The sequence below is a fragment of the Prosopis cineraria genome, unplaced genomic scaffold (genome assembly GCF_029017545.1).
Source record: "Prosopis cineraria cultivar Desert tree isolate PC_DT_omini unplaced genomic scaffold, ASM2901754v1 PC1, whole genome shotgun sequence".
NCBI lineage: Eukaryota > Viridiplantae > Streptophyta > Magnoliopsida > Fabales > Fabaceae > Prosopis > Prosopis cineraria.
This window is the reverse complement of record NW_026555332.1, coordinates 33,889,765-33,961,853: the sequence shown is the minus strand read 5'-3', so window position 1 is coordinate 33,961,853 and position 72,089 is coordinate 33,889,765. Positions and strand designations below refer to the sequence as shown.

General features: G+C 31.4%; 3 protein-coding genes and 2 pseudogenes across 3 annotated transcripts; 2 read left to right on the top strand and 3 right to left on the bottom strand.

The window, feature by feature from the left end:
• Nucleotides 1-21,996: 21,996 nt before the first annotated feature.
• Nucleotides 21,997-23,693, bottom strand: LOC129289256 (putative clathrin assembly protein At1g33340). Its single transcript, XM_054926045.1, has one exon. The coding sequence runs from the start codon at nucleotides 23,629-23,631 to the stop codon at nucleotides 22,294-22,296; it is 1,338 nt and encodes a 445-aa protein (XP_054782020.1). The 5' UTR covers nucleotides 23,632-23,693; the 3' UTR covers nucleotides 21,997-22,293.
• Nucleotides 23,694-44,414: 20,721 nt separating this feature from the next.
• LOC129320480 (probable aspartic proteinase GIP2) lies at nucleotides 44,415-46,314 on the bottom strand (annotated as a pseudogene).
• Nucleotides 46,315-48,507: 2,193 nt separating this feature from the next.
• Nucleotides 48,508-50,080, top strand: LOC129320485 (probable aspartic proteinase GIP2). Its single transcript, XM_054965973.1, has one exon. It carries the CDS (start codon nucleotides 48,682-48,684, stop codon nucleotides 49,942-49,944), a length of 1,263 nt encoding a protein of 420 aa, XP_054821948.1. The 5' UTR covers nucleotides 48,508-48,681; the 3' UTR covers nucleotides 49,945-50,080.
• A 6,261-nt stretch (nucleotides 50,081-56,341) lies between these two features.
• On the top strand, nucleotides 56,342-57,896 carry LOC129304536 (cytochrome P450 89A2-like; annotated as a pseudogene).
• Nucleotides 57,897-61,339: 3,443 nt separating this feature from the next.
• Nucleotides 61,340-63,023, bottom strand: LOC129315543 (cytochrome P450 89A2-like). The gene has a single exon (XM_054959365.1). The coding sequence runs from the start codon at nucleotides 63,021-63,023 to the stop codon at nucleotides 61,464-61,466; it is 1,560 nt and encodes a 519-aa protein (XP_054815340.1). The 3' UTR covers nucleotides 61,340-61,463.
• Between the last annotated feature and the right edge of the window lie 9,066 nt (nucleotides 63,024-72,089).

Below are 72,089 nucleotides of genomic sequence, written 5' to 3'. Positions count from 1 at the left end.
AGAGAGAATGATTTAAGTAAGAAAGCTTACCTTTGGTGTTTATGAGCTTTAAATTACTCCTATAAGTTGATTTCTTCAAGCCTTAGCTTAGCTCCTTCATTCTCTTCATTTTTCTCTTCCTTTTCTCTATTTTCTCGTGCAAATACAAAACTGATATATCAGAATTTTGGCTGTGCACCGTGGCACATGACATAAAGGAGCCCATTGAATTCAAATTTGCCTTTGTGTGCCATGGTGGACTAACCATGCACTGCGACATGTAGCACAGAGAGCAAATCTTTACTTTTTCTTCCTCTTCCCTTATCTAGGTGGCCCGCCATTAATCCGGACTCACTTTTAGGACTGAAATTACAACAATTATACTAAGTTAAGCGCCTCTAACCACATACCTCATTAATATACTTAATTAATCTATTTAAGCTTAAATAAATTGATTTAAAATCTAGGATGTTACACTATGTATCAACATCAACAAATTAATTAAAAAAGCTCAACAAACAAGATTTTTAATAGTAAAAAAATTTTAAAAATATGAATAAAGTATACTTTGAGAACATATGACTTCCAGTGTCTTAGGCTTTTTACCATCATCATTCATGGGCCAACAGTGCATAATTATGTTCAAAATATATTTAATTAATTTCTTAGTCCATTATATTCTTTGTGAAAATACATTTAAAAAGTGAACATTCATTAAGATTATGAAACAAGTGTAACTTCATCTTTCAATTTCTCTCTACTCATTATATTCTTAGCCATATTTAAGTTTCTTATTTAATGAAAGTTCTAGAATTGAACAACAACCTTATAAGCATATACTTTGTAGATGTGAAAAATATGAGTTTGATCTCATTAGTGGTATTTTTATTCACATTCTAACATTAAAAGCTTATTTTGTCCCAAAAAAAAAACATTAAAAGCTTATCATGAATCACCTTCTATTAGAACTTCATGTTGGACTCATTCACATAGATATTCAAGAAATTCCTCATAAATCAAAAGCAGAGGTTGATTTGGATGATCAACTCTAGCTTCCTTGTTATTCATTCACAATTCATCTAGTAGAAAGGCCTCCTTACAAAAAATCTACTCCTCTGTTTTACCAAGTAATTAATGTAATCTTTCCTTTGCCTTATTATAATATATATGTGTGTGTGCGCGCGCGCATGTGTGTGTTCTTTCTCTTATAGTTTGTACAATATATGTAGCTTTAATATAAAAAGTTCAAATAAGTTGGATTCTGATATTTCACCAGGGCCAAGGCATGTATCTAAACTCAAAAAGCATTGACAAAAGAATTTACAAATAGGCTGCTGTCAATAAAGTCTTCATATTGATAGTGAAATTTGAATTTGCAATCCAATGGATTATGAGTCAAACTTTTAATGGCTTTTTCAAATTTCTTTTAACATGTTTGGAAGGAGAAGGAAAAGTTATTGTTTATGGCTTCTGTTTAATATACATGGCTTACTATAAAATGTTATATTAGATATTGATATTATAGATCAATGATTATGTCAATTTTTATACCATTCAAGTTGAATTGGAACAATTTGATTTACAGGATATTTGTAAGTTAGATTTTTTTTTATCACGCTTTTGTTTTGTTGGATATATAATAATGCCTAAATCTAAATGAATGTTATATAAGACTTTTGGAAATCATCTCAAGGCTAATTAATAATTAATAATTTAACAAAATCATAAATAAATTATATACTTAATTGCTTCATTACCAAAAGTCTAATATCTCGCACACCCTAATTAAATTAAATTTCAAGGGAACTACTATTAACAATCTATACCAATAGCCCATATTGATTATTCTTGGTAGATTACAAAATGGGGCACAAGTAAAAGTAAAATATAATAAATATAATGTAACAATTAATAATCAAATTATTTAGAAGCTTATTAAAGAAGAAAAGATGCAAGAAATTTGAGTTGGGGACTTTCTGTTTATTAGCATTGTTCTCTATATAAATAATAATTTAAAGTAGTGTTTGGATTGATGAATTTTAATTTTAGATTTAAAAATATGGTTTATAATTTCACATTTAAAATTCATGTATTTAAATCACATATTTTGATAGTGTGAAGTATTTTAAAGATGAAAAAGAGATGGGTTCAGATTCAAAGCAGAAACAAAAAAGTTTAGAACAACAAGCTTATCTTTATTTTTTTGGAATACAAGGCCACAGAAATTCCATATAAGGAAATACAAACACTAGTACAAAAATAACTTTTTTACAGTAGTTAAAAATAACTTTTTATAGTGGTTAAAGAGGCGATGTTGTTCCAAGAGGTGTAGAAAGTTTCATCTTTCTACATCGATTATAAACCCCATGTAAAAAATATAGAGTTTTAACATTGGTTGGGCCAACTAATGTTAAAACTAGACTTTTTACATCAGCTAGCAGTCCAACCAATGTTAAAACTTCAAATAATTTTTTTTATTTTCTTGTATATAATTTTCAACATCAGTTATAAACTCAATGTAAAAATAAAAAATTATTTACTTGAAGTTTTAACATTGGTTGGACTACCAAGTGATGTAAAAAGTCTAGTTTTAACATTGGTTGGTAGTCTAACCGATGTTAAAACTCTATATTTTACATCGGTTATTACCATAACCGATGTAAAAAATGTTATATTCTACAACAGTTATGGTAATAACTAGTGTAAAAAGTATTTAATTTTTTATACTGTATTTATTTTATCGATTTTACCCATTCTTGTGCATAAAAATTGCCAAAGCCAAATCAGATAGCTCAATTGATTTACAATTGTTTATCAAGTATTTATCAACTATACAAAACTATTTAACTATTAAAAAAACTAACAATTGTCTAAATTATGTTAACTTTCAAAATTAAAACTTGTCTAAAACTAACAAAAAATCTTACAAGTTCTCCACAAAATAGGTTGCCCAATGTATACGGATGTCTTCAATTTTAGTTTCAGGAAATGCATCCGACTTGTTGAACATCTAAAATTTGATTCACAAAATAGACATATTAATCAATCTCAAATAACATAATAAAATAAAACTTTTAAAAATATATTTACCTCTTTTGTAAATTTAGTCATGCCTAGTGTGATGATATTGAGCATGTGTCTCATGACACATAGACCGCATAAGTTTATCCTCACCGGTTGTCTATGACTTTGTATAAGAACAATCATAAGAAATTAATAAGAAATATTAATAATTGAACATATTAATAAAGTATAGCATCACCTTTAGCTCGATCCACATGGGATCCTTGAGCTCATGTCTATGCTTTTGTAAGACTATATTTTGATATGTTCTCATTACCCTATGATCAAGATCACCAAATTAGTAAATAATATATTCAAAAAAATTAAATTAAATAGTTTAGTAAAAATATTCTTACAAGTCTATCGTCTTCTTTATTTCTTTTCCAAGTTTGTAATAGAGGGAGTATAAAAAGATGACAGTGTTGCTCTTCATTGAAAGAACAAATAACTGCCAATGGTCCCTACTAAATATGATACAAGTTAAATTAAATCTATATTGAAAAAAAACTATTAATTATAAATTGATCCTTACGAGTGCACATATGGAGCCATAAAAACATCCTTTTTGACTTTACATATTCTCTATTAAAGATACTCGGCCATTAACTATGGAGTATTACCTTTCTCTATCATGTGATGAGGGAAAAGGAATCTAAACTTATTACATTTGCCCGATGTAATGCATAAATGATGAAGGTACCTATAACAATGCAATTATATTAGTTTACTAAATTTGATGATTAAGTTTACTTACAATAATGTAATTATATAAAAAAACAAACTTACATCATAAATAGTTTAATATGTAGTGTGGTAAGTTGATTATTCAATAGAAGTCGAACCAAATCTTCTCGTTCAATTGTCACTATCATGTCTTTCTTACCCACAAGCTCCGGATCCATTTCTAAATTCTTGAATTTAAATGATGAATCATATGCCATTAAGATTATTTGCTGATGCAAAGTCAATGAGGGTTGTGGAAGTTTTAGGAGATTTGGCAGGGAAAGCTTCTACATAATAAAAAGGCAAGAAGTAGTTAATAAAAAACATATATTAGGAAGCTGCTACATAATAAAAATTCATAAAATTTCATACCACAGCTTAAATTAGATTCACAAGTCTCTTGAGTCATAAGATAAAATTGCCAATAGCTTTAACCACAGTCTTCACCTCATCATTAAGGAATGGAACCAAAACATTTGGCACTTTTAGATCTGCAACCACCACTCTCACTTGATCATCTTGAATTTGCTTGTGGTGGATGGTTGACCCTAAATTGAAGATGCTACCAAGAGCAACCAAGCGTCTATCAGGATCTTCTAGAAATATTTCACACAATTCACTAATGTTGTCACCAAAAAGACCCTTTAACACATGCTCAAGAACATTACTCCCTTTTGTACTGTATAATCTAGGAGACGCATGAATTGGTTCAGTAGTTGTCTCCTGTCATGAGCTCATCATGCTCATTGTCTCCTCCTTCATTTGCTCTTTCATTTGTAAAAGCCAAGCTGTAAATGAAGCTTTAAACTCATCCTTAGTCTGCTGCTTTACAGTGGATATCAATGTATCAAACTCTTCTCTTGTCACTACATCTCCTAAATTGGGATGTGCATGTACTTTAAAGTAGTCCTTAATGCCCATACCATATCCAATGCTCCTCACACAACCCGGATGCTCTGGTTTGCCTGTAGCAACTACTAAGGTATCATTTTTGCCTCTGGAATGAAGCTTCCTTGGGCTTGTTGCTCCTTAAGAGCATCCTGTAACATAAAAATAATAATATTAATTAATAATATATACAATTGTATAGAAATTTAAAGGGATAAGGAATAATAATTTTACTTACAATCCTCTCAACAATCTCATGTGCTGTCTTACTAGTATAGCCTCTTTTTTTATACTGATATCCATTTCTCCTCTTGATAGACAGGTAATGGTGGAGAAAGGAGTATGGAAGGAACAGACTTATCTTCTTCTTCTCTCTTCTTATGTTTCTGTACCATCAATATATCATCAGTTCTAACATAACCTCCATGAGACAGGGTGTGAGAGTATTGATTTTGCCGAGTAATTTCTCACCCTTTAGCTCATTTTTCTTGTTAATAAATTGAATTTTATATTTTATAGTTGAAGTAAATCTAAATAAAAATTAAATCAATTAAAAATCAACAGACCAAAGCTTTTTCAAAAGTTCGAATCCTGACAAATTCTTTCAAAGTATCTTCATCAAGGAACTGGTATGTATCAAGAGGATTGGGACGAGCCTGACCCTCTGGCACCTCGACAAAGATATATCTTCTAGCAAGATCAATCTTAAAATTTCTCCAATGTGTTCTACAGTAAGAAATCAACTTGTGTCGACAATCTTGATTAGATGAAATATCGTATGTGAGCTACAATAAAGACATAAGATAATAATCAGTAATTGCCCAACAATACATAACCATAAAAAAATTTTAATTATTTACCTGATTTCCCAAATTTGTTCCTTCACATGTTCTGACACATCAAGCTAGTCCTCAAACACAATAAAAGGCTTGGTACATGATAAGAGGCCAAGAAAACTAACAAACTTAGCTTTATGTGGCCCTATCGGATTCCATCTCCGATCAAATTGAATTGGTAACCTATGCCCAGCACTCTTACTTAAAGTCAGATCTCTTAATCGTGTGCCACATCTCCCCCTCATCATAGATTGGCTCTGACTTAGCTCCTCACTAGGGCTGTCCTGACTTGGCTCCTCACTAAGAGCAACATCACCAATTGATTGGCTTGTAGTAGGCTGGATCTGAGTGTCATCACTTTAATTCTTCATATTCCTATTAATTTAAATAAATGAAATTAATTAAAAAATAATCAAAGATAAGATAATTAAGAAAAACAATCCCACAATATAAATTTAATTAAACTAAATCAACATACTTTAATTTCAAAACTAAACTCATATGGGGATATTCTTCCATATCCCTTCATGGTGATCACTTCTTGTAGTATGTTCATCATATATTCCATCTAACACATCTAAAATTGGTAACCCACTTGAGAAATTAGGAGTTTCAAAAATATCAAAAATTTAATTCATGATTGTCATCACTATCAATCACCCTTTTTCCTTTAAGTGCTATTGACCAATTTTTATTCGCTGGATCCGTGACATAAAAAACTTGTTTAGCTTGGTCTGCCAAAATAAATGGCTCATCTTTAAAAGTTAGTTTTTTAAGATCAACGATTGTAAATCTTAACTTATTATCACGAATACTGTTGATGTCAATCTACTTGCATTTGAAAACAGAAACTCTAAATTTTGTATAATCAACCTCCCAAATCTCTTCAATAACTCCAAAATAAGTCCTGGATGCTAGTTTAGGTTTCTTATCTTTTGAACTAGAGAAGTGTACAGCTTCAGCCATTATCATAACTCCACTATTTTGTACCGTACTCTTCTCATCCAAAGACTTTGTATAAAAAGAATACCTATTAATATCATAGGCACTCCAACATATAACATCAAAGTTAGCACTTCCAGCTAACCATTTAACTGCATCAGAAACACCACTTAAATTTAAAATTTTCTACTTGAACTAGCCTACAAAAGTCCTATTGTGCTCTTTCAACAAATTTTTGTTCAGGCATCACCCGATATAAAAAATCCACTTTCTATATCAGGTGGGCCTCTGCCCGATGTAGAAAGTGGATTTTCTACACTGAGTGATGCCACTCGATGTAGAAAGTCAGTTTTCTACATCAGGTGGACCTCCACCCAATGTAGAAAGTTGATTTTCTCCATTGGATGGGGGCCTACCCGATGTAAAAATTATCAAATACTTTAATATAATTATAAAAATATCACTACCTTAACTTTTTACACCGTTTGCCTTCCAATCGATGTAAAAAATATCTAGTAAATTTTATATTTTGCACTAGTGAAACTTATCTCTAATTTTTAAATTAGTACGGGATAAGGAGAAGAGATGAAAGGAGAGGTGAGAGTAACAAATACACCATTGTGAAAATATGAACAAAAGATCAAAGTAGCAAAAATTCCAAATAATTGAGATCTAGAGAGAATTTAAAATTATCAAAAAATTATAACATAATAAAACATAGATTTATATTTGAATTTCATCCAAATCTATAGACTATTATGTATTCAAATAAAAAATTTAGTTCCAATCCAAAGCCTCGCAAGGTTTTTGAAATTCATGAACTTTAATTTGCTGAAATATTTTTGCACGATCCAATCTTAATGTGTGAAGAAAAGTTGATAGAATGAAAAGTCGCATGAAATCCCAAAGCAACCACACTATTCATCACTATTTGTGATTTGTTTTATAAATTTTATGTTATCTTGATATTTTGAAAAAAAAATTTTATATATAATACGCAGTGGTAGCTAGAAGTTACAGAAATTCCAATCTTGACTGGAGGAGGGACATCTAAAAAAAAACTAAAAATAAAAATGCTCTATACAATTCTCATAGTTTTTTTTAATCCAATTTTTTACTTTAATTATTAGATAAGGCTAATGTCTCTTTTCAAAAATACAAACTAAACCCTTTGGTATATTCTTTCGAGTTTCAATTAAGGACCAAGTTGGAGAAAAATTACTCCATTCGGTCCTTTTTAATATATGAGAGAATTTGGGGAGTTTTTTTTTTAATCCTTTTATAAGAAACAAACACCCTTTATATGATGCATTTATTAATTTTTTTATACCCTAACTAATAAATGAACAACTAATCAATTAATAAGCCACCAGTCAATTTTCTAAAGGTCAATATAGTCAATTAATATACCCTAACATTCTACTCTGCTTCCCAAGGCGAACTCCTGACAATATAATCATGCCGTGATTCATACTTTCACAAATAGCATGTTATAAATCACATCAATATGTCTAGATAACATTTAGCACAAAATATGCCATAATCCGTTAAATGTCATCTTGAAGACGACACATTTCCAAAGGGCACGTAAGAGAGTGTGTGTTCACAACATCATCACATTAACAGATACCGCATAATCTCCCAAGTACTCACACTCATAACTAATTCTATCACATTATCACATTCTTTCTTCTCTTCATATACCTCATGCCATGGCACGTACAAGAATGCTTCACACATATTCACAACAATGCACTATACATCAAACCATGTTTGCATTTACAATTGCATAACATACATCATATCAATAGCACTTATTTAATTAGCTTCACATGCTCTATTTTCATTACTAAAAACTTTACAATCAATTAACAACTACTACATAAAAATATATTTTTCTTGATACCTCAAATATTTGAGGTTAAAGATTTATCTCTCAAGCATAACACGCTTCCAAGCCTATTCACAAGACCAATTGATGCATAAAATGATTAATCAATAATTAATCATATTTAAAACTATTAAAATCATCATAAATGTGCTTCCCAATTTCGACACTTATAACCTAACTTCACAACTAACCCCAAATACTCACACCCATTAGATGTATTAACTTCTAACAACTCAAACCAATCTCATTAAACTCATTTAGAACCATTAAGGGCTACCATAACTCCCAACAATCTCATTTATGTATTCCCAACCACCAAATTCATCCATAATTATGAGCCCAAGCTCATGGACACTCAAAATCATCAAATTTTGATTTAGACAACTTAAACAATTTTCATTAACTCTATTTAAATTAATGTGTTTGGACCCAGTGCCCTATTGTTCTAAAAACTCATCCCCAACTACAAACCTTGGCTTAAAAATAAGTCCCCATTAGGGGAAAAAAGTCTCATTTTTATTTTTAATAACAATCAATTTTTTATTAATAACTCCAAAAAAAATTAACTTAGTGGTGGAAAGGAACAAGTGTTGTGCTTTGGTGAGTAAGTCCTCATTCAAGGAAAAAAAAAAGTATCATTTTTATTTTAATAACAATCAATTCCCTTGTTGGCAACTTTAAAAAATTAACTTAGTGGTGTGATTTGGTAAACAAATCTCCATTCAAGAAAAAATAAGTCTCATTTTTATTTTAATAACAATTAATTGTTTCATTAACAAATCCAAAATATTAACTTGGTAGTAGGAAGGAATTGTTCTAATCTAGTGGACAAGTCTCCATTTGAGGAAAAAACAAGTCTCGTTTTCATTTAATAACAATAAATTTCTCCATCACAATAAATAATTATATATATATATATATAACAGATAGTTTTGCTTTTCACAACAATATTACATTTACGTTCTTTGATCCTACATAGTAATATCAAAATTATTTGATTCTGCAGAGGAATCAGTTGTGTCCAATGGTCCTTGATTGTGATTTTCCCATGCCAATATGCGAGTAAATTTTTTTTTTTAAACAAAGCATATATTTGAGCCCTTGCCTTTGCTTGGGAAGCAATCTGGTGCTCACAGAAAACCACGATGGATAACGCAAGTGTTGCCTTCACCGTCTATTCATCGGAGGTTTGTCATAAGTGTTATCTAAGGATGAGGCTCAAGAAACATGTTGTCTAATGAAGTTTAATGGATAAAAATTTCCATTTTTGTCTGTTTTCATCATAAATGTTACAATAAATTTTTATTGTGTCTAAATTGATTGATTTAAATTTGAATTTTAGATGAAAAATATCATATTCAAAACATATGTATTTAAAATTCTTTGTTTGCCTAGCTATATTTATAGTAGTGAATGTTGGTTCTAAAAGAACAAGAGTATAAAGTTAAAGTAGAAAAAATGAAAATATTAAGATGGATGTGTAAGTATATATGAAAAGATAAGACTCTAATTTGTAGTGAGTTATATATGGGAAAAAGTAGACATAACATCTATTAAAAATATACTAAAAGTGGTATGGATGTGTACAAAAATAAAAATTGTGAGAAACTCAGGCATGGACGAAGATTGTGTGAAAAATAGACTTTTGCCAGTTAGTAACGCAATTAGGTATCCTTAATTTTTAAGATTTTTTTAAAATGCATTATTAGTCTCAAGATGATTTTCCAAAAGTCTTATAATTAATAAAGTCCAACTGACCAACTCAAGTTAGAGTGAATGCCTGAGTAATGAGAACTATCGTTATTTATTTAAGTAAAGGGTTAAAAGTTCAAATCTCAATTATATTATGTATGTAGTAATTTAATTGAAAGGAATATATACTCTGTTCTTTGTACTCAAAATCTTTAAAAAAAAATCTACAATCTATTATAATTGCCATCATATATACAGTACCCATATGACTTTTATTTAAGGGTTAAATATCACTTTGGTCCTCAAACTTTTACGTAGAATCTATGGATGTTTTGAATTTGATGTTGGGTCTTTTTTAGACCATTTGAGAAGATTAACTGAGCTGGAAATGGCAGTAACAATAGCAAAATAAAGAAGGAATAAGAAGAAAGTGATGAAAGAAGAGAAAATTGATATGAACATGTCATCAACACTATTCTCATGGACAGTACTAGATACTAAAATAATTGTGAAAATGGGGGGAAATTTAATACATCAAAGAAATTGTTGAAAGGATAAAAGAATTATTTTGCCTTCAATCTAAATTCTTGTCTAAATAAATTTATAAGGAATTTGCAATGTGGGTAATTCATGTACTACTCTAATCTAATATAAAAGAGTTAAGGGTCAAAAATATCCCTGAAATACACACGGAGAGTCACAAATGATCCTATACTCAACTATAGATCTTTTATATCTCTCAACCTTAAAAAAATTCTTATTCTGTTACCCAGCAGTTTTATCTGTTTATTTTTCTATTAGTGGGATTCACAATTGAATTTTTTAATACTTTCCTTCCCTCCTTTCTATCTCTCCTCCCTTACTCTCACCCTCCCTCTCCTCTGATTTCTCGACCCCTTCCTTCCTTCCTTCACTCACTTCTACCCAACTTCATCGTCATGCATGTCCACAGTGCGTCCTCATCTCTACTCACACTCTCATTTCCACCATGATAACTTCAAGACTCAAGGTTGTTGATCTATGTGAAATATGGCCGCCATGCCTACCACATGTCACACGTGGATAGAAGTTTTTTGCACCCATAAACTACTCACTATTTATATAAGGAAACTGCATGTACGCGAATGGAAGAGAGAGAGGAAATGAAGGAGAGAGAAGGAATGGAGAAACCTATATCGGGTTCAATGAGGATGAGGGAGATGGCATACACTTCCTCTCTCGTCCACTCCTCACTGAACCAGTTCTCTCTCTCTCTCTCTCTCTCTCTCTCTCTCTCTCTCGTTCGCGGTCATACTCCTTCTTCAGGCACATATTCCCTATTCATGCACACTTTATGCACGGGGCAAACGTGATGCTGCATGGGGTGGCAATGGAGATGCTGGTGGCGAGGTACAGGAGGTTCAGGTTAATAAGGCCACGAGGGAGAGAGAGGAAGAAGAGGGGAGAGAGATAAAGAGTGTGAGAAATGCAGTGCATGCTTGATGTTGAAACGATGATGCTTGACTTTGGTCCTGTTCTCCCTTGTTTTAAATGTCAAAAACAAAGATGGTTCTTCCCACCATCATAAAATTCGGCAATTCACAAACCCACCTACATGCATGCATGCATGAGGTTGAGGATGGAGTAAAATAAGAACCCACTTGCATGCATGAGGTCGAGAATACACCATCATTCATAAGTCTATGTACTACCTAATGATCTATTTCATATTTTACATACTAAATACTTAGTTTTTAGCATTAAATTGTACATATTAGGGTTTATTTTTTGGTTTTTAGTTGTCTTTTACATATTGACTTTATAGATCCTAATAATACTATTTGATGATTGTTTGACACTTTCAAATACTAATTGAGATTTTGGACTTTAATTCTCTTGTTTTTCTTTTTAACTGTCTTTTTAAAATTTATGTAGTTTTGTATCTTTTATTTTCATATTTTTAAGGAAGTAAATTTTGAACCAAGGAACAAAGACTAAGTCAACACCATTGGAGAATTCAAGAGCAAGCTAATTGAGGCTTATGTGGCATCACTTTCTAGAATTAGTTAAAGCTGAGTTGGCATGGATTTTCAGAAATTAATTAGAGAGATTAATTAAATAAAAAGCCAAGGAAGCATAGGATGACATCATCATAAGAAAAGCAAGGAGCATTCGTGCGTGAATTAAATCTGATCCAACAGAAGCTTAGAATGACGTCATCATGAGGCAAAAGAGAAGCATTTGTGCGTGATCATATCTGAATCTAATGCAATCGTATGTGGCAGCTAGTTAAACAGCCAAATGAAGGCACGTTTCTCACACTTAGATCACATTTTCCGTGCTCTTTGATCAGATCCCATACGGTGCCTATTTTCTCTCATTTTCTAGATTTAATTTGTTCATTTTAATCCACATTTCGAGCTGGAAATTAGCCTCTTCGAATCTAAACTTTGATTTCATCACCATTTAGCTTTGGTTTTATCACCTTCACTCACATTGATCACACATACTTAAACTTCTATTTTCAGTTTTTGAGCTCGTTCTTCACACTTCACTTTCTCTTCAGCCATATTTTCTCTCAAATTCTCTCTTCATCTTCATCATTCACGTGTTCTTGTTCTTCATTCCAGATTCCATGTTCTGTTCCATTCATTTTGCAGATCCACGTGCCTTCATCTTCATTTCAGATCAAGCCTCATGTCTAGCTTCATTCCATTTCCAGATCCAGCAATTCATTTCCAGCCTTCAAAATTCACGCCAGCTCTTCATTTTTTTCCACTGTCCAGATCTGATTCTACATCTCTTATCCCTCATTCTCCCTTGCGTCTTCAACTTCTCCTTGATTCAGCACTAATTTCATTTCTTATTCTTCCATTCCGGTCCTGAATTCACGCCACTCCAGCCATATAATTTCATATTCAAGATGTTTTCTAAAGTTCAAGATCTGATTCAGTTGAAGAAGAAGAGCATGAGAGGCTAAGCACTTAGAGCTCCAAGAAATATGACTTGACATTATGAGATTTCCATATTTGTAATCTTCATCTATTTTCTTGATTTCATGTTCTTTTCTTGATTCTTTGAGGAATTCAAATTTTGCACCTAATTTAGTTAGGGATTTTGTAATTCTAATTCATATTAGATAAGGATATGGATGTTGGATTTAGATTTTAGTGCTATTTCCAGATCTAGAATTCATGATTCAACTTGATGTTCTAGGGTTTATTTATTAGTTCTTGCTAATTCTTGTTTAAGTTCATGTTTGAACTTGAGTTAGATCCATATTAGTTATGTAAATTTGACTCTTAAGTTATTTTTCTTCCACTTATTTTAGTCTGAATTTTGTGTAAAACAAGGCTAAACATAGTGTTAATTCTATATTTAATTGACCTAGATTCATAAGTGTCCATTAAGTTTAATGATGCACTATACTTAGAGACTTCCAAGTGTCTTTTTTTAGGTTAATTTGGAAAGTTTGTGTTTATATAATTCTGAAATTCAATGATTAATGTTAAGAAATCTGACTTGGGCACTTCATAATCATCATTCATTTCATAACATTTCAAACAGAAATTTACAAACATTTATTGTTGCATTATAGACTTAGTGTGGTGACTTAAAAATCCAACTTAACTTATGGCCCTTGAACAATGTTTTTTATGCTTTGTTCTCTAGGAAAATGACCTAGGATATTCACTTCTACATTCTAGTTAAACTTGGTGACCCAAAGCAACTTAGGGTTTCATCACATTGCTTTCAGTATTATTGTGTGTGCGTGTGTGTGTGATTGTCGGTCTAAGTTTGGATATAGAAAAAACAAGTATAAAAGACCATGCCTGTAAGCTCATAAATAAGACGAAATAAGCTATGAAATTCAATTACAAAAAAGACACATATGATAAAAGATGCAAAACAAACTGAACGAAGCCAAACAAGATGAGGCAGCAAAAGTTGCAGCGCTGTCTTCTGGACCTTTATGATGTTGCTGCACGCAAAGGTCCATGGTTAAATCATCCGAGTAGATGGAGTTTTTTTGGTAGAAAACTCCGTGAAAACTAGTTTGCAACAAGTGCTTTGTTTTGACATCATAGAATAGAGGATATTTGCACTTGCATGCATGATGAGGTCGAGACAAAGCAATGATTGGTCTAGATGAACTTGCTACAAATCCAAGGTTAGAAAAAGAATAATGATCTTGTAGGACTGATGCGGGAGAATGAACAGTATGATGCTTGCATATGTAAGACGCAAAGCTATTCGCAATTACATACGTTGCTTTCGTGAGGTTGAGAATGGTGAGAACAGGTGGAACTCTAAAAAGAGAAAAGTTTTAAAGTTATTAAAAAATATTGGTGGGACCCACAAAAAATATTTTATAATAAATAAATATTAAAAAAATTTAAGTGTGGCCCAGCTAATTGAAAATTTTGACAGTAGAAATGGTAGGGTGATGGATTGAAAAATTGAAGTGGTTAAGAAATATAAATGATCCATGGTTGAATTTAGAATTATTTGTGACACTTTATTTCAAGAACATTTTTAACCCTTAATCTAATATAAAATTACTGTTAACCATACATGTTCAATAATTAGTCGCCTGCTTGAAACTGAATAGGAAGGAAATTAAACATGCATTAGTAAATATAGGGGGAAAATAAAGTTTATAGTATAAAAATTAACATTTGCATATGCTTCATGATCATCCACACAATTCATAGGGTCACATTAAAAAGCCGCTACAGCATTTAGTTATACTTTTGCCATTTTTTAGCAGGTAACTTCAATGGAGAGTACAAGAGTCATGATCACCTTTACTTGATGAGTCATGCCTTAAGCTCTCTCTCTCTCTCTCTATATATATATATATCAAGAAATTAGCAAAATATCAACAAATACGTTGTCTAATGTAACATCTCAAATTTTATTTATATAAATTAAAGGTTAAAAACTATTATTAGAAATCCAATTGATGGGATTTTTTGCCAGCAAGAAGATAATTTGGTTTTCACATAAATTACATATTTGACTTTGGAAAGAAAGTCATTGCAAAAACATCCTGCGAAATCCAAAATTTAGACCTCACCTGAGAAATGTTTTGCAAGTTAGTCTCTTAGTGCCTTTAAAAAAAAACTGAAATCATTTTATGTTCTACATTTGCTCGAACTTCAGCCACTCTTCTCTTAGGGTTTGGCTGAAATTGAAGAGAGAGGGGTTCAAGAAGGTCCAAGACTCATTTTAAGAGGGATTTGAGCAACTTTTATCAAGGTATATGATTTTTTTTATCCATCTTGTCCTTTGAGATTTATGGTTTGGATTGTGAGTTGGGGAAGTGTTTTGTCTTGAATCTAACTTTTTTGGAGTTATAATAGAACTAGTAACTCGGACAGACTGGGCTTATTCAGGTCTGGTTCAATTTAGGCTAGGCTTATTTGGATTGAGTTTTAAATATCCTACCCTCTTAAAAAAGCCCATATACCTAAGCCTAGCCCAAACTATTTTTAGACGAGTTCAAGTTGACCTATCGAGCTTGGCCAAAATTACCAATTCTATATATATATAAAGCCAAAAATTCTAGTAATCGAGCTTATTTAAGCTGAACTTATTCAGATCAAACTTAAAATATCCTATTCTCTTAAAAAGCCCATATAGCCAATTCTGGCCCTAACTTTTTTAAGCGAATTTGAGCTAGCCCGAATTACTAGCTCTAAGTTATAAGATGTTTGAATGATGTTTATAGAGTAGAATAAAGGTTGTTCATGAAGTTTATGTAGATTTAATATGTAGAGTTATTAGATATTTGAAATTTAGCTTTAAACCTTAGAGAAAATGTTGAATTATGACTTTTGAAAGCTAATTCTTACTTTGAAATTTCATTTTCTTGCTATGGGTAGTCCTCAAATACCTCTTGAAACAAGAATATGTGATTAGATTGGAAGTTTTAGCAGTTTTTGAATCATGGACGAATTTTGAGAGAGTTTCATAGGTATTTTTGGTTTGAGCAATATAGACCTGAGTTGCACAAATTTCTTTTTATCGTTTGCTTCTTTGGTTGATGGTTGAATAGAATATGAACTTTCATGACAGTTGGAATTGTTTACGAGTACTTTAAGTTTACTCAAAATTCTTGTGTTGCTAAGGCTTAAACTTATCTTGGGTTCCTTAAAGATCTCTAACAAATGTTAACTATTTTTGGACATCTTGAATGCTAATTGGGCCCTATGACGTTGTGTAGTTATCAAATTAGATTGTGAATTCAAACTCATTGACAGTATTAGGCTTGGCTTGTTAGGTTGGAGGTTGAGGTAACCTAAGGGATTTCATATACTTGCATGCTTTGAATTACTCTGAATTGAAAAAGAATTTGGAGATTTATAATTTATACAATGTGATGAGAATATATACACATACATGCATATACATACATGCATATATAGTATAACTTGGGATGAGTGGCAAGAAATATCATTACCAGTACATCAGTGAATGTTAGATGTAATGAGAAATAAAGTGAATTCTCTATATATCATGTGATATATAATTTCCTTCACCCAACTACACTCGGCCAAGTATAGTAGTATTGAGGAATTCATCCTCCCACCAATTAAGACTGTGATCGTGCTTGATGGACCGTGATTGTGCCTCTTGAGAACAATAGCCATGAGCATGCTATAAATGGTGGTTATGGGTTGTGATTGTACCCAATATCAATATTACTTAGGGGATTCATGATCATGTCAACCTAAGCATGATTCCTTTATGCATGCATATTTAAATTTGTTCATATTATGACATGGCATTATGAGAAAGACTAATGATAATAGGTTGAGTATATTATGAAAGCATAAGTTATTAAGATTATTATCTTACCCATTTCTTTCAACAATTATAGGTGAAGAAGTGGGCTCAAGCAGGGGAAAGTAGTTGGAGAAGTATTTCTCCATTGTCAGTCCTGTCAGTTTAAGACCTAACTCTATTTTGAGTCATTTGTCATTGGATCATGCCAAGGGTAACTTGATGACTTTGTTATCTTTGTAATGCTTGTTCTATGGATGCTTCTATGGATCATGCCAAGTGTAATTGGTGGTTCTTGGTTTTATGCTTGAATCTTAACTTTTCTATATACATTCAAATTTTCTTATAATTCAAATGGGTTGGCTTTGAAATTTGTATGGTTTTAGTTGTGACTTTTGGATTGATAATGCAATTGAGCTGGTTGTTTAAAAGTTGTAAAAAAAAAATTGTAGCAATGTTTATTTGGGCATGTGTCCAATTTTGGGCCAAACACTTTTAAAGGAAATCAGGCCTATAAATTGTCATTATCATGATTGATACTTGATTATCATGTTAATGGTATACTTAGTAAAGTATTATTACATCTAATAGTGAAAAAATTGAAAAAAATGCAAATAAAGAAAATTTTGGTAATACCATAACTTTTAGTTTCTTGTGCTTATCATCATCATTTGCACAATCCATATGAGCTTGCAATGAGAGTAATTATATACAAAATATATTTAATTAATTTCTTGGGTCGTTATATTATTCTTGAAAATCCATTTAAGGGGAGAACAGTCATTAAGACATGAAAAAGGTGTAGCTTTACCTACTAGTTTCTCTCAACCTGTGCCAAAGCTTTTCTTCTCAGCCATATCCGAGTTTCTTGATTAAAGAAAGCTCTAAAGTTGAACAACACCTTTATAACCATAAACTTATGTGTAGATGTGAAGAATATGAGTTTGGTGATCTTACTAATGGTATTTTTACTCACATTCTAAACATTAAAAGCCTATCATGGATCACCACCTGCATGTTGGAGTCATCCACATGATTTGGGTCATCAACTATGGCTTCCTTAGCATCCATTCAAGATTCATCCCATCATTAGAGGGGCCTCCTTACCAAAAATCCACTCCTCCATCTTCTCAAGTAATTAATATAATCTTTCCTTTACCTTATCATTGTGTGTGTGTGTGTTTCTTTTTCTCTTATAATTCATCCAATCCGTGTAGGTTGCAATATAAAAAGTTTTGGTAAGTTGGATTGTAGGAGCTTACCAGTGCCAAACCATGTATCTAAAGTCAAAAGGCACTGACAAAAGTATTTATAAATAGCCTACCAATTATAAGGTCATCATATCTACAATGTTTTTTTAATACAAGGCCACGAAAGACCTGTGTAAAAGATGAATAAAAATCACATCATGTCAAATTCCATGGGGGATCTGTATCCTAAAGGGGGATGATTAAAAATAATAAGGTCTAAATTTTCTTGAGAGGCCTAATCAGCAAGCATGTTAGCACATCTGTTTGGTTTCATGAATGTGTGATCGAAGGTAATGATCTAATCTTTCATGACAAACTCTTTGACTTTACTAATAATTCTAAAGAGAGAATGGTTGTCAGAGAGATTATGCTCGAGAAGCGAGAGAGCTTCCACTGAATCAAAATGTATGTTGATTTTAGTGAATCATGCATTCCAACAAAACTAAAGTCCTTCTAAAATACCCAAGAGTTTTGCCATGGTGCTGGATTGGTAGCCAACTTTTTTTTTTAGAAAATCCCTTAATCCAATTACCTTTGTCATCTTATATAATTCCACCATAAACACAGCTCCATTGGAATTGATAGTCCCATCAATGTCAAGACGGATCTAACCTACTTCAAGAGGTTTCCATCATGCCTCTAATATTTTACCATCGCAACTAAGGAAATTGAATGGAGCCTCATGTCATTGGAAACTTGATGGGTGCTAGAAAAGGCAATGTCGATGTTCTAGATTATTTCCTCCAAATAGATCTTTTTGCAACACGCCTTTCAAATGTTCCAATAAACTTAAGCAAAAAGCCTCTATCAAGGAATCTTTCTTGTGTTTAGGTTGGTGGCCTTAGCTTTCATGTTTCAAATTATCCAATCCAATCCTACAATGATAGGATTTGAACATACAATGTAATATGTTATGGGTCAAATTTTTACTTAGTGATCCAACCTTTGTTGATTTTTTTCAAATCTCTTTTAACATGTTGTTTGGAATGTGAGAGAGAAGTTATCGTTTATGGGTTTTGATTAATATATATATGGCTTACTATAAAAATTTATATTAGATAATGATCTTATATATCAATGACTATGTCAATTTTTTATGCCATTCAAATTGAATTGGAACAATTTGATTTACAGGATATATGTATATTAGATTTTTTATGAAACTTTCATTGGATATATGATAATGCCCAAATCTAAATGAATGTCATGTAAAACTTTTAGAAATCATCTTGAGGCTAATTAATAATTTGTATTTTAACAAAATCTTAAAAAGTATACATACTTAATTGCTTCATTGCCAAAAGCTTAACGTCTAGCATGCCCTAATTAAATTAAATTCAAAGGGAACTACTGCTAACGATCTTTACTAATCGCCAACATTATTCTCAGTAGATTACAAAAATATATGGGACACAAGTGAAGGTAAAAACTAAGACATGTGTCAATTAAAAATCAAAGTGTCATTATCAAAAAAAAATCAAAATGTTTGTAGGGAAATAGACAAATAAATCCCATCAAAATAGGTAAATAATAAGTAAGTACCAAGAAAATGTCATAATCAGTAGTGAAATGTCTCTAGGGATTTGTCTGATATAATTGTTTTTGCAAAATTGCAATTTTGAACATGAACAAAATAATAAAAAGCATGGTTCTTAAAACATAAATTGAAGTTGTTAATGTCAAAGGTAAAGTTATTATTAATATATAAAGCATAGTTATTAGTTTAATTATGTATTAATTAACAAAAAAATACGTACGTTTCCTATATCAGATTTGCTTTTGCTTGTTTGAAGTTAATTTGCATTAAGTTCTATCCAAAAAAACGGCTCATGAAAGAGGTTGCCTATTGAATAATTGTGAAAATGGGGAAAAATTTTAATGCATCAAAGGAATTGTTGACAGGATAGAAAATTCCCAATTATTTGCTTTCACCATAATTAATTGATTTGCATTGAGAGTAATTATATTCAAAATTTATTTAAATAATTTCTTGGCCCGTTATATTATTCATGAAAATCTATGTAAAGGATGAACATTCATCAAGACATGAAAGATGTGTAACTTCATCTATCAGTTTCTCCCAATTCGTGCCAAAGCTTTTCTTCTTAGGCATATCTAATTTTTTCGTTTAAAGAAAGCTCCAGAGTTGAACAATACCTTTATAACTATAAACTTGTGTACAAATGTGAAGAATGTGAGTTTGATGATCTCCTTAATGATATCTCTAGATGCTTAATTGACGTAAATTTCTTTGCAAAATTACGTTTATAACCCTTAGCAAAAAATAAAAACATATTATATAAACTAAATTTATTATTAAAAGTAATTTGTTTGAGATATTATTAAATACTAAATGTGAATACTTCAATCCCATTAATAAACTTTGAAGAGTTCAATGCACAGCTTTTTTTTTCCCCCAATTACTCACAAGTATCTGATCGACACCGTCAAGTATTGAATGTGGGTATTTTTCCTAACAAAGATTTAAACATTAATTCACTATATTGTAAGGATTAGATTTTTTTCATTAGACTAACCCCCATCGGTTTCCAATATGCAACTTTAAAGACGTGTAAGGAATTTAAACAACAATTCATATTCCCCTCCCCGCCCAAAAACCCAACGCGAGAATGTGTCATTGGGATATCTAGGCTTAGGCTACAGAGCTTCGATTTAAGAAAAGTGGCCCAAAGCCCAACAATTCATAGTTCAACTGTTTTATTGGGCTCAAAATCAAAGATGATGGTTGAGTTTCAGGCTCACTTTACATTTTTCTCAATTAATATAAACAAATAAATTTTTAGGTTTGATAAATATGTACAATAACCAATAAGACTTGGACCTAATAAATGAGGCTAGTCCTTATAATGCTGCAAACCAAAGTTTAAATTTTTATTGAAAAGGTGTTTGTATTTAATATTTAATAATGTCTCGAATATAATTACTTTTAATATATAGAAGAATATCTGTAGGTAACCAAAAAAAAACATATGTATTTGCCACAATAAATTTCAATAGTGTTTAAGTGGGTGGATTTATATTTAGATTTTAAATGTAAAATCACATATTTAAAACACATGTACTTAAAATCCTTAGTTTGACCAATTATGTTATATAATAGTAAATATTTGCTCTGAAGGAACAACAGCAACATAAAATTGGAGTTATGAAGATGAAGATGTTAAGATAGATGTGGAGGCTTAAATGATTCATACTAAGCATACATGAAAAAAAAAAAAGGGCATGACATCTGTTAAAAAATATAATAAAAAATTATTTAAAATGGTGTAGACATGTATATAAAAAAAAAAATAGTAGGGAAACCCAGGTGAGAAGAGTGGAATTGAAATTTGAAACAATGGTGTGAATAGTGGAATTGAAACAATAGTCTTGAGCAGTGAAAAAAGATAGAGGAATACCATAGGAAAAAAAAAATACTCAATGAAATTTTCTATAAAGATTTTTGGTTAACAATATACCTAAAAATTTGGTTGTTAACATGGCACAATATTGCAATTATATGGATCACTTAATAAAACTAGAGTTTTTGTTATTGTTCGTGTAGCTCCAACGTGAAGTCATCATGCATGGAATTCAGATGGATGATAGTTGTAGCCAGGTTTGACGTGATGGAGTTTCACACATGCTTCTCTGCAAAACAAGACCCGCCATGGTGGTTCTGAAGAGCTCTATTAGTCCATTTTCTGCAATTCCGTGGTGGGAATGGATCTCATGCTCTCTCTCTCTCTCTCTCACACGCACACATATCTATGATGGGCAAGGTTGGAATTCCAGGCTTATGTGTCAAGCTCAAAGCTAGCTAGCTTTGATCTGAACCAAAATCAGAGCAACTCTCTGTTCTTTCTTTCTTCTTGTATCATTTCTTACTTAGCAAAATCTCTTTTGCTTAAGAAAATTGAATGGAGGAGGAGGAGGAAGAAGAAGAAAAAGAGAAGGACAGGTATGGTATTAGTAAAATTATGTATACTGATAGGGACTAAAACATTCCTTTTGTTCTGTTTTGACCTTCTAAAACTTTGTACTCTCATTATTCTCACGGTAGAACAAAGGAAACAACTCAACACAACCTCTTTCTCGATCAAAAATATATCAAACAGTACTTTTTACTTAAAATGTATACAAACAACAAAGGAAACAATTTAGCAGTATATATTTGATACAATTAACCTCACCAAAACTATATCTATATGAAACACCTCATCAAGCTTAATTATCAGGCATATTTTGTACCTTTGTTTTTTTACAAGAAGGGTGCATCAATGCCAGATGAAAATGGGTTTATCAACACACAGGAATTTGAACTGTACTCATTTTTCTTTACATCCCCAAATTTTGACTGAGCTGCTGAAAGAACTTGTGGTGATGATGATGGTTCATTATTAATGGGAGTTTCATCCTCAAACACAACCCAGACTTTGCTTATCTTGGTCTCTAGTACAGTCCATGAGAATAGAGTTGATGATAAGTTTATATCAATTTTCTCTTCTTTCATCACTTTCTTCTTCCCTCTTTCTTTTTCTGGTTTTACTGCTATTTCCAGCTCAGTTGATCTTCTCAGATGGTCCAAAATAGGACCAATTCTTGCTGGCTTTGAGATACTACTTCTTCTTACTCCTTCTCCTCCTCCTAATAAGCATCGATCTAATGCCATTATATGATCCATACTGATAATCTGAACACTTGGGTATTCCAGGTTCTTGTTCTCCACTATCTTCTTACAGGTCTGGTACAGTTCATGAAGCTTCTGGCTCTGTACAGAAGCTTTCTTCAGTATCTCACAGGCCAAGCCTCTAGCCGAAGCTGTTAAATCAAAGAACATGTTCACAAGAGCTGAAACACCTTCACTGAAGGTTTTGTAAACTTGAAAGCTTTCTCTCAGAGTATTGCTCATAGCAGATTGAGCCAAGCTGTCATAAGCTAAAACATCACCAACTGAAGAACAATCCAATACCTTGTCAATGAGAACTTGACACTTTGGCAAAGTTCTAAACACCATGTCAATGGATTTCTCATCGTATCTTCTGAACTCTAACCCTTTAGACATGATCGGTTCGAGCTTCCCTGCTTGGTTGATCAGCCAGTTCATCCTCTCTTCAAGATAAGAAGCATATTGGTGCAGAAAGCAAACACAAGCATGGTCTGGTGATGATGAGGATGATGATGATGAGCTGTTCTTTGTGCAGAAACACCTCATGCTGATCTGCAGATGGCCTGAGACATGGGATTTGCAGAGCTCTTGCTCGAACCAGCGATTTCCACCTCGAAGAAGACGATGGATGAGGACGAGGGTCTTGAGCGCGACGAGACGGTCCTTGGTTTTGTTGAGCCGGCGAGAGATTTTCTCGGCGAGAAAAGGGATGGAACCTGGGGAGTTAGAGACGAGGAAGAGGATCTCATGCATGTACTTGTCATCAATGGCGCCATTATCATGACCTGTGGCTCGCAGAACTGCGATCTCTATGCTGGAAAGGCCATGATGTTGTTGGTGATAGTACATGATCAGAGCTTTTCCAATGGAGGCATGGTCCTTCACAGAGCCAAGAGCTAGACGAAGCCTTCCCTGTATGTCCACACCCATATTCTCTCTCTCTCTCTCTCTCTCTCTCTCTCTCTCTGTGGAATTTTTCTGTGTAGAGGTAATAAACAGCTGTACAAGTACACAAATATAAAGGTGGGTAGAGAAAGAGAGGGAGTGATTGATGAAGAAGAAGCAGCAGCAGCAAAAGCAGAATCAAATCTTTAGTATTTTAGAGGACGAAAGATTATAATAAGGACAAGAATGTTCACCATACGAAATTGTTATTGGATTAATGTTTAGCATTCAGAATACACACAGCAACACCTCCTGAGAAAATTAATTATTAATTGGTCGTTATAATTTTAATTTAGTAAAAATTTAACTCAATGTAATTCATAATATCTATAATTTTAACTCAATTAAAGCTTTATTACTAAACTTTGACTCTAACAATTCATTTCTTATAATTCTATTAATTTAAAATGTTAGTCCTTGCATTTTAAAAAATAAAATTATAAAAAATAAAGTTATTATTAAAATTTAAAAATTAATATTTTAAATGGATAAAATTATAAAGATTGAGTTATACTAAATTAAATTTTAGATATTGAGTTATAATTGAGTTAAATTATAATAACAAGTGTTGTAATGAGTTAAAATTTAAAGATTAAGTTATAATTAAATTAAAATTATAGTGACAAATGATTAATTTTCCAACAATTGTTCTGCTGAGAAAAAAGATATTGAAAGAAAAGAAAGGAGAGGCTATTATCCATATACGCTCCGAGTCAACGAGGATAATCAAAAGGCCTTCTTTTTCTTGCCCTCTTGAATTGACAGAAATGTAATAAAAAAAGAAAATGCCAAACCTTTTTGTCTAATAATCCTTCATTTGGTATAATTAATCATGATGGTATATTAAAGTGGTGACCCCAATAAGACAATAATGAAGAGATTGGTGTAAAACGGTGAGTGGATAATCAAAACTATTTCAGATAAAGTCAAAAATAGATGAGGAGAGATCATAAGATCTGATAACAGTACACAAACATGTGACATGCACAGTATGTAAAAGCTTGGATTAGAAGGGTTTGATCGATGAGAAGATTAAAGGGGTTGAGTAACATGTAATTACTATTGTCAAGAGAGTCAACGAGGAGGGGAAAAAAAGGTGGAGGATGGTGGTGGAGGGGTGAGAAAGAACCTGGTTCTGCAAGAATATGATTCTTTGGAGGGCATCAATCTCTCTCTCTCTCTCTCTCGCCATTGAGAAACATCACAAACTTGAAAGATGCATTGACTTTGGAAAAAGGTTTCTTTTTTCTCATCCACAGGTTCTGTCTCTGTGTGTATGTGCAGACTGTGAAACTTCTTTATTTTCTCTCTTTTGGTGGGGAAGTTCAAGGCCCACCCATGCACTAGGGGCACTCTCTCTCTCACACACACACAGATTAACAGTAGAAAAAGGGCTTCTTGCAATACATATTCTAATTATATTCTAGTAATAATCTCATGTTTCTGATGCCTGCACTTATATTTGGGGTTAGATCAGAATTTCATTCACAACCAGTCAAATCCTAGCTAATATCTGTTGTTACTGGTTCACTCTCCGAAAGACTTGGCAAAATTCACCAATCTAATAGAACTGATGATTATTAGTGTGAATGGTGATTAGTTTTGGTGATAATTTGAGTGGGAAAGGGCTTGATAATTGATAGTTGAAACCTCTAAACCAAGTAAGTTCTAAAGTTTAACATTTGCATGTGATGGTAATTAAAATTAATCATATTGGGTAAATTAGTTAATAGTAGTGAATTAATTAATTCTGAATTGTTTGTTACTAGAAAAACTTGACATTTTATCAATTGAAATTAATTCTAGCAGTTCATAACGTGACAAACCGAAACTGAGAATTGCCCGCATTTAATGTATAATCGTGTATCGAATATAACTGTCTTCAAAAAAGAAAGATACATGTGAACAACGAAAAAAAAAATGATAATTTAGCATTCATGGGCATTGCATGAGTTCTAATTTTGACGGGATATGTCTGGTAACTAAAATGAAATGGACTAAAAAGTTACACACACGCACACTTCATAGTTTTCCAACAAAAAAGAAATGAACCAACTGAATCAATTGTAAAATTAGCAAGCAAGTACCTAAATCGGCTTGAAATGTCTCCGTACATTATTAATTATTCTCTTCGATCCATTTTTATAAAAGAATTTTTGGAGGGGTCACTTGTTCCTATTTATAGAAGAAACTCTAACTTCTTGTCTGGAATATTTATTGGCATTTTTCATTTTTGCACCTACTAAAAATGAGAACATTTATGAGAACATTTTTGTACCTACTAAATGATATTATTTTCAGAAAAAATTTACAGTTTTTACATATTTATTGCATTTAACTAATTTTACCCTTATCTTTTTTATCTGCATCATTCGGTCATTTGTCTTTATAAAAAGGACTACAGAGAGTATATCTTGAGAATTGGTCAAAAATCCATAACCATAAAAAAAAAATTATTGATTGAATTGGTTCAAACTTTTTTAACAAAATGTATAATTAGGCATTTACTTGAGGCAAACTATAAAGATTATTCTCATTTTGAGTTAAATTGCAATTATTAATATTAACTGGTTTAAATGTAAATATTAAATTATGAAATTTATCAATATTTATTTTTTCACATTTGAATGTATAAAATTATAATATATTAATTTAATTAATTAATAAATCTTGAACTGTAATGCATTCTTTTATTACTATAGCATAAGGAGAGTTTATACATGCAATAAAGACTATAATTTGGTCTAGGTCCAAATAACTATTAAAAATACTATGACCAAGTTTGGAAAAATCATACTTTTTCTCATAATCAAGCTTTTTTCAATTAATTTGAATATGCTTGAAAAAAATTCAGGTCAAACGTACTTAGGTTCAACATAACTTGAATGCCCGCACATGGTGTTTTTTTATTGTGGTGAGGGCTAACTAAAAAGGGAGTTATGAGATGAAGAAAACAAAAAATGAAAGAGAAAGCAAGAGAAAGAAGATATTGCTAGCACCAGATTTAACGATATAAGCTTTTATATATATATATATATATATATGGGCTAATTTGGGTTCGTCTGAAATAATCCCAACCCACCAATTGCACCTATCCTATATCTACACATTAGTTGCTGTTGCAATTTGGACTAGAATCCCCCCCCCCCTTTTCAAACAAGCTGTAAGTTTAAAAACATTAACAATTCAAACATAATATTCAAATAAATTGATGTAAGGAGAGCTTGATGGAAGGGAATGAAAAGTGTTCATGGGGGGATAGGAGAGGCAGAATCAAGTGGCAGAGCATCACTGCCTAAATAATTATTAATGATCAATGATTAAATTATAATTAAAACACGAGAGAAGTGGAGAATTTTGAGTGGGTATGAACCCTACAACTTATAAGATAATCTTCATTATCACTACATTAAAGAAATGAAATTAACTAATTAAATGGAAATCCTCCAATCATAACTCATGTATTTGCTGTTGGCGGCTAGGAATATCCTCTCAATTGAGTCCATTCCCCTAACCTCATGTGCACTAACTAGCCATCTCCTCTATTCTAATTACCAAATCTCTCTCCCATCAATTTTAGAGTTGACACTTGACATTAATATATAATAAATGTATTTATCTTCAATGATAATGTACTTGTATTAAATTAGGTTTCATCAATGGGATAGTTTTCAATGTGGATAATTAAAAGAAGTACCTCTTCCGATCCTTAATATAAAGCGAAATTATTAACAAACCTTACTATTATTAAGAAATGTTAGTTACAATCTTTAATTTGTAAAATGATACATAACTTTTGAATTTTATCTTTTCTTTATAATTAATGACCATGATAAATTGTCGTTTCAAGAATTCAAATGACAATAAATATACAAGGGTAAAATTGAAAAAAAATATTAATTATTCTAACTTCATCTTATATTAAATACCAAATAAAATTTTAAATTTATCAAAAAAAAATTTAAAATTTTATCTTATATTAAGGACTGAATTAAGCAATCCTTTAGAAAAGAAAAAAAGACTTAAGTACTTAATTTTATTTACTTAATATTTTTTTTATGCTTGAGAACAAATTCATCTCTAGTCCAATAGGGACTAATTGACTTGGAGATAAATTAAATAGGACACTATAGTGGGAACAATGACAACTATAATTTCAAATATATTTTTTTAAAAAAAACTAGCCATCTTATAAAGGTAAACCTCCAATCTCCTTGCACAAACATTGTCTCATTAATCAAATCATTTATTGTGATTAAGTACACTTATTATACTCCTTCTTTGCAAAGCACTTTTTTTGTAGTATCATATTTAAAAATATAAGCATTTTGGAATTTGGATCTTTTTAGATATAACTAATATGATTTTTTTCAAAAATGTTATTAATTAGGGGTGTAATTAATAAGATTTTGTAATTAAGACAACCTATTAAATAAGACTAAATATGAAAAGAATGTGTATTTTTTTTCTTGGAATAAACATGAGTTCATATACTAAAGGGTTAAGGGTCAAAAATATCCATAAAATACATATGAAAGGTTAAAAATGCCCCTAAACTTAACATTTGATCATTTATATCCCATAACTACCCAAAGTCTATGCTCCATTACCCTGACGTTTAGTCTCTCTAATGGCTTTGTCTTCGTGCTGATGTGTTTGCATTTAGTTGACTAGCCATGTACACATGAAAAAGCTGAGAAAGACATGTGGACTGCATGGAGGAGCTGATTGAAAGGAGTAAAAAAACCCTAAGCCTTTAGTCCATAGTTTCTCTTTGCTTGCTCGAGCGTAAAGTAGAATCAAAGATAGAAGAGACAATCTACATGAGCGAGGAGGCAAGGATAACGTATGTGAAATCTAATCGGTGTGTAAAGAATCACACTGGAAGTTGAGGTAAGGAATCTGTAAATTTCACATAGTGATTTCTTGCATAAGCCCTCAAGTCTGTGTCAGTAGTTATTATTAGAAAGATGGGTCCCAGCCATGACGAAGCATCTAACGGTGCATCGATGCTGGCACTAGTGATGGTAGCAGAAATGAAAGTCCGCGTAAGTTGAGTGTGGAAGAGTACTTTTCATTAGTAGACGATGCGATGAAAATGGTTGAAGAAACCAAGAAAAGATTTGCATGTGAGGACTTGGAATTAGAGAAAGGTGTAAAGTTAGGTGATTCAAGTCAAGGAAAGGGATTAGGAAGTGATGGGAGTGTCTAGCAAGTCTCTAACAAGGACCATGAGTTTGAGAGAGAATTTGATAAATCAGGTTCTAAGGGGGATAATGAACGGAAGGGAGTTGAAAGAGGGGGAGTCGAGATTGAGGAAAGTGATGCTTCTCAATTTACTAGAAAAGATAAATTTAATAATGAAGTGGTTGAAGCTTACTTGAATTGGTAAAAGAAGCATGAGAAACAGTTGGAAAAGACAAATAGAAACATAAAGTATTCACTTGCTGACATATAGAATCTAAAGAGAAGTGTTGGACAGAATCATATGATTGATGAGGATAGTGGAGTTGAAGAAGAGGCACTCGAAAGTGAGTCAACTAGTGAAGATAACACTAGTAAAGGTAGTGAGGACAGTGAATACTTTGGGTATTTCAGATTAGATAGAGACAGCTATAGTGAGAACAATGATAGTGAAGAGGAGGAAGTAGGAGATAAGATTGTCCTAGGCAATGTAGATGGGCCTGAAGTTGAAGTTAGAGGGCCTGAGGATGAAGACAAGCCTTGCTTCATGTTGGGCATGACCTATAAGAGAAGAGTTGAAGTAAGCTATAAGCAAGTATGTCATAACCAAGGGTGTGAATGTCACTTATATTAAGAGTGAGCCAACAAGCTCAAGGCTAAATGTATAGAGGGATGCCCATTCTTATTGTTTGCTTCTATAAATTGAAATTCACCTAGGTTGAAAATTAAGATTGCCTATATGGAACACAAATGCACAAGGGTCTTTAAGAACCCTAGAGTCTTAGTTAACTGGATCGCGGAGCACTTTAAATATAAAGTCCAAGAGAGGCCATAATGCAAGATTTCTGACATGAAGAAAGATCTAGAGCATGAGTTCAAGTTGAGTATGAGCCTGTAAAAGTGTAAAAGGGCTAAAAGGAGGATGAGGTAAGAACTGGAAGGGAGCTATAAGGATGAATTCTCGAAGCTTGAAGCATATTGTTGTAAATTGAAGGATTCAAATTCTGGATCTGACATAAGTTTAGAGTTGAGCAAAGAAGCTATAGATCAAGGAAGGAGGGTCTTTAGCCATATGTATGTATGCTTCAATGCATCAAAGGTATACATCTTGACCTACTGTGTTCTAAATAGCTTTCTATGTTTAAACTAGGTTACAAGAGCTTACTTTACATGAACTTTGGTAGGTTGGTTAGAGATAAGGGTGTAGGCATTTCATCGAGTTAGATGGCACTCTTCTAAAGGGGAAAGCAAGAAGCATTCTATTGACTGCTTGTGGTTTGGATGCTAATGATTCCCTTAACCCCATTACTTTCAGTTTGACCCAGAAGGAGAATACCCATAATTAGAGATGGTTTCTATAGTGGTTTTAGATCTCCCTTCAATTAGACGATGCTCATCTATCACTTTGATGTCTGATATGTAAAAGCTAATAAAGTATTTTTTTTAGCCTAATATGATTTACAATGTATTGACTTATTGGATACTTTTATTTGTAGGGACTCCACTTGGCCACGAAAGAGGTAGGCAGAGCATTGATTATGGACAAGACCCATATACACTAATTGGAGAAAACAATGGAGGGGAAAGCAGTTGAAAAAAAAAAGTTCTTCACTTATGGTTAGAGTACATCTGAAGAGATGTTCAAGGATAACTTAGAGGCTATTGGAGCACTAAGCAAGGCAACTGTACAGGCTTTGGTATCATATCCTCCACAATCCTGAGTAAGAGCCTACTTCACAACTAAGAGTAGTATTTGGGTAATTGACAATAATGCTTACGAGAGCTTGAATGCTTGGATTAAGGAGTTTAGATACCTACCTGTAATTAGAATGTTTGAGGGTATTAGGATAAAAATGATGACTAAGTTGGGCAGATAGCAATAAGATTATAGAAATGTAGACTTCCAATTATAGTCCAAAGTATGAGTCATTATTTGAAACTAACTGAGGATTGGCATGTACGTACCAAGTTTTTTCAATAAGGATGAAGGGTATGAGGTGATTGAGGGGCAAGATAGACATACTGTGTTCTTAACACAAAAGGCTTACACTTGCAAGGCATCAAATTTAATTAGGATCCCATGCCAACATGTCATATGTGCAATGTATCATGCTAGAATAGTGCCCCAATCCTAAATATCCTACTACTACTATAAATAATCACATATACATAGCTATGAAGTTAAATTTCAACTAGTGAAAGGTCAGAAATTTTGAAAGCTTCAACAATTCAAATTCAAACTTATAAAGCAACCACTAATTGAAGCTTTGCCAAGGAGGCTGAAGAAGAAGAGGTGTAAGATTAATGAATGTACAAGGAGAAGGAGAAGAGGTAATTCATAGCATGTTATCGAGGGTGATGCAAGTTTTGACATGCTTACAGCTTAAATGGAGAAAATCAGTAAGAAGGGTGCCAAAATGACCTATAGTTATTATCACAAGCTAGGTCACAATAAGTCATATTGCAAATAGGTCAGTAATGACACTTGTCTTTTACTTAAAATGTCTTTATTTATGTATAGTTTATTTACACTTCACCATTTATGTGTATAATGTACAAAGACCTTCTAGTAGTGAGGACCCACAACCAAAAAAGGCCAAGGGATCTATCAACCAAGAATTGTTAAATCTCCCCTACTACCCACTCATATACTTTCCTAACAAGAGCAAACTGTCACCAGCCTTGGTTCTCAGCAATCTGTCATTGACAAACCTCCCTTACCATTCACTCCTATAATTGACACTCATATACCAATCAGGACACTTCACAGTAAGGCAATTTATCGATGCAGGACTAAGGTTGGCATAGGGATTCGAGTTGATGAAGCCATAGGAAGGACGATTTCCAATGCAAGTTTAATTTATAACTTTGTAGTAGTAACTGACTGACATTGCCTTCGGTTATATACAATAACATATTACACTTTACATATGTAGCCTAGAATGCCATCGGAGCTAGTACTTGAAGAGGACAAAGTTGAGGAGTATATGTATCAAAATGCTAATCTAGAAACAAGGTTCCCAATCCTAAATGAGAGTTAGCTGCAAAGAGAGAAGCAACCAGTGGCTAACGTACTAATTAGAAGGATTGCATCAAGAGGTTTAGGTGGAAATGTTAGTCAAACGTCCCATTCGAACCACCTAGTCTAACATGACAAGGGAATCCTAATGTCAGTGACTCCCACCTTAAAGGTTAAAAGCAAAGAATGGTTGCACAGTTGAGATCAAAAGGGAAAGAGACTATCATTTAGTATGTTAGGCCTACCTTTTGTATGTTTCATAAAGAGGAGGCATTTAGTATGTTGGGCAGCTTTGTATGTTTTGTATGTTAGCCTTCTTTTGAAGTTTTGTAGGTTTTGTATATTGCCTTCATTTTGTACTCGTCACTTCATTGTTGAAGATGATAATATATTTTACATTCTATTACTAGTCATCATTCTAGTGTCAAGAATATAGAAATCTACCTATTTGGGGAAGCCTTTTGAAGCTCATATTATTTTGTGCAATATATGTTGGCAAATATATGCGTGCCTTATTTTCTGCAATCTATATACGCGTGCCTTAATTTATGCAATCTCGGTCTCTATACCAAGAATTTCAAATGCAATATCTATATCTAGAATTCTAGTCTCCAAGGTCATTATCATAAATGCATAAAGACACAATTCTTCTTAGAAAGGAACAGAAGCATAGAGGGTCCATATAACCAATTCTTCATATATGCCATCTTACAAAATTCCAACAATTCAATGGTCCCAATTAGTTTAATCTTTGATGGTCCCAAACAGAAGCATAAACGGTTCACATGACATTATAAAAATGTACTACATTCCTATATACAAAAGAGCAACTAAATATGTTACAAGGAACACCCAAGACAATATTAAAGCTCCTATTGCCATCTTTAGTTTCTTCTTCGTCTCGTTCAACCTATATGTAATGGCATCAATCTCTTCTTCCTTCTCTCTGCATCCATGCAGCCCTTCCTTATCTTTAGTCAACCTCTTAATATGACCCAAAAGCTCAAGAATAACGTGCTTTGACCTTTCCTCCATTTCATCATCCAACCATGAGAAAAAACGGCATCTACCCTAACATTCATACTTGACACTCAGTGCCCAAACCAAATAAATTCAAATTAAGGGAGACTAGTGCTAAGGCATACCGTGCTATAGTTTTTATACCTAAAAAACTTTCTTCTAAGGTTGTTCTCAATCCACGATATTTACCTCAACATAATTTCTCCACATAAATAGTACCTTAGTGGAGGTGGATAGTCCACATCTCCAGCTTCTTGACTTCTGAATGAGAACCTCCTTCTTCAACTAATACCCAATGAAGAATCTGTGGAATCGCCAACCAAACTTGCTCGTGACATTGTACTCATTAAGAAGCACCTCATACTCGGTCTTAAATAGAGAAACACAGAAGATAGTATCTGGTTTCAATGAGTCTTCAACTTAAATGCGCCTCGGTGCTCCTCATTTCTTTTTTCCTAGACAAAATGCCACAACATGCATTAAAACCAACACATCTACCAACTCAACCATTGATCCAGCATACATGGCTTGTCAAATATGCAAAATTTTGGGCCCCATAGACGATCAAATGATCAAAATAGAAAGACTAAATGTCTGGGTAATATAGCACGAATTTTGGGTAGTTGAGGGATATAAATGACCCAATGTTGAATTTAGGGGAATTTGTAACCCTTCGTGTGTACTTCAATGATATTTTTGACCCTTAACCTTATATTAAAACATAACAAGGCCCATATACAAGGATACAAAATACCCTAGTTCTTCTCATCATTCACCACCTTACAACAAAGCAATGGTTAATCAAAAGTACAAAAAACCTAACTTCTATGAGCTAGTTTAGATAAAATATCAGCATATTGGTTGGCCTCTTTAAAAATAATGAATGTGTAATTTTCAATGTCATAAGTAATTTATTGAAAGTGCAAATTAGTAAAAAGTGTAACATTGAACAAAGGAGTATACTTCCTCTCATTCTATTTATAAGTTTTTTTATTCTATTTATAAAATATGTTATTGACTTTTTATTATAAGTTTTTCTTTTCACCCCTATTAAAATATTTATAAAAAAATTTTATCATTAAAATATGTATACTTAATATAAATAAAATTAAAAACTTACTAAATTTTTAGATTGATTTAAATTTATGTTTTAAGGTTTTTTAAGTTTTGATAAAAGTAATTTATGAATAAGATAAGTTAGAGTATAATTAGATAAGTGTCTAAGTCAGGTATTTGTCGAGGGCAATAAGAATTGTAAGATAGGCCAGAATCGATGAAGCATGAAGTTCACCAAAATTTGACTGACTTACAAAGTATATGTGCTTACTTGATTTTTGATGAGCCTGTCATTTTCGCAAAGGCCATATTATTATTATTATTATTGTTATTATTATTATTATTAATTGAGATCAGTATCATTTCCAATACGATTTTTCCTGTTGTGCAATCCCACGTTATATTTCACAAAAGTCAAAAACAAAAGATAGCCTCTTTATATTTCTTTGACCACATTGTAAACTGCAAACCATAGAATGTTGGAAGCATGATGTGAATGAGAATATGACTGGTGACAAGAACAAATTGATTGGTGATAACATTAATTAACGTTGCTTGTCTAAGCATTTCAATATCTGTTGTTCATCCGTCTAGTATTATAAAAGACTTTTAATCAAACTGCACTCTACAATAAATTAGTTAATTACTCTTTTTGTATTTATCATTATCCAACAGATTGTCTCAAATAGAAGACATTAATTACATTTCTAATTAAATACTTCTTTTAAAAAAATCCTATTAATTATATCTTAAAAAACTTAAAATATCTTATACTTTTTGATATTATATTTTAAAAAATATTTATAATATTGAACAGATTAAATATATTACATTTATACCCATCATGTATGTAACATCCCAATTTAAATTTTAATAGTTAATTTGGGTTAATAGAAATTTTAAAAAATATTTAGAGGTAAGCAAATTAGTAGGAGATGATTATTAAATCTAACTTAGGATATAATTCTAAATTAAAAAAATTAAAAAAAATATTATTAAAATATTATTATTATAATAAAAAAAGAAAAGGTATGAGAAAGAGGAAGGAAAGAAAGAAGAAAAAGAAACCACTTTCGGCCGCCGCATGCATCAATAATGTATATAAAATAATAATAAAAAAGAAGAAGAAGAAGAAGAGAGAGGAAAGAAGAAATAAAAAAAAATATAGGACCCACTGAATTTTTATAAAAACTCACCTGTTTCATTCGTTTCTTCATTCTTCCCTATGTGCGAGCTGAGGCAGAGAGAGAGCGTCTGTGAGCGTGAGTCGCCAGTGCGGAAGATCTGAATTTTTAAGGTAAGAGTTTTTAATAGGATATTTAGGGTGTGATTTCAAGCTTTTTAAGACTAAATAAGTGTTCTAAAAATTTTTTTTAGTCATCCTTCCTCTTTGGTTTCTGATTTTGTGGTGGTAGAAAATTTAAGATCTGAAAGAGGAATGAATTTATGTTGAATAAATATAGTTTTTGAGGTTGTTAGTAGTATAATAAATGTTCTAGAGTATAAATTTGTTGATGATCTTTGAATTTGTGGCTTATGGATCAAATTCTAAACTAGATCTGAAAATATATGTTGATTTATTGAGGTTTAGATGATTATTTGGGATGAGAAATGAATTATTATGGCTATAGGATTATGATTCTAAGTTAGAGACTCAATTTTTAATTTTTGGGTATTTTAGGTGCGAATTTATAAAATAAAAAAAAATTTTGATAATAAAAATTAGTTTAGAAGCTGATTTTTAGATTATTAATGTTTATTGATGACTAAAAGAGGAGTTAAAAATTTTACTTAATAGTATTAACTTTAGATTTGTATTAATATTGAGATTAGGAATTATGTTATATTTTTAATTCTATTATTAGAATTATTTTATTAGTTTTAAAAATTGAAACTAATATTTATAAATAATATATTATTTGTAAATTGTATTATTGGTGAAGATTGTGGTGGGAGAGAAATTGTAAGGAATAATTTATTAAAAAAGCCACGAGGTAACCATGCTTTTAATTTATGATTAGTGTTACTTCATGTTAATTGAGTGATTATTGAGAAAATTATGAATTTTGTAATATTATATAATTGTGCAATATTGTTATGAATTTTGTTTGATTATTGTGGGAGGTGTTGGGAGATTTGCTATTGTTGTATTTATGTGCCACGTGGTACACCCCTATTGGAGCTCAATAGGTAGCTTGTAAGGGCTCGGGCTAATCTACCTTTGACTGAGTAATTTAGCACCAAGTGAGGGCTACGGCTCAAGGTTAATGGAGGGATATAAGGATGGTTATTTGTGTGTATTGTAATATTTCTTATATTTGTTAGAATTATATTATTTTTTATTTTTACTTAATAAGCACACACTTAACTGTTTGTATATACTATCATAAATTGGCTTTGGTTACTGGGACTTTTGAGTCTCATTATGTGGTTAACAATTTTCAGGAGAAGAGCCACGAGTGACACGTGGAGGAGTCCCAGAGGCTTAGTGGCATAGATCCACTGTCTCTTTTGGCTATTTAATTTATGATTTATAATGTTTTATATTACCAATATTAAGGCTTTTTGTTTATTGACAATTATATGAATATATAAATGTAATCATGCCTTTCAAACTATTTCTATTTTTAGTATACTTTGGATGACTGTAATTTTAATATTTGGTTTACTTTGAATTAGTTAAAATGGCATGATTATGAGGCCAAATAACTAGCTTGTGTTGAAAATTAATTAAATTATTTATTTTACTTGTTTGGAGTATAAGGATGGACAAATGTGATTTAGCCTAATAGCATGTGGGAGGTAAAAATTTATCTGAAATGTTATATTGTGCAAGTTGAAGCTAATTATAAAATATTTTATATTAAAATTATTGATATAAAAATGTGTTGGGTAGCTGTAACTCAACTATGATTGAATTAAATTATTTAAAAAAAAATTGGTGTGTTACAATGTAATTTTTCAGGTTTGGGTTAATATCATGCTATGCATCACCAACTTATTGATAGCATTCAAATGAATAAAAATTAGAGTCTTGATTTTTTAAGATAATAAAATTTTCAATCCCTTAAATTTGTCTTAGTTATCGATTTAGCCTTTCAAGTTTAATTTTTATTAGTTTAATCCCTTACATTTTTTTAAAATTATCATGTTAGTTTTTTAAAGTTTTAAATACAATTTGACTCTCAAATTATTCTAATTTGTAAAGTATATTAATGATTTGGCACAAATATGTAACTAAGAAAATTTTAAATTAGCCCTCAAATCAACTCAGTTTGTATTAATATAATATCTTTCTCTACATTTTGTTCTTCTATTTTTTGAAATTTCTGAGCATATTTTTCATACATAAATAATTACATTTCTTTTCATTAATTTATGTAGTTGTCATCAATATTTTGTTATGCATGATTGCAAACTTTAACAATATAGTGTTATCTCGTCTTTAAATAATAAGAACCAAATCAATAATTGATACAAACTTTAGGGGCCATATTTATAAAAAATAAACTTGAGAAACTAAATTGACAATTGAGACAAATTTGAGAGACTAAAAATGTTATCATCCCTATTTTTTTTCCTATTTTTTAAATGTAATTTCAATATTGAAGGGACAATTTTAACTTAACTTTAATTGGATTTAAGAAATTTCATGTGCTATCAAACTTTTTTTGGGCCTGGATTTGACCCCATTCATGTCCCATCCAAATTGTCCACATGAAAATAGAAGGAGGCTTTAGATCTTATTATTTTAATTTTTATATTTTTAAGTTAAATTATTATATATTCTAAAATATTATGATTATATTAATATTGATATTAAATGATATAATTCTGAGGATCTGATTATGCCTTTCATTCAAAAAAAAAAAAAGTAGCTACAACTTGGACAATAAAAATGCTTCAAAAATTGATATTCCCTCCTTTGAATATGATCAAGTATTTTTTTTTAAATATCATGTTAAAAAATATAAGGTTAAAGGTCATTTTTTCCCTACACTATATGCGAAAATTTACAAATGACCCTTAACTCAACCACTTTTGTTCCTCAACCATTAAAATTTTTAAATCTATCACCCTGCAATTTGTACCATCCGTTTTTTCTATTAATGGGCCCATATTTAAATTTTTTAATATTTTTATTATAAAATATTTCATAGTGAGTCGCACCAATGTTTTTATATTTTTTATAATATAAAAAATTGTTTTCCTGATCTCCTTCATTCCCTCTCTCTCCCACCCTCCCTCTCTAGAGCGCCTATCGACCATCTCCATGTTCGAGTATACGTACAAATGGCAATAAGTTCTCACCCAAAGGACTTAGATTTCGCATCATCACATCCATCTTCCCCAGGCCGATTGTTCTCACTCCTCACCTTGCTTTCAGTCATGCCCTCTCTATTGCTGGCAACAAGTTCTACCAAGGCTTCCAAGCACCCAAAACCATCATCACCATTGGTCTTAGGTCGCATGTTACTAGGTTTTGATTTAGGGTGGCATTCAAGCATAGGTGGGACCATGGTTCTGGCACTCATCACCACCATTGGTAGCTTCTTCTTTCCTAACACTCTGAACTCTATGATCAACCATGAAGATCAAAAAGGAGCAAGAGCGAGTCTCGAGAAGATGCATGCATGAAAGAAAGAGGAGGAGAGAGAGAACTTTGTCACTATCAACACCTCCTCCCGAAGTCCACCTGTGATACCTCCCAAAGGAAGCTGTAGCCAGAGGTCTTGTCAAATAAGATGATGAAGTCATGGAGACAAAGGTAGCCCTTTGTACTCATAGTTGTTAGGTCCAAGCTTAGGTAGGAGAAGAAGGAGCAATGTAAGGTAGCTAGTTTGTTGTCAAACCAGTACAACATCATAAACAGCATGGACGATGCAGAGGAAGAGATGGGTGAAGAAGAAGAAGAAGAGAACATAACAAAGTAGACAAATGGTGACAAGGTGGTTAGGTGGTGCTGGCAGAGAAAAGAGGTGATCAGCGGGTGCAGTTACGGTAGGAAGGTGCTGGACCCGAGGGTGACTGAATGGATTCATGGTTATCGTAGCTATAACTGCTTTAATGGCTCTCTCCTTCCATCTCCTTCTCTCCTCTCTCTCCTCCATCCCTCCTCTCTCTTGGACTCTACTTCTGAGTTTGAAGTAGAATAAGAAGATGAAGAAGATGGTGATAAGGAAGAAGATGACATGTGAGGCAATAAAACAAAAGAAGAAGAAGGAGAGGGTTGACAAGGAGATGAAGACTTCAATGTCAACGGCCATAGACGAGAGATGATTCAGTAGAAAAACGGTGGGTTGGTTTCTGAAGACATGTGCATGGAGGAGAGAGAGAAGGTGAAGAGGGGAGGGGAAAATATAAAAACGTCATGTAGGTCCTATAAGTAATATTTTATATTAAAAAATTTAAAAATAGGCCTCACTAACAAAAAAATGGATAGAGAAAACAATAGGGTGATGGATTTATAAATCTTAACAGTTGAGAGATAAAATAAACTTAAAATTGAGTTTAAGATTATTTGTAAACTTTTGCGTATAATTCAAAAATAAAAATAACCTTAACCCAAAAATATAAGATGTTTTGGATCTTTCAAGTTGCAATTAATAACTTCTTTTTTCAAAAATATCCTTACTTAAGGGTATAATTACTAAGGTTTCTTTAAGTGAGACACCCTATTAAAAAAAAAAGAAAGAATTTATAATTTTAACGATAATTAATTAACTCATTGGGAGATGTAATTCAATTCAAAGTGTCTAATAATACTAAACAAAGTGAATATGTAAGAGTGAAGTGTTGCCTCCTAGATCTACTATTTTTAAAGAGGTTAAGGGTCACTTTTGTCAATCAACTTTACTCAAATTATCATTGGGCACCTTAAACTTAACTATGAGTCAATTTTATCCCTCAGCATTAAATATTATCTTTCTCGTTACCATTTTTTATTGGATTAAGAGTTATATTTGTCTCTTAACTTTTACTTGAAGGGTGAGTGGGCACTCTCAATTCAAATATTTTGTAACATAGAATATTTAAAAAATATAATGTAAGATTCACTAAGGATGAAGAAACGGTAAAAAAATGATAGGGTGATGGAAAGAGAATATTTAACTTTGAGAGACAGAATAGATCTATAATTGAGTTTAAAGTATTCAATAAAATTGAGAGATAAAAATGATCCTTAATCATTTTTTAAAGTTATTAAATCCATTTTTAAAATTCAATTGAGTAATAACAATAATTTGTACAGGGTAAAATGTTGACGAAAATTTATTGGTCTTTATTGGATTACAGTCGGGCCCTTGGGAAAGCTACTTCAACTAGACCTAACAAATAACAATAACTGAATTTGATTGAGTTAAATAGCTGTAAAAATATTAGCATTTTGAATCTTACAAGATATAATTAATACGATTTTTTTCTAAAGAGTTATCAACTAGGGGTATAATTAATAAGGTTTTGTAATTGAGACAACTTATTAAATAAAAATAAATATAAAAAAATTAATATTGCAGGATGGACTTTTTACAATAATTATTTTAAACTTTTTTTATCGATTATGAAAAAATAATTAAAAAAAGATAGTGAAAAGTTCATTTTTCACATCGGTTATTACTCTCAACAGATGTGAAAAGTGGTCTTTTCACATTGGTTAATTACTAAAAGTTAATGTTAAAAGTTTTTTAATATCAGTTTTCCATATAATTGTTATTAGAAAATTTTTTAAAAAATTATTTATTTTTCTTGACATCCATAATTTTAAACCTACAAATTTTATAATTTATACAGCAATACAAACAGCCAACCAGCAGATTCACAATAAATATTTAACTATACTATATATTTATAAAACAAATTAAAATAATATATTCTCCATAAAATTGATATGGAAAACATATTATTTTAACAACGTCCATACACAGATGCAGAATACCTTAGTTCTTCTCATCTTTTACCAGTGATTGTTAATCAAAAGCCCAAAAAACACCACTACTTTGAGCTAGTTTAGATAAAATATTAGCACATTGGTTAGCCCCCTTAAAAACAAAGAATGTGTAATTTTCAATGTCATTAACTAATTTATTGAAAGTATAAATTACTTAAAAGTGTAACATTGAACTGAGGGAGTATATTTCCTCCTGTGCTATTTCTAAAACAAAAATAGAAGGATTTTTTTATCATACTTGTAAAACATGTTATTGACTTTTTATCATAAGTTTTTCTTTTCACCCCCATTAAATGTTGATAAGAAAAATATGTATATTTAATATAAATAAGGTCAAAAACTTATTAAATGTTTAGACTGAGTTAAATTTAGGTTTTAAGGTTTTTAAGGTTTGATAAAAGTAATTTATGAATAAGAAAAGTTGGAGTATGCTTAGATAAGTGTCTAAGTCAGTTATTTGTCAAGGTCTATAAGAATTGTAAGATTGGACAGAATCGATGAAGAAGGAATTTCACCAAAATTTGACTGACTTACAAAGTATGTGTGCTTACTTGATTTTTGATGAACCTGTCATTTTCGCAAAGGCCACATTATTATCATCATTATTATTATTTAATTGAGATCAGTATCATTTCCAATACGATTTTTCCTGTTGTGTAATCCCACGTTATATCGCACAAAAGTCAAAAACAAAAGCTAGCCTCAATATATTTCATTGACCACGTTGTAAAATGAAAACCATCCAATGTTGGAAGTATGATGTGAATGAGAACATGACTGGTGACGACGACAAATTGATTGGTGATAACATTAATTAACGTTAATTATCTAAGTATTTCAATATCTATTGTTCATTCTTCTGTCTATCATTATAAAATACTTTTAATCAAATTACAATCCACAATAAATTTAGTTAATTATTCTTTTTTTATATTTAAAGTTTGTTAATTGATTATCTCAAATTGTTTCCATTATTAATTACATTTCTAATTAAAGATTTTTTTGTTTTAAAAAATATAAAAAATTATTAATTATATCATGAAAAACTTAAAATATCTTCTACTTTTTAATGTTATATTTTTAAAAAATATTTTATAATATTGAACGGATTGAATATATTACATTTATGCCCATCATATCATTTTTAGTTGGGTTAAGCATCACCAACTTATTGATAGCATTCAAATGAACAAAAATTAGAGTCTTAATTTTTTTAGGATAATGAAATTTTCAATTTTTAAGTTCATTTTAGTTATCGATTTAACTCTTCAAGTTTGATTTTTAATTATTAAGTCCCTCACATTTTCTTAAATTATCATGTTATTTTTTTAAAGTTTTAAACACATCTCTCAAATTATTCTAATTTGTAAGGTACATTAATGATTTGGCACAAATATGTAACTAAAAGAAAACAAATTAGCCCTCAAATTAACTTAATTTTTATTATTATAGTCTCTTATGATACGTTTAGTTTTTTCATTTTTTGAAATTTCTACTTATGTTTTTTCATACCTAAATAATTATTCTATCCAGACCATAATATAAATTATTTTTTACAAATCTTATCTAGTTCAAAATATAGGCCGTTAGATAATTTTTATATATTTTTTTCAAATATACACCTACTTTATTAATTACTCTTTTTGAAAAAAATCATACACTAAAATTTTAATCAATAGTATCAAGGCTCTTATATAAGGTAGTTAATGAGGATATAATTAAAAAAATGTAAAAATTTAAAATTTTAATTAACATTATTCGAAAACTGTGAATTAGTTAACTATTATTTATATTGTGGTTTGGAGGGAGTACACTTCTTTTCATTAATTTATATAGAGTAGTTGTCATCAATATTTTGTTATCCAAAATTGCAATTTTAATAATGTTACCTCATGTTTAAACAATAAGGACCAAATCAATAATTGATGAAAACTTTAGAGACCAAATTTATAAAAGTTAAACTTGAGAAATTAAATTGACAATTGAGACAAATTTGATAGACTAAAAATTTTATTATTCCTGAATTTTTTATTCCTATTTTTTAAATGTAATTTCAATATTAAAGGGACAATTTTAACTTAACTTTAATTGGATTTAAGAAGAAATTTGATGTGGTATCAAACTTATTATTATTATTATTATTTTTGCTTGGATTTCACCGCATGAATGTCCCATCCAAATTGTCCAAATGGAAATATAAGGAGGGTTTAGATCTTATTATTTTATTTTTTATATTTTTAAGTTAAAATTATATATTCTAAAAGTCTATCATTATATTAAGGGAAAATATAACTATAGGTTTATGTACTTTACTTACATTTTATTTGATCCTTGTACTTTTTTTTTTTGTTTTTGGTCTGTGTATTTTTATTTTTCATTGTTTTAATCCCTCCATGAATAAAATGTAAGGACATTAAGGGGACCTAAAATATTCAAAAATAAAAGTGTAGGGATCAAAAATATAAAAAAAAATACTTGGACTAATAGTAAAATGAGAGCAAAATACAAGAACTTAAAATTATGTTTTCCCTTTATTAATATTGATATTATATGATATAATTCTGAGGATCTGATTATTCCTTTCACTCAAAAAAAAAAAATATGCAGCTGCAACTTCGACAATAAAGATGCTTCAAAAATTGATACTCCCTCCTTTGAATATTATCAGGTATTTTAAAAAAAAAAATATCGTGTTAAAAAATATAAAATATTTTGAATCTTTTAAGGTGCAATTAATAACATTTTTTTCAAAACACCCTTAATTAGGAATATAACTAATAAGGTTTTTTTAATTGAAACAGCCTACTAAAAAAATATAGAAAGAATGTGTGATTTTAAAGACAATTAATTAACTCATTGGGAGATGTGATTCAATACAAAGTGTCTAATAATATTGAACAAAGGGAATATGCAAGAGTGAAGTGTCGCTCCTAATTTTATTATTTTTTGTAAAAGGGATTAATAATCATTTTTGTCACTTAACTTTACCCAAAGGATTATTGAATACCTTAAACTTAACTATAGGTTAATTTTATCTTTTAATATTAAAGATTCCCTCCCTTATCACGTTATTTTTTTAATTAAATTAAGAGTTATTTTTATCCTTAAATTTTTACTTCAAAGGTGAGTGGGTGCCCTTAATTTAAATATTTTATAATAAAAAATATTAAAAAAATATAATATGAGATCCACTTACAATGAAAACAAGGTGAAAAAATAATAGGATGATGAGAGAAAGAATTTTTAATATTGAGATATAAAATTAAATTTTAATAAAGTTTAGAATACTCAGTGAAATTAAGGGATAAAAATAACCTCAAACTTTTGCTCTTCAAAGTTATTAAATTCACTTTTAAAATTCAATTGAGTAATAACAACAATTTGTACAGGGCAAAACGCTGAAGAAAATTTATTGGGCCTAATAAAGGTCTTCATTGAAATTTTCATTGGTTGCATGGGCTTAAGACTTGAATCTGAGAGAGAACAAACGCGATTCCAACCTCCCCCCCGCCCCCGCCCCCAAAAAAAAAAAAGGCAAATTGTGCACCCTTTGAGTTGGAACACAAAGCATAATTAAAAGGTAAAATTACTATTGGGCTCTTGGGAGTGTTCAACTTGCCCCAAACAATACTTAAATGAATCTAACTAAATCAAACAGTCAGGGGAAAAAAAAAGTAAAGTAAAATTGCATCCTTTATGTAGAGGTATTCTTTCGGTGTTTATTTTGTCATTGGTGAAGATTGAAGCTTCATATAACCTACAAAACCACAGATTATGAATCTCATAATCCTTTTATGGCAAACTTGACTGCTTTAAAAGTGAGAACAGCTTGTGTTCTGGAGGAGAAGGGACGAGCTAAAGCTTAGTTTTGAGGAACTCACATCAAACACCACCAGATTGTCTTCCAATTGATGCCCACCAATTACAATTGAAGCTTTCACAAATGACATTCTTGGCTTCGTTCCTCCATCGACAAATCCCAAGCACTCCACATTTTTCTTCGTTGTTACCATTGAATTTGCCCTATGAATAGTCCATTTCACTCCTCTTTGTAGCTCTAAATCAATACTTGGCACACCAAATCTGGTAATCGAGCTTGAATCGTAGCATGCATCAAATGGTGGCACTGAAGCCACTCTCTTCAATTTCTTGCCCGCAGCCTGTTTGATGAATTGTCTCAGAAAGGTCTTGTAAACTGTGCTTTGAAGCTCCGTGAAAGGAGTCATGGTACTGATTTTGGTACCCCCATTTCCCTTTTTGTCAATGGACAACAAGGAAGGCTTTAAGTTCACAACACTGCCGTCAATCCTAATTGATTTCACATCAATGAAGTATTCATAAGAGGGGACACCACTTACGGACACCGGACCTGTTGCAACAGGGTTGACAACAAGCGGGGTAGTTTTGAGAAACTTGGACACATCTCTATCACCAATGAGCATATCAGCAAATCCTTTGTTGGTTGAAGATGGTAAACACACAGAAAACTTGTGAGGAAGCTTGTAAGCTGATGAGAGTTGTGTAGGTACTGCTAAATCTGTCCTAGCAAGTCCTATGATCCCAGAACTACCTTTGGGCAAAACCTTCTAGATCATTAAACTCAGATGATGAGGAAGAATCCGAGGGCGAACAGCCCGATAGGAAGTGAGGAACTCGAAGATGAGGCATGTACAAGACATCATCACCTAAGCTACCACTATAGATAAATCTACCCAAAATGTTGATTATGTTTTAAGGCCACAAGTGTTGTTTGAGCAACCTGGTCTAAAGGGGCCAGAGCAACCAAGACATCCTCCAGTGTGAGGGCATTTTTCCAGCTCACAAGGGACAGGATTGTAGGATGATGAATTGTAGTGGGTATTGCAGTCATACCACAAGGTCGGTCCAGAAAGATCAACCACTAGGTTCATGTTGTGTTGAGGAGTTCCTATGCCAAGTGAAGCAAAGTAGAGATTGGTTGATGGATCTTTCTTGATGGGAATATTGAAGGGATAAGATTGATCAGAAAGTGAAAAGCAGGAGGGAACTGAGAAAATGGCTAATGAGAAGAGGAAGAAGTGGAGGGTTGAAGAAGCCATTAGAAAACCAGTTCAATGCTTTTTGCTCCGCTCAAACCGGAAAGTGAAGTGGCTTTTATAAAGGCAACGCGTGTATTGAGCTTATCTTATTTTGTTGGCTTGATGAACATACGTAGATCTTATCTTGACCATATTTATTGCTCTTCGAAGTTTCGTCAGAAAAGATGGTTACTTGCAGAATGAACAATCCGTACGCTGTCTTGGAGTCGGCTCTTTATTTATTCTAGCTCTAGAGGGGTGATAAGTTCTATTTAGTTATATATAACAAAATCCTTCAGTATTGAATCATATGACGGTCAATAACTCAATAATTTTATGTGGATTTCATGCTGGAATTTTTTTGAGATTCAATTTCTCTGCATTAGATAAAACCAAGAATGTTTTGAAGGTGAAACTGAAAGGGTCTACACGAACTCCTCTCTGTACTCTCTTCACAATGATTAGAAGAAGAAAACGAAGAAGAAAAATCTGCAGAAAATGAGGAGGTAAAAAAATCAAAGTCAAACAACAACAACTAAAACCATGGTCCAGCGAAAGGTTTACCACTTGCCATCTTTATTATCCAACCAGCACCAGCGTGTACCAACTTGGTCTTCATAAAGCAGTCTGTTAATTCATGTCCCTTATTAGTATTATGTTTCAATTTATAAGAAACTTTCAGATAAAATCACACACACACCAATAAAACTTATTATATATGCTTTATAATCTTAATTTTTTAAAATAAAAATATAAACTTTTAAAAATAGTTTTCATTTAATATTCTATTTATAAAAAAATATTAAATGAAGTGAATATATGAAAAGAGTACTATTAAAAAAGTATCATTAATAAATGTATTATATTTTAAGATGTCAAATCTCTTCTAAAAGTGTTTTATAAATTAGAATGGAGGGAATACATTGCCCAAATCAGGTTTTTCTCAGATAATTTTAATTTCTTAAATTTATTGATATAGTCTAGACTGAAGAGACCTAGTCCAAGCTTTAAAAAAAAAAAAAAACTCATTGCTAAAAAATTATCTACTGAAAGTTTTCTGCTATATTTCTGTTACCTAGCTATCACAAAATGAAGATCTTGCTGTGTGAATATTGAGAATACATTTCTCATAGATAAAACATCCTTAAAGACAATGGTCATATTTTAAGCCAATGCTTTTCCCCATTTTTTTCAACATCATCATCAACTGTGTTAGTACAAGTAAGTTAGTGCTCCATTGATTAATTATTAATCTGTATTGCTTTTAGCTTTTAGCTTTTAGAAAACCATTTTAAAATTTTTAAACTACCATTTTTCGCAAATGGCACTTAAATAATTTATCAATGAAACACTAACTTGTATTAACACACAGTTGATGATGTTGTTGAAAAAATGGGAAAAGTATTGGCTTAAAATATGACCAACGTCGCTGTCTTGAAGGATGTTTTGTCTATAAGAAACGTATCCTCAAGATTCATTCAGCAAGATCTTTATTTTTGTCATAGCTAGGTAACATAAATGTATAAAAGAAAACATTCAGTAGATAAAGGCTAGTGCAGAAAATGTAGTAATGGGAAGTTTAATGATGGTATCTTTTTTTTTTTTTTTGAGAATGATAAATAAATTTCTCTGAAATAGAAAAATAATAATTTCATCCAGATAAACATGATAATGATAATAAGGTTTTAAAGGTTCTTTTGAGATTAAATTTGTGTGAAATTACTTTAATACCCTTATGTGAGTTAGAAATAACTTTCTAAATCATTTTAATCACTAATAGAACCAAACTTGAGAATATTTATACAAAGCTTGTAAGTAATATAAAATTAGTTTGATTTTACTGATAGAAAGTTGTGCTTCTATAAATTGTTTTAGTTATTGTTGAAACTAAACTTGTAAATATTTATACCAATCTCGTGAATTATATAAAATTAGTTGCAAATTGGCACAAGAGTAATTTCACACAGTAATTTAATTTCAAAGAAATTTCTTGAGACCTCAAAAACCAAATCATCATTTTCCTAGTTCAACGAGATTTATGTCATTCTCTTTTTTTTTTTAAGCTAAGATCATGCCTCTTCAGTTAAGACTATAACAACAATATAAGAAATTAAAAGTAATCGACAAAAAACTGAATTGGGCTTTTGAAAAAAATGCAATAAGGAGGGACATGCATTAATAGCCAACTTTATGACGACATAAATTAATTCACAACATTTTAAAATCCTATTAAAAAATACCCATATTTAATATTTGATTGTATTTCGAATAAAATTACCTTAAATACATGGTTTTAGCGTTGTGTATGCAGTTGTTGCTTGGATACTAAAGGTGGCAAGTGGCAGTCCTTGTGCTGGACCATGGTTTTAGTTGCTGTTGTTTGACCTTGACTCTTTCAAAGATATTTCAACATCAAACTAAAAATATGGCTTCTTAAACCGCGTAAAACTATTGAGTTGTTGACTTGCTTATGATTCAATACTGAAGGATTACTATATATAAAAGTTCTCTCTCTTTTAGAATTAATTATGAGCTGTGAAGAATCCAAGTACATGAGAGCGTACGGATTGTCCATTCTGCAAGGAGCCAGCCATCTTTCCTGACGAGTCAAAGAGCAATAAATATGATCATGATAAGATCTACACATGTTCAAGCCCAAAAAATAAAGATAAGCTCAATACATACATTGCCTATATAAGAGCCATTTCACTTTCCGGTTTGAGCAGAGCAAAAAGCATTGAACTGGTTTTCTAATGGCTTCTTCAACCCTCCACTTCTTCCTCTTCTCATTAGCCATTTTCTCAGTTCCCTCCTGCTTTTCACTTTCTGATCAATCTTATCCCTTCAATATTCCCATCAAGAAAGATCCATCAACCAATCTCTACTTTGCTTCACTTGGCATTGGAACTCCTCAACACAACATGAACCTAGTGGTTGATCTTTCTGGACCGACCTTGTGGTATGACTGCAATACCCACTACAATTCATCATCCTACAGTCCTGTCCCTTGTGAGTCGGAAAAATGCCCTCAAACTGGAGGATGTGTTGGTTGCTCTGGCCCCTTTAGACCAGGTTGCTCAAACAACACTTGTGGCCTTAACATAATCAACATTTTGGGTGGATTTATCTATAGTGGTAGCTTAGGTGATGATGTCTTGTACATGCCTCATCTTCGAGTTCCTCACTTCCTATCGGGCTGCTCGCCCTCGGATTCTTCCTCATCATCTGAGTTTAATGCTCTAAAAGGTTTGCCCAAAGGTAGTTCTGGGATCATAGGACTTGCTAGGACAGATTTAGCAGTACCTACAAAACTCTCATCAGTTTACAAGCTTCCTCACAAGTTTTCTGTGTGTTTACCATCTTCAACCAACAAAGGATTTGCTGATATGCTCATTGGTGATAGAGATGTGTCCAAGTTTCTCAAAACTACCCAACTTGTTGTCAACCCTGTTGCAACAGGTCCGGTGTCCGTAAGTGGTGTCCCCTCTTATGAATACTTCATTGATGTGAAATCAATTAGGATTGACGGCAGTGTTGTGAACTTAAAGCCATCCTTGTTGTCCATTGACAAAATGGGAAATGGGGGTACCAAAATCAGTACCATGACCCCTTTCACAGAGCTTCAAAGCACAGTTTACAAGACCTTTCTGAGACAATTCATCAAACAGGCTGCGGGCAAGAAATTGAAGAGAGTGGCTTCAGTGCCACCATTTGATGCATGCTACGATTCAAGCTCGATTACCAGATTTGGTGTGCCAAGTATTGATTTAGAGCTACAAAGAGGAGTGAAATGGACTATTCATAGGGCAAATGCAATGGTAACAACGAAGAAAAATGTGGAGTGCTTGGGATTTGTTGATGGAGGAACGAAGCCAAGAATGTCATTTGTGAAAGCTTCAATTGTAATTGGTGGGCATCAATTGGAAGACAATCTGGTGGTGTTTGATGTGAGTTCCTCAAAACTAAGCTTTAGCTCTTCCCTTCTCCTCCACAACACAAGCTGTTCTCACTTTTAAAGCAGTCATGTTTGTCATAAAAGGATTGTGAGATTCAGGGCACGGAATCTCTCCTGGTTGTTGCTGCCTGGTTTATATTCTGGTGTAGATCCTAGCCATTTATTTTATAAAATATGATCCAATGGTTAATATTTTTTGTTGGTTGTCTCCGCGCAGGGATAAGTAATTGCCAAACTGCAATCCAAAAATCATATCAGAAAAATGAAACTTGTTAAAAACATCGATATGATATATCACTTTTAACAAGTTACAAAATGAATATTGATATGTGCATCACAACATTCCTTAATCTTTCATGCTCCTAAACTGCTCAAACAGATATTCAACAACCCGAACTCGGAACATAAAGAAAGGAGTTAACTTCGTGTAAAAAATTTCACTAACAGCAGGTGAGTGAAAACTCTAAGGGCAACCGATGAATTGATTATTGAACATTGAAGCTCAAAATTTGGCGATAGATGGGATGTAGATATCAAGTAAAATAAGAAAGAAAGAAACAGATAGATGCACAACGAGTATGGACGAAAAATGAAAATTGGATTTGAAAAAAAAACGGGGGGGGGGGGAAGAAACAAGAAAAAAGTACCTCCGAGAAGGCCAACTCCGACGCCAACGCCGAAGGCGGGTCCCACCTTGCCGAATTTTCTGGACTTGAACACCGGAAGTTTCCACAGCAAACCCTTCTCCTCATCGTCGTCTCCTCCGTTCATCTTTGGAGAGTCAGGGTTTCGCCGAAGGAGCAAGGCAACAGTATCAAACTATCCATCACCAGAGCCACTCAACACAGCACTGCACATTGCATAAAAAACCTTCCTAGGTCCTCCCTCACCTTTGAAATGTTTTTCCTTTTATCTCAACAAATTGTTAAATGAGAAAATTAATAAGCGAATCTTATAAATTACCCTCTCTTAATCAAGATATTTTTAAGGATAATTTAATATTTCAAAATACAAGCTAACATAATTATACTTATTGTAATATTAATTTTATCTCTTTAATATATTTTTTCTATTTATTTAATGTTTAACAAATAATGTTATATTAAATGAAGGTCTGTTTTAAAAAAATTATATTTGTATTTAAAAAATAACATTATAAAGTGTATTTTATAAATTTTATTAGTACACATGATTTAAAAGATATCTTGTAAAATAAAACAAAAAAGAGTACTATCTTAATAGCTGGTAACTCACAGCTCACAACCATAGCCTGTAGCAGATTAAGGATTCATTTTAATTTTAAATGGATATAATTAATTATAAAAATAATTAATTAATATGATTAATTTTAATTATAATTAATTATGTTATAATACAATTTGTTTGAATATTATTTTTTAAAATTAATTTTAACAGAATTGAAGATGTTTGCATGATTTAGTCAAAATTAATTTTAATTGTATAAATTATCATAAAAAATATTTATTTTTAAAATTAAATTATTAATAAATTTGTATATAATATTATTAGGAAATCATCTTTGCTATCATCAAAATATTAAAGTGTTAATGCTTAATACAATGAGTTTTAATTTTAAAGCTTTTCTTTTGAAATCTTCTATTCTAACAAGTTACCTTCAAGTTTTAACCTAACTCTATTTAACAAATTAATAGTAATCCATTTAATATTTATATAATTTAGCATATATTTCTTTTGTTTAAAAATATAAGATATTTCTAACTGAATTTTATTCTTAATAAAGTAATTACTTATCCTCAAATTAATTATATCTTTCCATCTTTACCATTATTTAAGAGGAGCATCTTTTTTTAAAAAAAAAAAAGATAATGATTACACTTTAAAAAATTAAAAATATTTTATATTTTTTAACATTCAACTACTTAAAAGATACCTATATTTTTTAAGGGAGAGAGTATATCTTAATTATAAAAATTTAAATCATATTATATATTAATATTAATAATTTAATATATGTAAAAATTAAATCCATAAAGCCCATGAAATTCTACCCTATCACCAATAATATCACTATTGTTTTAGCTTTGAAATCAATCTTTAGGGGTATATTTGACAAGTGAATTATCTGACAAGTAATAAATGCATTCAAATGTAAAATTGAAATCCTAGCTTCATCCATTAATCGATTTCAGTTGACATAATTGATTATGAAAAAGATGGGCTGTTTGATTAAATTCTTCACTAATTAATTTTTTTTTGCCCAAAAAATCGATTAAAACTTCAATCCAAACAGGCATTAAAAATTTGCAACCCTCCCATATATATTTTAAAATGATTACATAATTAGTCCTCAAAATTGCTGATCGGAACGCTCCAGAATAGAAAAGCAAGGTGTGATGCTGATAACTTGATGAATATGTAATTAAGAGTTAAAGGGATAAATTTACTCTAAAAATTTTACAATAAATATAATTGGTATCTTTAATTTTTTGTTTGATATAATGTTACTTTAAAAGTTTAAAAAATGGTATAATATTTCAGGCCAAAAAAAGGCATAATATCGTCTTATAATGTCGTTTAATTAATATTAATAGTTTGTTGAACAATTTTAAATGTTAGGAGCAATTTTTTCATATCCTAATTAAACTCTAGATTGGACCAAACTTGCCTCTTGCAATAGATAAGTCGTGAGTGATGTACAATTTTTAAAGAAATTCCTATGGACTGATGATAAATAGAATCCTTCGCATGCAATTTAAATGTACAATTGGGTATTCCGAGTGATAAAGTGTTCTTGCCATCACAATTCACCAACATTTATTCCAAGTTGCTGCAATTCATCCCTTCCACTTTGGACTAGTATTTGTTGTGCACAGGTAGTTTTGAGCATGTATTTGTTCATGGTTAAACATACACAGGCCCAGACTTCCTCATGAACACATGTATGTGTAAGCAAAGAAAAAATAAGGTCACCTTTGGTTGTTAAAAATAATGAAAATGGATTAAAAATTAAAAAAAATGAACTAAAGCTATATTCTCTCTTATGGTAAGCATAATAAAACTCAATATCATATTACAAATGTAGAAATTATCACATCTTTTAAAAAATTCATGAATTACTCTCAATCCCATAAATTAAATTATCATATTTCCTTATGAACACGGTTCACCTATTTCCTTTTACATTTTAATCATCTTATTTTTATATTTATTTTTTTAATTCATTCTATTTCATTTTTTTCTAGCAACCGAGCAAGAAATAAGTATAGATTTTGTTCAAAGGCAATATTTTTAGTTATCAATTTTTAAATAAAAAGAAGGAAACACTTTCAGGTATATAACCACACCAGAACTCTTCGTTGGCTTAATTTCTAAAAGTCTGTTTGATTTTCTTACATTTCACATCCAAATAAATTTATGAATGTTAAAGTTGTTTGATTTTCTATAATTTGTCCCAATCATTTTAAAAGTACATTTGAAAAGTTCTAAAAGTCTATTTCTTCAACTCAACTTTAGGTAGCATTTTGGAAGTGTTTTCAATATTTTTGTTAGTTGATTCTTTTTTCGCCCAAGGCTTCATCTAGAAACAAAGCCAAGAAAATGAGAGGAAAAACAAACAAGAAACTAAACAACACATAAATAGTAATAGAAATAAAGCCTATTAAAAAACACTCTATTAAATGATATTGATGACATATGTTTATTAATTTTCTGCCCATAGAAAACACCGCATTAAAAAATAATTTATTATATTAATTTTTAGTATTAATGTATATTGAATTATTTATACAATTATTGTTCAATATATCATAAAAATAATTTAATTTCTATTATTTATCATTATTTTATTATAAATGTTTTCCCAACTTTTTTAGTTTTACATTATTTTGTACAATTTGTATTATATAAATTATTCAAAATAAATTAATAATATTAATAATTAATAATATTATTAATATTATAAATTATAATTTTATAACTTATCAAATATAGATGGATCTTAGTCAAAGTTGCCAAATTCATGAGTTTAAATAAGCTCGTGATAGAAATGTGAACTCATATCATAAATTTGTAAGATTTTACTTCTATTAATAAATGACCATTAAAAATATATAGTTAAATAATTAAAATATAAAATATGGCCATAATTTCATTTAAATATATTTTAAATATAAATCATTGAAATTAGATTCATTTACATAGATTATCATAGAAAATATATAAATTTTAAAATAGGACAACTTATTTTTAGTATTTTTTGTTTTCTTTTTCATTAATATAAGCTTTTCTTTTTAAGTTTATTTTTTTCTTTAAATTAGATCCTATCACTTCTATGAATTGAATTTTACTGTATATACTGAACTCGATCAACTCGGTAAAAAATAAACGAGCTTGGCAAGTTTAAATAATTTTGCATCTCGTCCATGTTTATAAATTAGTTGATACAATTTTGTAAGTTAGAAATGTAAAAATACTAAACTCTAAGAATAAACTCTAGAATTTGACAAACACACTTTTAGTTAAATTAGATAAAAGTAGACTCAAAAGTATTCACAGATGCACTTATAATTATCAATATTTTTATAAAAAATAGTCTCAAATCATATTTTATACATGTGAATTGTTCAAAAATAAAGTTAGTTTTTAACGAGGATTTAATTTTTAAAATTTTCTAATTCTTAAAAAAATTTTAAGTTTTTTAATACTATATTTAAAATTGTCCAGTTTTTTAAAAAATATTCATATTTTTAACTTAATAGTAACTCAACTTTAATCCAATATGGCTCAATCATAAAAATAATTTTTTAATCCAATTTAAATCATTAATGACTCTAATTCACAATCCAACCGGTTTAACCGTCCGGCTGTATTTGATTTTTGAAACTATGCTTTTTAGACTCGAAATTATTGATGGCCGCTCAACCCGTTGTTTTCCCACCTCGATTAGACACCCTCCAATAAAAACACACCAGCTCTATAAAATAAAAAAGTGCGTGACTATAAAAAAGTTGATTTAATTTCATACACATTTTAATTTATTAATCTATATTTTGAACATCAAGTTATCTTATGAGTGTCAATTTATGTTTTAAAAATTAAAAGACTAGTAATTTATGGATATGTAAAGTATAAAATTAATAAAAAAAACAAACCTGAAACAAAAAATCTAAAACAAATACTCTCTCCGTTTAAAAATATAATATATTTTGTAAAGAGTTATATGTTCAAACATATAAAACATTTGTAGTATTTTAAGATGTAATCATTATTTTTTTTAAAAAAAAAAGTATCTCTATTAATAAGGGTAAATGTGAAAAAATAAAATTAGTTTGAAAGTAGGTAACTATTTTAGTGAGAATAAGATTCGATTAAAAATGACTTATATTTATAAACAAAGAGAGTATAAGAGACCAATCTAATTTTGGGGTGGTTACCGCATCTCCGTCTAATCTAATCTTGTTGAATTTATTTTATCTACTTGGTCGTAATTAATTAGCGAGGTAGAATTTATATTTTTAAGGGGTAAAAACGTTGAAGGGTTTATATTTATTTTTTATAAGTACTAGTTAAAGTGTCAAAAATTTTGATAAATAAAACTGTAGAGAGTAATGTTGATTATGAATTATCATAGAAATTTATAATTAAGTCGAATTAATCATATCTGTCTACACACTTGTATTTGTTGTTTTATGTGTTTCTAAATCTCTCGTATTGTTTATCTGAAAAAGGGTTATACTTTGGTTCCAAATAAAAAAATAATAATAATTACCCACTTATTTAAGCCACTTATAAATACAGAAGCTTGATATGTGAATGTACAAGTTTAATTCGTAAATAGGATTAATGTCAAAAAAATTGTACATGGGATTGATAAAATTAATTTTTTATAGGAGCTATTTGTAATCCTCCTTTTATCTTACCATCTATGTCTCAATCATTATACCTTTTATCCTAAGGTTTCTTATATGTCTATCTCTATAAATTTAGTGAAAACAAAGTGAGTACTCTTCAAATATGATATATTCATATATAATTCAATCCAAACGTAGACGACTGAAGCCCGCAGTAACCAAAGCACTCAAGCCTCTAAAAATCAAATCTAATGACTGCCCTATTCCCAAAAAGAAAAAAATAAAAAAAAAAACCTCGTATCTTTTCACGTATGTACAAGAGGATTGATGGAAGAAAAGACAATAATACAACACTGGCACATTGCATTTATTGTGGCAAAACAAAAACAAAAACAAAAAACAAAGATATGTTGCATTTATTAATTGAATAAAAAAACACACGCGGATTGTGTTTCCTTGGTCCACGTAATATAATAATACAACAACAAAGGACGGGGCAGACCATGCAAGCGGAGTTTTGCTTTGATTCGAATCCCTCTCATGCATCTCGATCTTCCTTTCTATATATACACATACACTCACTTGGCTTCTTCACTAATACTCACCATCCATCTCAACCAAATAATCATGAATGCCTGGTTCGTCGCCGTTGTTTCCATCATTTTCTGTCTTGTCGTCGGAGCTTTCATCAACCTTCTCTCGCCATCTAGCTCCCCTCCCTCCCGGCCCTCCCCGCATTCCCATCATCGGTTCTCCTGCTGTTCTGTTCAGGCCATTGTCAGAACTCGAATCTGTTCTCGGAAACCTACGTGCCAAGTACGGTCCCATCTTCACTTTCCCCTTCGGCTCTCGTCCGGCGATATTAATAGCCGATCGTTCTCTCGCCCACCAAGCCCTCCTTCAAAACGGCGCGGTCTTCTCTAGCCGTCCCATGTCCCTATCTGGCGCTAAGATCACCTCCAGGAACCCACACAACATCAACACTGCTCCCTACGGTCCAACGTGGCGCGTGCTCCGCCGCAACCTCACTTCCCAGGTGCTTCAACCGACCCGGATAAAAGCCTTCTCGGCTACCCGAAAATGTGTTCTGCACATGCTTCTCAATGCCCTCAAATCTGATTCGGAATCCAGCAATTCTATCGAGGTCATCGACCATTTCCAGCATGCTATCTTCCGCTTGCTGGCGTTCATGTGCTTCGGTGATAGGTTAGACGACAAGCAAATCAAGGATATCGAATGTGTTGTGCGTCGTTTACTTTTGAATTTAAACAGATTCGCTGTGCTGAATTTGTGGCCAAGGGTTACCCGAATATTGTTCCACAAGCGTTGGGAGGAATTGTTCCAAATTCTTAAGGCACGAAAAGATGTGTTGATTCCGCTAGTAAGAGAGAGAAAGAAAGCCAAGGAAGAGAAGATGAGCCAAACAGGTGAGGAGGACAATGACGAGGGAGATGAAGTTGCAGTGTCATATGTGGGTACGTTGTTGGATTTGCAGTTGCCAGAGGAGAATCGCAAGCTTGAGGAAGGGGAACTCGTTTCCCTGTGTACTGAGTTTCTGAACGCAGGGACGGACACGACCTCCACGGCATTGCAATGGATCATGGCAAACTTGGTGAAGCATCCACACATCCAACAAAGGCTTGTGGAGGAAATAAGGGACGTGGTGGGTGAGAGAGAGGACAAGGAAGTAAAAGAGGAAGACTTGACGAGATTGCCATACCTGAAAGCTGTAATTTTGGAAGGATTAAGGCGTCACCCACCTGGGCATCTTGGGCTACCACACGCTGTGACGGAGGATGTGGCATTGAATGGTCACTTGGTGCCCAAGAATGGGATTGTGACGTTCATGGTGGCGGAGATGGGATGGGATCCAAAAGAGTGGGAAAATCCGATGGAGTTCAAGCCAGAGAGGTTCCTGAGCAGTGAAGGTGATGCAGGTGAAGCATTATTTGACCTGACGGGAAGCAAAGAGATAAAGATGATGCCTTTTGGGGTAGGAAGAAGGATGTGTCCGGCCTATCAGTTGTCTCTGCTTCATTTGGAGTACTTTGTGGCCAATCTGGTTTGGAATTTCGAGTGGAGGAAGCCTGCAAATGTTGGTGACCTTGATATGTCTGAAAAACCGGCGTTCACTACGGTAATGAAAAATCCATTACGAGTTCATTTGTCTTCCAGGCTTTAAACCCTATCGCGTGGAACTTTAATGCTTCATGGTGTTATGGGACTCGTATGATCAATATCAACATTGTTCCCAACGTGTGGTTGGTACAATGCCTTTACTTTTCTAATGCCTATATCATGATACTTCGGGGGTTCTTTTTTTTTTTTTTTTTTATGTGTGCTGATTTCTCTATGTATTAATTTTTGATTCATTAAATTTAAATTTTGTTGAGGTGGTCCCTTAAATTTTTCTTAGTTATAGATTTGATCTTTATTATTTAATATTTAACAAAAAGGTGAAACTACTGTTTATAAATTCTGCTAACACAAATAATGAAATATTGACGGAAACTACGTAAGTTAATAAAAAAATGTAATTATTTGAATAGGAGAAAAAGGGACTCAAAAATTTTCAAGAATAAAAAAATAAAATGCAGCATTATGGACTATATTAATTACAATTAAATTGATTTATGAAATATTTTATTTTCATTTAGTTGTATATACATGTCAAGTCATCAACATATTTTGCACATTAGATTAATTTGAAGGTCAAATTGTATTTTAATACTAAAAAAATTAACGTGATCATTTTAAAAAAAATGAGGGATCCAAATTGATAAAAAATTAAATTTAGAAGATCAAATCAATAATTAAGATAAACTTGAGTCACTAAAAGTTACGTTTTAGTATCCTACCAATGGAGTATAATAGTTTATTATCAAATATAAATATAGATATTTGATAGTAGATGATGCTTTCATTCTTATAAGCAGCAGCGAAACATGATATGATTTAGTGTTTTAGCGGGTCTTGGGGGACGAATGTTTGAATTCTCACTAAATATTGATCTATATGATATGATCTATAAATAGGATTAGAGGATTAATTTTGACCTCTATATGAGATTTGGCAAAAAAAAAAAATGTTAATAATGGTTGGGACTTGGGAGCTAAGTCTTATTATATTCTTGCTCTATATAATACATTATCTCTGTCTCAAGTTATAATATATTTTTAAAATAAATTTAATGTTTTAAAATATAAAATATTTTAATAAAAATAAAGTTTCATTGATAATTTCTTTTAATATTGCCTTTACTACATACTCTCTCTCATTAATATTCTTTCACAAATTGAGTATTAAATGAATGATATTTTTTAAAATCTATATTTTTATCTAAAAAAAGTAAAATTATAAAGTGTATTTGTTATTTAATAAATTTTATTAGTATGTATATTTTTAAAAAGTATCTTATAATTTAAAATGAAAAATGTAATTACCTTATAATTTTTTTAAAAAGAAGAAATTTATGTTTTAAATTTTTATATATTTATAATTATACCTTCGCTCAATATTTCACATAAGTGTCTTAATAATGACAATTAACATTTTAATGAATTATTTTTTAAAAAATAATAAATAAAATAAGTATATAGATGAAAAAAAAAAGTATAAATGAAGAAGTTTCATCTCTATATTTTTGACCAAATATCAAGCTCTAATTTTACCACATCGCCTGCAGTGTGCAACCTTGTCTCCCTCTCCCTTTATGAATTACAATTACTGACCATCGTAGTGTAATTTAACCTTAATCACAGGCACAGTTCAATTTAACGCCATGATTAAATGGCCGAAGCAGTGTAAGCTTGCCAATCAAGCCACGGAATTTGAGTTAATTTCAACTCATTAAGGAGTCAAAAAGGCAAGAATTATCATTGACTGTAAAGAAGAAAACGTTAAAATTGCTAAAGGCGTCCGCTTTCATTTTAAAGCCAATAATCTCCATTAGTTTTGTCATATCCTGGAAAATCACGAGAAAAGCATTTACCAATGTATCATCGGGGCGGTGCGAAACTGACACCCCTGACATTGATTTGCTTAAATTATGCATCTTCTTATATAAGCTACCGCCATTATGAAACCGAAAACTTTAATTATTTTTGGGCATGTTTGAAAATTTATTTTAAAAATAATTTTTTATTATTTACAATAAAAGAACAAAAAATTTATTTGACAACTTATTTTTAAAAAGTATTTTAAAGAATAAAAAATAAAATATTATTATAGATAATAAAAAATAAAAATAACTTTTAAATATTCTGTAATTATTGTTATAAAAAATAAATGAGAATAAAAAAATACTTATTTTTATTTTTTTCTCAAAACATGTTGTATAAAATATTAATTTTCAAAACAATAAAATAAAAATAATTTTAAACATTCTCTCTCTCCATCCTTCTTCAGTTTTAACACACATACATACTTATCCTCTTGTTTATAAATCACATTAAACATATTTTTTTCAGAATAACTGAAAGTCATAACCACATTAATTTTATTTAAAATTTTATTAAATTCTTAACTTTACTTTTATTAAATATATATATTTATTTTTTTATTGATTATTAACACAAATATTGAACGAAATCAAAGGAATAATGTAATAAAAAAATAATAACATATTTTATAATTATGATAAAATATGTCATTTATATCTCCGATATTGGAGAAAAATAAATAATGAAATTAAAAAAAAAGTGCTTTCTTAATTTTAGTAGTTGTGAACATTGCATGGTGTCTTTACACGTCAAAGTTTTGTGGGGGAAAAAGAATGGCGTATTCACGCACTCAAATATAAAGCTGCAGTGTAAGATAAGTACATTTAAGTATTTATACAACTCTCTCTCCGTCTGCCGAGGTCTCATATAGAGGTCAAAATTAATCCTCCAATCCTATTTATAGATCATATCATATAGATCAATATTTAGTGAGAATTCAAACATTCGTCCCCCAAGACCCGCTAAAACACTAAATCATATCATGTTTCGCTGCTGCTTATAAGAATGAAAGCATCATCTACTATCAAATATCTATATTTATATTTGATAATAAACTATTATACTCCATTGGTAGGATACTAAAACGTAACTTTTAGGGACTCAAGTTTATCTTAATTATTGATTTGATCTTCTAAATTTAATTTTTTATCAATTTGGATCCCTCATTTTTTTTAAAATGATCACGTTAATTTTTTTAGTATTAAAATACAATTTGACCTTCAAATTAATCTAATGTGCAAAATATGTTGATGACTTGACATGTATATACAACTAAATGAAAATAAAATATTCCATAAATCAATTTAATTGTAATTAATATAGTCCATAATGCTGCATTTTATTTTTTTTATTCTTGAAAATTTTTGAGTCCCTTTTTCTCCTGTTCAAATAATTACATTTTTTTTATTAACTTACGTAGTTTCCGTCAATATTTCATTATTTGTGTTAGCAGAATTTATAAACAGTAGTTTCACCTTTTTGTTAAATATTAAATAATAAAGATCAAATCTATAACTAAGAAAAATTTAAGGGACCACCTCAACAAAATTTAAATTTAATGAATCAAAAATAAATACATAGAGAAATCAGCACACATAAAAAAAAAAAAAAAAAGAACCCCCGAAGTATCATGATATAGGCATTATAAAAGTAAAGGCATTCTACCAGCCACACGTTGGGAACAATATTGATATTGATCATACGAGTCCCATAACACCATGAAGCATTAAAGTTCCACGCGATAGGGTTTAAAGCCTGGAAGACAAATGAACTCGTAATGGATTTTTCATTACCGTAGTGAACTCCGGTTTTTCAGACATATCAAGGTCACCAACATTTGCAGGCTTCCTCCACTCGAAATTCCAAACCAGATTGGCCACAAAGTACTCCAAATGAAGCAGAGACAACTGATAGGCCGGACACATCCTTCTTCCTACCCCAAAAGGCATCATCTTTATCTCTTTGCTTCCCGTCAGGTCAAATAATGCTTCACCTGCATCACCTTCACTGCTCAGGAACCTCTCTGGCTTGAACTCCATCGGATTTTCCCACTCTTTTGGATCCCATCCCATCTCCGCCACCATGAACGTCACAATCCCATTCTTGGGCACCAAGTAACCATTCAATGCCACATCCTCCGTCACAGCGTGTGGTAGCCCAAGATGCCCAGGTGGGTGACGCCTTAATCCTTCCAAAATTACAGCTTTCAGGTATGGCAATCTCGTCAAGTCTTCCTCTTTTACTTCCTTGTCCTCTCTCTCACCCACCACGTCCCTTATTTCCTCCACAAGCCTTTGTTGGATGTGTGGATGCTTCACCAAGTTTGCCATGATCCATTGCAATGCCGTGGAGGTCGTGTCCGTCCCTGCGTTCAGAAACTCAGTACACAGGGAAACGAGTTCCCCTTCCTCAAGCTTGCGATTCTCCTCTGGCAACTGCAAATCCAACAACGTACCCACATATGACACTGCAACTTCATCTCCCTCGTCATTGTCCTCCTCACCTGTTTGGCTCATCTTCTCTTCCTTGGCTTTCTTTCTCTCTCTTACTAGCGGAATCAACACATCTTTTCGTGCCTTAAGAATTTGGAACAATTCCTCCCAACGCTTGTGGAACAATATTCGGGTAACCCTTGGCCACAAATTCAGCACAGCGAATCTGTTTAAATTCAAAAGTAAACGACGCACAACACATTCGATATCCTTGATTTGCTTGTCGTCTAACCTATTACCGAAGCACATGAACGCCAGCAAGCGGAAGATAGCATGCTGGAAATGGTCGATGACCTCGATAGAATTGCTGGATTCCGAATCAGATTTGAGGGCATTGAGAAGCATGTGCAGAACACATTTTCGGGTAGCCGAGAAGGCTTTTATCCGGGTCGGTTGAAGCACCTGGGAAGTGAGGTTGCGGCGGAGCACGCGCCACGTTGGACCGTAGGGAGCAGTGTTGATGTTGTGTGGGTTCCTGGAGGTGATCTTAGCGCCAGATAGGGACATGGGACGGCTAGAGAAGACGGCGCCGTTTTGAAGGAGGGCTTGGTGGGCGAGAGAACGATCGGCTATTAATATCGCCGGACGAGAGCCGAAGGGGAAAGTGAAGATGGGACCGTACTTGGCACGTAGGTTTCCGAGAACAGATTCGAGTTCTGATAATGGCCTGAACAGAACAGCAGGAGAACCGATGATGGGAATGCGGGGAGGGCCGGGAGGGAGGGGAGGGGAGCGAGATGGCGAGAGAAGGTTGAAGAATGCTCGGACGACAAGACAGAAAATGATGGAAACAACGGCGACGAACCAGGCATTCATGATTATTTGGTTGAGATGGATGGTGAGTATTAGTGAAGAAGCCAAGTGAGTGTATGTGTATATATAGAAAGGAAGATCGAGATGCATGAGAGGGATTCGAATCAAAGTAAAACTCCGCTTGCATGGTCTGCCCCGTCCTTTGTTGTTGTATTATTATATTACGTGGACCAAGGAAACACAATCCGCGTGTGTTTTTTTATTCAATTAATAAATGCAACATATCTTTGTTTTTTGTTTTTGTTTTTGTTTTGCCACAATAAATGCAATGTGCCAGTGTTGTATTATTGTCTTTTCTTCCATCAATCCTCTTGTACATACGTGAAAAGATACGAGGTTTTTTTTTTTTATTTTTTTCTTTTTGGGAATAGGGCAGTCATTAGATTTGATTTTTAGAGGCTTGAGTGCTTTGGTTACTGCGGGCTTCAGTCGTCTACGTTTGGATTGAATTATATATGAATATATCATATTTGAAGAGTACTCACTTTGTTTTCACTAAATTTATAGAGATAGACATATAAGAAACCTTAGGATAAAAGGTTTAAAAAAACAGAACAGCAGGAGAACCGATAATGGGAATGCGGGGAGGGCCAGGAGGGAGGGGAGGGGAGCGAGATGGCGAGAGAAGGTTGATGAAAGCTCCGACGACAAGACAGAAAATGATGGAAACAACGGCGACGAACCATGCATCCATGATTATTTGGTTGAGATGGATGGTGACTATTAGTGAAGAAGCCAAGTGAATGTGTGTGTGCATATAGAAAGGAAGAGCGACATGCATGAGAGGGATTCGGATCAACCAAATACTCCTCTTGTCCAAGCCGAGATTGAAGATTATATTTATCAATCATTTCGTTAAATTTTTACCATGATTTTTTTTATTTGTCCTGCATTAAATGTTAAAAAGATAAAATATAGTATTAAAGTATATATATTTAATTAAAAAAATAAAAAATTATTACATTTGTATATAAAGTTAATTATTTTTAAATTTTTATTTCGTTCCAATAAAACATATTAAAAATAATTTATAAATACTACCAAAAAAGTATAATACATCTAAAATAAAGGAAAAATCACCCAGAGGTCCCATAGAGATTCTAATTTTTGAAAGATACACAAATAGCCTAAATTTCCATGAATTTTATTTACAATTAATTTGTGATATATTTACTCAAATACCCTCCTTTAACAAATTTAAAAAAAAAAAAATCTTCCCCATCGCCAGCCTCTCCTTCGCTCATCCCTGCAACTGCAACACACTCTTCGCTGGAGAACACAGGCCATTGCTAGAGAAGCTCCTCCCACTCTTTCTCTATCCCTCTCTACTCTTCATTCATATGAGACTCATCTATAATGGACGTGAAGCCAAATGGCTTCGCTCTGGAAAACATTAAGATAATGTTTGAAAGTTTTTTTGTTTTTTAAAGATTAAATAGAATGAGATGGGATGGGATGATTAGAAATTTTTAAAAGAGACTGCAATGGTTTGGGATGGCCTTCATTCCTTGCCACATCCTAAACTCATATTTTTTGACCTCTAATTTGGGAGTCGAGGGTACAATGATATGATAGAAATAACTTTCTTACAAAATTATCATCATCATCCTTCTCACCCGTCTCACCCTTTCACTTCTCCTCATCTTAAATTAAAAAATATAATTATATTTAATTTAAATTTATTAATTTTATAATTATTTTAAAATAATGAATAAATAAAATCATTTTTTTCTTTGATAAAACTTTCAAGTAATGGAATATTTCATTCCATTCACCTTATTTCACTCCATGCCACTTTACTACGTTTCATTCCATCAATGATACTGTTCTTTTTCATTTCAATATATCCTCTTAAACATACCATAAGGGAAGCATACAGCTTAAGCTGACATGAACTCTGCTTGTAGAGGAAAGGCTCCCTGGAGCCAATTGTAGATGGCTTAAGCTGCGGTAAATCGCTGAGTTTGGGAATTTGTTTGAGATTAAAAAACAAGTAATTTTAAGTAATTTAGAGATTTTATGAAAAAAAATAAACATTATTTTAAGTTTAGTTACAATAACAAAAAATAATTATTAATTAGTTATTTTTAAATTTTATGATATTTTTCTTAATTTTTGTTTTATAAAAATAATTTATTATTATATTATTTTAAAATTTTATGATATTTTTACGTATCTCTCTTCTTTATAACACTATCTCTCATTATTTTCAAAAATTATTTTAAGTAACATATAAAAATAATTAGAAATATGCTTTTTTCAAGATTCTGAATATTTTAAAAAATTTAAATAAACATAATAAAAACTCGCAAAATAATTTTTTTCAAAAATAAGTAATGTTTTTTTCTATAAATAAGCTAAAACAAAGTGCCTTTGTTCATATTGTGGGAAGACTATACAGAAGATAATGGCTGTCTTTTTCTTAATTCGGATGAAGGACACATCATCAAGTAACGTGAGGTATTGTTGCAGGAGAACTTGAGGGGAAGTGAGCTGTGAAGGGAAGAGAGCGATATGATGCCTGAAGCCATCAAGGGGTGAAGAGAGTTAGAGAAGAGAGGAGAGCCGAAGTGAAGAGAGCAGAGCCACGAGCTCGCCGCGCGTGGTCCAAAACACGAACACGAAGTGAAAGAGGAGATGAGAGCGAGCGAGCAATGTCAGAACTCAGACGAGGCCACGAGGGAGACGAGAGACATTGGTGTGCGGTGCCTAACTCAGATGAGGACGGGAGATGCTTGTGCGATGGTGCCTAACTCAGACGACGCCATTGGACTCGGTTTCGATGCTCCGCACCAAAACACTGTCGTTTCAGTGTTAAATTTTTTCTTTTTTCTTTTTCAAACTAAAAATTGTTACTATAATAATAAATAAATATTATAAAATAATTATTTTAATATTTAATAAATAAATAAATTTAACTCGTTAAAATTTGATTTAAATAGTTTATATATAAGTTTTGACTTAAATAGCTTCGAACTATACTTCAAAAAATTAAAAAAAGATAACCTGCACAATTTAAAACAAGGGTTGGTTTTAATAAAATGAACTGATTTCTCATAATATGATAAATAAATGTTTAAATTGTTATTAAGAGAAATGTCTATATTTAATACCTGACTGTACTTTCAATAATATTACTTCTAATAGATGAACATCTATGCAAAATTAATAAAAGTAAAGTTCTATTTCTAGTTTTTTCAGTACAATTCTAAATTGTTCAGGCCAATATTTCTATATGAACTGTTTAAATTAAATTTTAAAGAGTTAAATTTATTTATTTATTAATTAAATATTAAATAATAATTTATAATATTTATTTATTATAATAATAATTTTATGGTTTAAAAAAGGAAAAAGAAAAAAAAAACCTAACGCTAAAATGACAGTATTTTGATGCTGAGCTTTGGGGATGAGCATCGAAACTGAATTACACACGCTGTTAATGGAAACTGGAGTGGCGAGGATGATTCAAAAAGGCGAGAAAAAGGAGACTACTAAGTTGAGGGTATTTTTGTAACTGTACAATAAAATTTATTTATAATTTAACAATTTGAATCTTAGCAGTTATTTGCAATTATGTTATGGTTAGTAGGACTGTAGGAGAGAAAAATGAGGGGGAGAGAAAAGTGAGAAAATATTTTTCTATGTTTGGCTAAAAAAAATGAAGAGAAGAGAAAAGTAAGAGGAAAATAATATGTGGAGCCTATATATTTTTACTTCTAACTTTCTTTTAACTTTTTTTCTTTAAATATGAAAAAATTTAGAAAGAAGATTTCATTTTTAAATTTATCTATCAATTTTTCGGTTGCTGCCTCTTGCTTTCCTATATTTTTATTATGATATTTGTAGTATAGTTACATTTTAATTGTCACATCCTAAAAAGTGTCACATAATACAATCACACATAATTAGGAGTAATTATCACTCAATTCATAAATATTCTCATTAGGGTCACAATACAGATAATTATGTGCCGTTACTCACTATATGCATGATCACACCTCCCTTATATCATCCTTATTCCTCTAACATGAAACTATAGGCTATAACATAATAGAATAGTCTATATTCTATAACTTCCCTAATTTAAATACTTGTGAGTGGATTACTCGATCATGGTGTACCTAACTCACTTATGAAATATGGTTTTCACCATTTCTCACACTATGGGGTGTCATATACTCTAGGCTAGCTTCGATAGCTAGTTAGGTTCAAGTCCCTTGTTGAACTAATGAGATAATTCCTCATTGAACAAGTGAGATAATATGGATATAATCAATCTGGCAAACCATCACACAGATGGGGTCTTACCACATAGATTTTATCATCTACTCCTCTTTCTACTTATACTCCCACCTCTTAAGATCATGCAATGTATATTCATGCAATAATTCACACTTTATGCGATTTATGGAACTTCATATTTTTAGTTTCATTGAACTTCATCATTACATAAATCATTAAACTTCTTAAACACATTTTCATAGAACTTCAAACCAAATAAGTCATTAAACTCTAATTTTACAATCATTGTATTTCACACTTTCAAAATCATTTAACTCCACTTTTTTAAACATCATTGAACTTCTTATAAACAAAAATTCATGTTACTTCTTAAATCACAAAGTCATTGAACTTCCAATAAACACAATACGAAAATCCATCGGTATTATTCTCAAAGAATTTCACATCACAAGGTATAAAGCTCACAAAAATCAATTTAGTGGATTTCCTAACCAATCAAGCCATACTTGCATTTCATTTTAATTTATACATTTCAATGATCAATTATAAACCCATAAACTAATAAACACACAAAAGTATGAGATAAAATTTTTTCAGTTACCTCAAACCTTTAAGATGTCAAAGGTTTAACCCCTCAATTATTCACTCCCAAAGCTTCCAAGAAGTTTGAATGGTGTCGAAAGTAGTTACTTTACAAGCATTTACCATGCAAAACATCAAATCTATTTTTAAGCTATTTTTTTCACTAACACTTTAACATTTCTTAATACGCAAGATTTATTCTTGACTCATATAAAAGTATCAATAAGGTTTCTTAGCTTGTTTTAACCGTAATTAATAACATTGAGCTCTTAAATGGTAATTAATAAAACCACATTTTTTCAACCACCATGTTTATGAGAATTTTGAAAATTTAACGTCCTTCAAATATCAATCATCATAAAACCATAAATACTGAGTTTACTTAACTCAATCTACTCCCATTAACTCTATTTAAGTCAATGAGTTCGAACTCATAGCTACTATGGATTGAAAATTACTATTATAAATCAAACTCTAATTTCTACCATCAAGAAAAATGGAAGAAGAGAGAAAGATTTAAGTAAGAAAGCTTACCTTTGGTGTTTATGAGTTCTAAGTTACTCCTATAAGTCAACTTCTTCAAGCCCTAGCTTAGCTCCTTTCATCTCTCTCTCTCTCTCTCTCTCTCGGTTCCATTTATTTTCTCTTCTCTTTTACTTCAGTTTCGCAACTTACTATAATAAAAATTTGACCATGCGCCGTGATAGATGCACAATATGCCACGGAGCATCGCACAGAGAGCCTCTCCCAGGTGTGTTGTTATACATGCGATGCGGCAACTCATCCACAAGCCACGACGCGTGGCACAAAATTGCTTTCATCAGAAATTCTTCCTCTTCCATTCTTGGGTGACCTGATTCTTCTTCGGACCTGCGTTTAGAACTAAAATTGAGACCAAACACACCGGTTAGGCCTTTCTGACCACACACCTTATTAATATATTTAATTAGTCTATTTGAGCTTAATTAACCTAATTTAAAATTGATGATGTTGCATAAGAGACCCATTTTAGGGGGAAACTGTAAGAAACCCATTTTGAGCTTTATCCCCCACCTTCATCCCCTGATCGTCCCTAAATTTTTGAATTCAAGAGATTATAAATTTAGCCAACAAAGATACAAAAAAACAAGGCACTCCTATTTCATTATAAATTGAAAATGCAGTGGCCCATGTGTCTAAGTTGGAAAACATTAATTAGCATAAAACCAACAAACCCAAGATCTAGTATGATAAATTATCAAATTGTAGCACGCACCATCTAGTGCACTACATAGTACACTATCTGGTTCATCCATCACATACACATCGTGGTCCACTAACTAATGTCTAGTCTTCCTTCTGTGGCCCCTCCCATTACTATTTCTTTGCAAGATGCTAATGATAGATTTAATTACTTGACTAGGTGAGTTTGTTTCGTGATCATTAACTCACCAATTTCCACCACGCTCAAACTCACTCCCTCCAAAACATCTCTTCCACTTGATGGAATAGCTTGTAGTCCTTTACCCTTAAATAGCTGCTTGTTAAGGTCCTAAACATTGAGAAATCACACAAGCAAAGCTAGATGTGGACGTCTGTTGAATGAGATGCAGCACATTTAGATCCGCATGCTTCTTGTCATTCATCATGAGTACTATAATCATCTCTTAGCACAACACGAGTTCAAAATCCCATCCATGAAGTTCAAAATCCCTAATACTCATCCACCCACTCTACCAAGAAGAAAAAGAAGAAGAACAGATGCTAGTGTGTGGTGAGACAAGAGCGAAGAAGAATGAACTTGTTTCTAGGGGTGAAAAATAAAAGAAGGGAAATGGGATTTGGATTTAATGGTTGTATTTAGAATAGGCATTGAATGCTTTCATCATCTAAGCCATTGAAATCTAAATCAATAGTTTAAATACACTCACTCATTCACTAATCTTAAGTGAAGTATAAATTTATAGCTATTAATATGAATTTTAATGGTTTAGATGGTATAAGTACTCAATGCTGGTACTAAGTACAGTCATCAAATCTAAATCGAAGGAAATGCCACATGGCATGCCACCTGATGATCAAACATTTGATTTAGAGTTTGGTTTAGGTGTTTATCAATGTGATGAGATTAAAATAAAAATTTATAAAAATTATAAAATAATTTTAATAAAGTTTTTATTTTTAATATGGTCTAGATTTAATTTAAAAATTTTAATTTAATATTAAAATTTTTATAATTACTACACATTGACTATCCATATGTGCTTTGTATAGTCTAGATTAACACAGATTAAATCTAGACTGTGCAAAGTGCATCTGGATAGTCCATATACATCAATTGAAAAAAATTAAAATTAAATTGGACCCTTCAAATTAAATCTAGACCATATTAAAAATAAAAAAATATTAAAATTATTAATATATATTAATGGTTTAAATCTGGACTGTGATAAGCACCCAAACTGAGTCCTTTGATTCGTGAGTACAGGGTAAAGTTGCCACGTTTTAAAAGAAATTGGGATAATATGGTGCCTTTTATTTTAGGGTATCAGGTAAAAACACTTACCCTAACTTTAACCCACAAAGCTGTGAATTCATCTTAGTATCCATCATCTTTGATAATATTTAAACTATCTAAATTTAATTTGTATTGTTCAGATTAAATATTTTTCATTTATATTATACTTTAATTTTATTAAAATAAAAATTATAAATTTTTTTATAAATCTACTTATCTCTAACTAGGATAGTTTATATTTAATTTAGATAGTTTAGATATAATAATGAGAACCTTTTATAATTTTTTTTTATAAATTGATTGTCTAGATTTGCTATATATCATCTAAACTCCAGATCTAAAATTTTTACTAATATTTTTTTTAAAAATATCAATTAGAATATTATCTTTATTTTTAATATTGTATTTATAAAAATAAAAAGTATAAAAAATTTATTATTAAATTTGCATTGTACAAAGTACACTTGAATAGTTAAGTTATAAAAAATTTTAATATTAAATTGAATCATTCAGATTAAATCTATATTGTCCATATCTCTAATAAACATATTTATTAAAAAAATTTATAAATTTCTAGTTTAATGAATATAAAATACAAAAATAAAAACTTTAAACCTGGACAGTCTCTAGGATGGATCTAAAGTCTCATGTATAAGGGCAAAGTTTCAAATTAGACAAAATATGGGGGACTAGAAATAGTTTTATCATTTTTTACAAAGAAAAATTTAAACCGAAAATAAATATTGTTGTGTTGTGTTTGGAGGGAGATGGAAGGGAAGCACCACACGTGCCCCCAAATTTGTCTCAAACTTTCATCTAGATGTGCACCCAAGACCAACCCTAAAGCTATTGGTGTTGTATGTGACTTGAACTTTGTCTAGAAGATGCAGATGGCTTTTCTTTGCTATGCACCACAAACACAGCAAATTAAAACAGACATACAAGGACGAGTAGATGAAGGGATTGGAAAAACAACTTTTCACATCCCAAAAGCACTTTCTCACTTTTGGAATGTGAAAAGCTATTTGAGATAATTTTTTCAAAGCAAAAGGACTTTAGGAAAGGACTTCTAAAATGGGTTAAAAGTATATTTTCCCAAAGCTCCATTATTTTCATTCTTGTTGTGCGCAACTGAAAAACCCTAAGTGCTATCAAACTTTTTAAAATAACTAGAATGTAATTGAGTACATCCTAGGTTATTAAATTTCAAGAGAGCAAGTTTAAACAACCAAAGATAATTTATAAATCATTTTCACAAATTAAAAACAATGTTGGTTTTGAGATCAAAATCAAAGTCTAAAGTATTTATGATTTTTTAGGAAAATGTGAAGGGAGATGAAATAGACTTAACCAAGCAAACAAGTGAGTTCTTCAAAATTTTAATTCACTTCCATCATTATAGAATCCTAAATTTAATTCATTTGGTTCTTGACATTAAGTAAAATTTTTAATTATCATTAAGATTAGGTGATTATGACTTTAGATCAAGACACAATTCTTATAAAAATTAGTGAACTCAGACTTCGTGAGAGATAAGTGTTTTACATGCGTGTGCTGTGTGACCGTGGGAGGAAGATGAAGTTGATCCCGTTGTCTCTTTCGTGAATGGCCCTTTTCTTTTTCCTCTTTTTGTTATTCCAGCTATGCGTTTTCTCCTATTTGAAAAGTCAAATCTGATTTGAAAAAGAAAAATGAGAAAATCACTAATTTTGGCCCACAAATTTCATAAAAAGCAAAACAAACAA

Coding starts and splice junctions, on each gene's coding strand:
- LOC129289256 (XM_054926045.1), bottom strand. CDS start 23,631: ATGGGTGTGGACATACAGGGAAGGCTTCGTCTAGCTCTTGGCTCTGTG.
- LOC129320485 (XM_054965973.1), top strand. CDS start 48,682: ATGGCTTCTTCAACCCTCCACTTCTTCCTCTTCTCATTAGCCATTTTC.
- LOC129315543 (XM_054959365.1), bottom strand. CDS start 63,023: ATGAATGCCTGGTTCGTCGCCGTTGTTTCCATCATTTTCTGTCTTGTC.